This window comes from Spermophilus citellus (genome assembly GCF_964194105.1).
Source record: "Spermophilus citellus genome assembly, chromosome: 7".
In the NCBI taxonomy this organism is placed as follows: Eukaryota; Metazoa; Chordata; class Mammalia; order Rodentia; family Sciuridae; genus Spermophilus; species Spermophilus citellus.
The window spans coordinates 56,832,416-56,904,504 of NC_138188.1; the positions used below are offsets into that span (position 1 = coordinate 56,832,416).

A 72,089-nucleotide genomic window follows, 5' to 3' on the forward strand; every position below is an offset into this window, starting at 1 on the left:
TCAGTGAACACACCCATATATATACGTATCCAAGACTAAACAAGTGTTTATAATTTTCTATAACTGCTTCCCCTACTCCAATACTTCAGCCTGCATTTTTCCTAAGACTAAAGACTTCTACAAAACCACAGTAAGTAGTCACATTTAAGAAACAACAACTCAATGATATCACCTAATATCTATACCATATTCAAATTTCCCCAATTGTTGGAAAGGTCTTGTATATTGGTTTTGAAGAAAGATGATATTATCAAGATTCATACATTGCATTTGTCATGTTTGTCTCTTTTTATGGATAACAGCATCAACCTTTTTTGTTTTCCTGGCATTAACTTTTTGAAGTTTATCAATTTGTCTATTTTTTTTTTTTTTTGTCCTTTTGGTGTTAATTTTCTTTAGTGCCAGAATTTCCTGTAAGCTGAAAAGAAAGTGTGGTGGCTTGATTTGACCACAAGAATCCTTCATAGGTTACATGCTACTCTTCATATATTTTCCTATTAGGGAAAACATAACATTAAATATTAAGCACATAATATCAGTTGTCCTGATACCAATGATCACTTGAGTAAGGAGGCATTCTCCAGATTTCTTTATTATAAAGAATTATGAAAAATGCTTATTTTTGTATCTAAAAAGTAATAGATGTTAGGTGGAGACTTTGAAACTCTTTTGGGAGAGAAGTCTTAAATTCTTGCAAGAACCAAGGTTATATAAGACCACCCTTTCATGAGTATCCCAAGTTGTCACTCACAGGAAAGTATCTTGTGAATGGGCTAATGTGACCAACCTTGGGCATGAGAAACCAGTCTTGGAGAGCATATCTTTGATTCACTCAACTATACAAGGCAACAGGGACATCTCATGGGACAGGACATACAGAGACCCTTTAAAATTTGTTTTCTTAAAGGAAGATAAATGTGGGAGACCACCTTTGCACATGACTGAATTCCACCCCCCTAGGTGTGAGGTGCTCAGTCACTTTTAATGTGGCAGAGCTTTCCCCACCCTTCTTGGTTCAAGAGCTTGTCGGTGTGGAGGCATGTCTCACCACTGCCCCAAAGATCCAATCATGGCACCTGACCTTGCAACACTGCCCCCCCCTTGACCTTGCAACACTGCTCCCCCTTGACCTTCATTGGATGGGATTTTCCCCATAATTCTTTGTTCACCAATAAAAGCCCTCTCCCTAGTGTGCTCCCCCCTCTCTCACTGGCCTCTTCAGTAAAACCTTGCTGCCCACCTGGGGAGCTTGAGGCTGAGTGTTCCAGGAGCCATTTAAGGTAAAATGGTGTCTGTGTCTTTAATTTAAACTCCCTGAGGATTTTCCTGTGTGACCGAACCAACTGTTCCTGTCTGCACTGGCCATGGACTAAAGATAAACAAATAGACAAGATCATTTTTAAGGTTCATGTGTACTGTGAAGGTGCTAGGATAGAGGGATATGATGGAGATAGTGCTACAAGCCAAGCACAGTGTTGATGTCACTGGAAAACCATCAACATTGTTAAGGAAAAAAAAAATCACTTGTCAGCTTCAATCAGTTGTCCCTTCTACTTCACAGGGTGGCTGTGAGCTTTTTCTTTTTTTTTTTTAAAGAGAGAGAGAATTTTTAATATTTATTTTTTAGTTCTCGGCGGACACAACATCTTTGTTTGTATGTGGTTGCTGAGGATCGAACCCAGGCCGCACGCATGCCAGGCAAGCGCGCTACCGCTTGAGCCACATCTCCAGCCCTGGCTGTGAGCTTTTAATGCAAGGTGTTATGACATCAGGCATGAGCCTTTGAAGACAAATCCATTCACCTAGGCAGACACAGCAATGATCCTCTGGATTTTTCTGGCACCTACAACTTCAAATCACCTAGGACTAGATCCAGTATAATTGAGTTGAATACTAGCTTTAACTTAAAGAGCAGTAAGCTCTGTTCTCTATTGACTATGGATCACTTTAGAGTTCCTGAGGAGAGCTATACCAAAGCAGTGATGTTTTCTACAAGGTCTTATGATGTATATTTTAATAAGATTTGATAAAATCCGGGAGTTCTCTGTTTTTACCTGGTCTAATCTACATCCATTTTAATAACAGAAACAAATCAAGAATATGTAATTTAGCATGTAATCTTTGCCTTTGGTCATCTGGTCTCTGAAATATCATAAATATCTATAGGTAGAAGCTTATCCTAAGCTCCTAAGCTCTGTCAAGTTTTTTCTATATAACAATGATTATCCCACCTCCCACAAGAGAATTCACAAAGGACATCATCTATTCCACAGACAAACATAGTGTTGTAAACAGCCTGTATCCCCCTTCTCAAAAGAGGACAGTTTCTAGTAAGTCCAAATCAGTGGATCATATTGCTGTTTTCATTTGCATCATCAAATTAGCTTCTGCTCTGATCCCTGCCAGTTGATCTGAACTTCATCAGAGCCAGCATTCTGAGTCTAAGTCAGAAGCCCTGAGATAAAAGCTAGACTCAAAAGGCCTGTAGCATCATTTCCAACACATTCTCTTGGTCAAAAGCAAGCGCAGGACTGTTCAAGATCCAAGGGAAGGGGCCAGGCGTGGTGGTCCATGCCTGTAATCCCAGCGTCTCCAGAGGCTAAGGCAGGAGGATCATGAGTTCAAAGCCAGTCTCAGAAACTTAGCAAGGCCCAAAGAACTCAGTGAGACCCTGTCTCTAAAAAAAAACAAAAAACAAAACAAAAAAAAAAGGGTAGGGAGCTGGCTCCGTGGTTAAGTGCCCCTGGGCTCAATCCTAATACCAAATTCTACTACTACTATTACTACTACTACTGATAATAATAGTCCAAGGGAAGGGAACTGAACAAAGCAGTGATCTTTAGGAGGTGAGGCTGAGGGGTAGGGCAGTTTGTAAAGCAACTACCATACTGCTGTAGGCCAAATATAAATTTGAATATGAAGAATTGATTGTACTGGTCCTTTGCCTAAAATCAAGTAGGTCTGAGTATGTATTTAACCACTACCCAAATCTAGCCATGATCACCATCCCAGCTGTGACTCACACATTTGTGTCAAGCCTATAAATATGGCCCATTTCTTTTTGTTTAAAGACTCTTGGTTCAAATGCTTCTTCCTTATCAAAACCTTTTTGTGGCAAAAGGGAAAAGAATAGGGGAGTGAAATATACGTCTTTAAATCACAGTGATTTGAAGGTTCTCTAAAAGTAATAGGGATAAATATAGTTCAGAATGTGTGTACAATGAAACTAAGTTTAAATAGAAATGGTATAAGTTTAGAACTTAGTTGGTACTGTGTAAATGATGATCTAAACCATGATTATCATTATTTTCCTGGTTCCTGGTAGGTAGCTGTGCCCTATATAGACGGTAAAGTGATTGCTACCCCATTGGATCCCTTTATCACAGCGTAAGTGACAGCTCACCTCACTAAGTAAAGAAGTTCTATCAATAACAAAACTAAGCGTATTCCATTGCAAATGGATTAATGTACTTAAAAAAACCAGACCTCTGTATTTGGAAGGATATTTCAGGACATTATTATGTTATTTTACAAATCCTTTTTCAATACCTGATTCTAAATTGTTTTGAATATCCCTTGAAAAACTAACATGTATATGTATACAGAACTTCCAGAATTCCTAGAATGCAAAACAGAGCCAAGAACAGTAGTTTGGAGGTAAAAACTTCTCCCAAATGAAATAAATGAGAAGAAAATCTCCAAAAGCTTTAAGAGACTATTTCCTTCGAGGCAGTCTCCATTTTCTTTGAATAGGATTTATTGTTTGTGAATCAGCTATCTATTGCTAGAGACCAAGCCACCCCTAAATTTAGTTGCTTGCAAATATATGAATTTTATATCTCTCACAATTTTGAGGATTAGTTGGGTGTTTCTTCTCTAGTTTTGTCTGGATTCACTCACAAGGTTACATTCATCTGTAACAATGGTTGAAATTTTTTCTGTAAAGAACCAGGGAGTAAATATTTTAGACTTATCCTCTGCTCTAGTTTGCATCTGGAATGTCCCCAAAGGCCTGTGTATCAGAGGCTTTATCCCTAACCTATATCACTATTGGGATGTGATGGAATCTGTAAGAGGTATGGCCTAGTGAAAAAGTGAATGTTGTAAATCATTGGGGGCATGTTCTGTAAGGGGATTGTGGAAACTTAGTCTTCTCTCTCTCTCTCTCTCTCTCTCTCTCTCTCTCTCTCTCTCTATATATATATATATATATATATATATATATATATATATATATATATATCTCGTTTTCCAACCATGAAGTGAATGGCTTTGCTCCTTTACCATATACCCACCATGATTTGATGCCTCACCATAGGCCCAAAAGCAACAAGATCAACCAACCATGAATTGAAACCTCCAAACCTATGAGCCAAAATAAAGCTTTTCTTTATAAGTTTATTTATCTCAGATATTTGTTATGGTGATAGTTTGAATATGAAGTGTTCCCCAAAACTCATGTATTGATGGCTGGGTCCCAATGCAGCACTGTTTAGAAGTGGGGCTTGGGGAAGTGATTGGATCATGAGGGCTCGGACATCATCAGTGGTGGAAACAAATCTAACAGTTTCTATTGCATATCTTTGTTATTTATTTTATTTTTGGAAACCATTAAAACCCCAAAGCTATTCTTAGTTCAAGGGCCCTACAGAAACATGGCCCATGACCCACAAGTTATAGTTTGTTGATCCCTCAACTGGAGAGTCAAATGAGTTGAAGAAGGTCCCAAGTGGCCTCACTCACACATCGGCTGTCAACTTAATGTAGTCTCTTGTTCTCTAGTGGCCTTTCTTGTTGGTCTGTGGGTCACATCCACCAGAGTGGAGACAGAAGCTGTAAGACACCTTAAGGCACAGCCTTGGATGTCAGAAAAGATCGCATAATCCATGTTCTGTAAACCAAAGCAAATTACAAGATCACTCCAGATTCAAAAACAGGCAAATACACTTTGCCTTTCAAAGGGAAGAGATGCAGATATTGTGGTCACTGCAGCTGAACTAAGGAAAAGATTTCTACTATGTTCTCTACTAGAGATTTAAGTTGATGCTGACCTCAATGTTAGATTGAGGCCTTATCTCAGAGCCTTCAAGTAACTTCAAATTGAATCATAAAACTCCAAATTATGATCTATAATGGCAGCTATTGTTCTGACTCTTTTCCCCATATTGTCCTCAGCCTGTTTATAATTCTAAAAGTATTCACTCATTCCCTCAGTACTTGTTTAAAAGTATCTCTGCAATAAGATTTTGAACTCCTTTTGGGAAGACACCAGGGCCCTATCACTCTGCCATGCTGTGATTTTTCTTCCATAGATAATGTATGGAATTTAATGGAATAGCCTTACTGAAGTTTGAAGTCAGGCTATTTTCTGAGTTCACAAAAGCAAAACAAATTTATTTAAACTCTTTTTGTTTCCTTTTTAATATTTTTTTTTTAGGTGTAAATGGGCACAACCCAATGCTTGTATTTTTATGTGGTGCTGAGAATCAAACCCAGGTCCCGTCTGTGTTAGGCGAGTGCTCTACCACTGAGCCACAATCCCAGCCCCCCAAACAAATTTAAGAATCCAGCACTACCTACAAATTCTGGAAGCTTGCATCGAAGGGTTAAATTTCACTCCTAGGTACTGTCTAATCAATCAGATGGTTAAACTTCCTACAAGTTTTCCAAACATATAATCAAGAGCTATGCTTAATGATAAGTTTGAACTAGCAATCACCTTTTTATTTTATTTTATTTATTTTTTTAAAGAGAGAGAGAGACAGAGAGAGAGAGAGAGAATTTTTTTTAATATTTATTTTTTAGTTCTCGGCGGACACATCATCTTTGTTGTATGTGGTGCTGAGGATCGAACCCGGGCCTCACACACGCCAGGCGAGCACACTACTGCTTGAGCCACATCCTCAGCCCCAATCACCTTTTTAGAAAATATTATATTTTAACCAGAAATTTGTCTGCAGATGAAAATCAAATGTAATAGAAGTTTGTAATATATGCAGTATATGTTCTAAGGCAGAAGTGGTTCTGGAGAGGGTTTCTCATCTACAATGAATGCTGCTGCTAATTGCTCAGTTGAATTTTTCAATATGTGTTCTCTCCAAAATCTCATTTTAACACTGTCTTCATCTACTTTATGGAAAGCTTTGACAACTTGCTATGTTTAGAAGCATCTGGGGTGTATTTCTAATTGATGATTTGTTATCTTATATTTCTTCCTTGACTATTCACATCTTTCATTCTTTTCAGCATTTTCCTCCAGTGCCTCCTGTCTTACTGAACTTGATGGATGAGGCTGCTCTCCTGCAAATTTAGGCAGTATCTTTAGTCTCTCCTCTGCCTCCTTCCTTTGGGTTACAAATACATACAGGAGTGATAACAGATAACAGGTATACGTCACTTAAACATTGACAAAGTGTACATGACATCTGTTGATTATTAATACATCAGACTCGTGGGGTAAATACTATCATTAACATCATTTGGCATGTAGGGGAACTAGTGAGCAAATGTTCCAGCAATACCTCAAATGTAACATGTTCAAACCAATCTCAGTACCTTCTCAGAAAATCTGTTCGTTCTTCTGGATTTTTGATTTGGTTAAAGCAGCCACATTTGTCAGTCATCCAAGTTTGATTCTTAATTCTTCCTTTCTTTAATGATAAGCTTGATACATCCAGTTAGTTACCAACACCCTTAAATTCTCCCCCTGCCCCTCTCTCTCAGACCCCTGTTCCTAAGAAGTATATTTCATTTGAGTTTGTGTCACAACCTTCTATCTGCTCCCTTAACTTCCACCCATCTGGTCCTTCACATTACTGCTATAAAGTCCTTCTTCAGACCCAAACCCTTATTTTTTTAAAATTTAATTTAATTTAATTTTTTTTTAGCACTGGGGATTAAACCTAATGGTACTCAACTACTGAACTACTTCCCTACTCCTTTATATTTTTTATTTTGAGATAAGGCCTCAGTAGGTTTCTAAATCTGGTCTTGAACTTAAAATCCTCCTGCCCCAGACTCTTGAGTCAATAGAATTATAGATGTGCACTAGCCCACTTGTCTCAAACCAAAAATATTTTTATGCACTCCTGTTTTACACTGGTGGGTAGCTCCCCACAGATCACAATCCACAGAGCCATAGAATTTGCAATAATCTGCCACAACCTGCAAACTTCTGCTGTTCTGGCTTCTGCTATGTGTGCATTTTCATGTACTATATTTTGGTAGTTCCTTCAGAATACAATTTAACTCTCTGATGAACTCTGTCCTAGTGCCACACCCATCTGATACCCATCTGATTCTCTCAAGTCCCAAGACCTCTATAACAGTGCTTCTCAAATCTACACGTACATGGGAATCAGTGGGTGATGTTGTTGAAAGCTAATTCTGACACAGTAGGTCCTGAATAGGATCTGAGACTTTGCACTTTAACAAACCAGTTGGGGAAAGGATATTTCTGGCTGTTGAACTACATTTTATTATTACTATTTTATATATTTTTGCAATTCTAGGGATTAAACCCAGGGCCTTGTGCATGCTAGGCAAGTATTCCGCCAGTAGGCTACATCCCTGGCCCTTGAACTACATTTTGAGTAGTGAGAGTACACCAACCCACATGGCCCAAGCCAAAATATTTTCATGCAGTCCTGTAAGTAGCTCCCCACAGATCACAGTCCACAAGAACTACATTTTGAATAGCTGCATTGTCCAATAGAATTTTCTAGAATGATAATATGCTGTGTTTTCCAGTGCGGTGGGTACTAATTACAGCTAGTTATTGAGCAATTGAAATAAATAGAGTAGCTAATGAGACTGAGGAACTGAACTTTAAATTTACTTAATTAAATTTCAGTAGTCATATATGGCTAAGTGGCTACCACATTGTACAGTACAGATCTATTGGAATGCCTTTCATCCCTCAAAATTCAGTTCAGACTTTCAGTTGCCAGTCCAACTGTAAAAAGCTTGGAAGTTGTCATTTTTACTTCAAATATAAATATAAGCAAATTGAAAAATAAACATCTCTTTTTTTATATCTGTCAGAGAAGTGAGATTTCAGGGCAAATCCCCCCCCCTTACCCTAAATTGGAAAGACAGACAAATGGATGCAGATAATTAAAATTTACAGAAAAAAAGAGAAACTCACAAGCTAAAACTATCACAGAACCAGTACAAGAGTAGGAAAATCTACACACAGCAATTGATAAACTGCTGAGGCTCAATGTGGGCAACCCTGAGAGTTAAAAACTCCAGAGACCCAATCATGTGGGCTCCTACACTTTTGTGTTTTCCTCCTGGAGTTCTATCAGGTCCACACAGTTTCAGAGGAAAAAAAAAATCCCCTGGTGCTTTTGGCAGAGGAAAGGGAAAAGGAACCATTCTGAAATAAACCAGAGCATTCCGTTCTTTTTTTTTTTTTATGATTCAAGAATTTATTAAGTCATACATGCAAAACATACTGCTAATTGCATTAGCAAAAGATCAATGTAAAAACACTCCACAATTCTGCAACTGTCAATTTAAAAAATTTTGTTCTAGTGGTTGAAAGGTCCAACATTGTGTTCTTGCCAGCGAGTTTAAGTTGTACAGAACATTGTTAGCACTTGCACAGTTTACAGAACCTCACAGACCCAAAGGAACATCATTAGGCAAAGCCACAACAGGAAGCGTGTGTCCGTGTGTGTGAGGTAAACAGGGTCAGTATTAGTCACGTGACAGTGTTGGTAATCTGGCAAGACGGTGATGTTAAGAAGGTTCATAGTTGAAGAATATCTAAAATATTTTAAAAACTGTAAAGCTGCAACACATGATTTTTACACCTAAGGAAAGCACTTATTAGCTTTGAATAAAGTAACATGAAAACAGGAATGCACTTTTACTAACCTACAAAAAAACTAATGCATTATCAGAAAGATTTATAGTACAATTAGGAGGCATATTGCTCATTAAGAAGGGGTTCTATAAGAAAAGCACTTACTAAGTTAGCAACTATGGGAATGGCCGTTCAAAAGTGAATTAAATGCCCAATTCCGGGAGGGATGGCAAGTATAGGAAAATGGAAAAGCTTAAGAAAAGACACTTAATACCGACCTTTCTTCATCTACTGCATTTGACAGAAATTAATCTTTAAAAATCTTTACCCGTGACACTTTTTTATTCAGTTGAATTATTCTGTGTACAATGTAGTGTAAATTAATCTCCACTTATATTTAGTCAAAATACTGTCTTCATCCTTTGATCATGTTGTGTTTCACACACTCCACCCAGCACACCCACGACTAGGAACAGAATACTTCATTAGAGGAAACACGTGAATGAGAGTTCTGTTCAAAGTCTCTGCAAAAGCTAGTTGATTAAAAAAAAAAAAAAAAAAAAAAACCTCACCATGAAATCAGAAACTTATCCAAAGAGCCGAGTTATACTCATTTCATTACAACATACAGTACAGTTACGTGGTGAACATGGGCTGATAAGTTGCTGATGCATTAAACGGCAACATTTCATTAAGGAGGCTGTGCTGCTTCACACGATCTCAAACTACTCGGAAAGCGTCTGCACCTCCTGACTTCAGAAGCGCAGTCTTCTTAGACAAAGGTCTCCCAACAGTTTAGTGCTCAGTGTTCTCAGCACAACGCAACTTAGTTCAGAAGGTATTTTGGCAACTCTTAATCTGAGCAAGAATAGGGGCTTTTGAAAAATAAGGCTTTAAGAAGGCTTGTCACTTTAGGGCTAAATTTTAATAGAATGTGAGTTTGAACTCGTACACTTAAAACAAACCCTTAAAATTACTGATTGGTTCAAAATGGTTTTATGGAAAAATTAATCTTTAACAAAAACTTGGCATTGAGTGCGAAGGCTCCACTGTTTTTGAGCAAAGCATACAAAGGTTCCAAGGGGAAGGATCAAGAACGAGGGACTTGGACATTTACAACAGCAGGCATTTTCTCTTCCTCTTCTTGACAGGAGGTGGGCAGAGAACTGCTCGGATAGCTTCATCAAACACTGTCTTGAGGCCTCGCTGTGTGAGTGCTGAGCACTCCAGGTATTTTACAGCACCAATCTCCTTAGCCATGGCTAACCCTTGTGGATAGGTGATCGGAGTCAGCTTCTTCTCCTTCAGTTTCTCAATTGTGTCTTTATCATCCCTAATATCAAGTTTAGTTCCCACTAGGATGATAGGAGTGTTGGGACAATGGTGTCGCACTTCCGGATACCACTTTGCACGGACATTTTCAAATGATGCAGGACTCACAAGGGAAAAGCAAATTAAGAAAACATCTGTTTGTGGATAGGAGAGGGGGCACAATCTGTCATAATCTTCTTGTCCAGCTGTATCCCATAAGCCCAGATTCACAGGTTTCCCATCTACCATAACATTGGCAGAATAGTTGTCAAAAACAGTGGGGATATACTCTCCAGGAAATGCATTGGTTGTATAACTGATCAGTAGGCAAGTTTTACCTACAGCTATCTGGCCTCCCCTCCCCGCGCGCCGGTGCCGCCGCTGAGCATTCCGTTCTTAACAAGATTTGCTCTTAGGAGAGGTCAGTCTAACTGCTGGGGTTTTATTACAACCTAACTGATCTAGAGGAAGGAAAACAACTCCCACTGGCTCTAGGCTTCCCCATGGAAAAAAGGGAAATACCTGACAGTATTGCCTCCAGCCTTTCACATGAAAGAAGGAAGATACCCAACTCCAGCTCCCTTTAGACACCCTGTCCCACCTGTTCGTGTTTGGGGGATGGAGTGCTAAGTGAAGAACTGAGAAACATTTGTGAAGTCCGCAGTCCAGAGGCATATATATGTTCATTAAAAGTATAAGATCTAATAACAGGACTGCAAAATGCTTTCCTACCCCTAAATCACATCATGTCTAGCTATCAAGAAAAAATTACAAGGCATTAAAAACCAAAATTTCTGTTTGATGAAGCAGAGCAAGCATCAGACCTCAAATCATATATGGCAGAATGTTGGATGACCATGGATTTAAAACAGCTATAATTCATATGTTAAGTGGTTTTTTTTTTTTTTTTAATTTGTACTGGGTATCAAACTCGGGGCCTTGTAAATGCTCAGCATGCACTCTACCACTGAGCTACTTTCCCAGTCCATGCTAAGGGATTTCATGGATAAAGTAGACAGCATACAAGAGCAGAGAGTCAATGTAAGCAGAGTGTTGGATATTCTAAGAAGAACCAAAAAGAAATGCTAGAGAGGAAAAACAACCTAAGAAAAATGAATAATGCCTTTCAGGGGCTTATTAGTAGACTAGACATGACTGAAGAATCTCTGAGTTTGAGGATATAGCAATCTATATAGCAATAGAACCTGCAAAAAACTGAAAAAGCAAAGACAAAAGATACTGGGGAAAAAAGATCTAGGAACTGTAATATGTTTAATATACATGTCATGGGTGGGTGGGGGGGGATAGTGGAAGGAAAAGAAAAAGTGAAAGGAACTAAATAAATAGTTGAAACAATAATGACTGAAAATTTTGAAATTAATGTCAGACATTAATCCACAGACCTGTTCTGTGGAAGTTGCTTTTATTTCATTATCTTATCCAGTGATAATTTCCTTTCTTTATTTTCCTCTGTTCTCCAGTAAAAAATGATTTTTCTATCCTAAGGAATAACTGCAGCTATTTCTGGGGAAAGGAAGTAAAAAGACATGAGTGATAAGACTTTCTAATTAGTAACTTTTCTCTAGATTTACAGAACTCAGAACATCCAGTGACCTATATATAATGTGAGCCTGTTCATCAGAAAATCAGACCACTCTGGTTCTTGCCTATGATGTGCCTCCCCTCAAATCCCTATGAAAACCTTGCACCAGTCAATAAACATAATACATCATGGATAAAAATCACATAATCAACAGATGCAGAAAAAACTTTTAACAAAATACAACATCCTTTGTGATAAAAACCCTAAAGAAACTGGGTATAAAAGGATCTTACCTCAACATATTAGAAGATATAAATGAAAAACCCATATCCAACATCATACTAAATGGGGGAAAAACTGAAAACATTTCCTCTAAAATCAGGGATGTGACAAGGATGTCCACTCTCACCCCTCCTATTTAATATAGTACTTGAAATTTTATCCAGAGCAATTAAACAAGAGAAAGAAAGAAAAGAAATACAAATAGGAAAGGAAGAAGTTAAATTAGACCTATTTGCAGATAATGTGGTCCTATACTTATAAGACCCTAATACTCCACGGAAGATTTTTAGATCTGATAAATTCAGCAAAGTAGGAGAATACAAAATGAACATACCAAAACCAATAACTTCTTTATATACCCAAAACAAACATGTTGAGAAAGAAATCAGGGAAATAATTCCATTCATAAAAGCTTCAAAGAAGACAGAAAGAAAGAACAAAAGAGAGAAAGAATGAATGAATGAATGAACTAGGAATAAATCCAACCAAAGAGGTGAAAGACCTCTACAACAAAAATTATAGAATCCTGAAAAAAGAAATAGAAGGATCAAACTAGAAGATAGGAAGACCTCATGTTTATGGATCAGCAGAATTATTATGGTTAAAATTGCCATATCACTGCAAGCAATTTACAGATTTAATGTAATCCCCATCAAAATACCAATGATATTCTTCACAGAACTAGGAAAAACAATCCTAAAATTCTTATGGAAGCAAAAAAGACGCTGAATAGCCAAAACAATCCTGAGCAAAAAAGAACAACGCTAGAAGCATCACAAACGAGACTTTGAAATATACTATAAAACCACAGTAATAAAAACAGCATGGCACTGGCATAAAAACAGACATGTAGACCAGTGTAATAGAATAGAGGACAAACCCACACAGCTACAGCCATCTGATCTTTGACAAAGGTGCCAAAACATACATTGGATAAAAGACACACTAACAAATGGTGCTGGGAAAACTGGATAACTATACATAGAAGATAGAAACTAGATCCCTATTTCTTACCCCGTACAAAAAACCAACCCCAAATGGATCAAAGACCTACATGTGGATCCAAAATTTTGAAACACCTACTAGAAAACACAGGGGAAATGCTTTATGACACAGGCATAGGCAACAGATTCCTAAATAGGACTCCAGTAGCTCAGGAAATCACAGCAAGATTCAGAAATGGGACTATACCACATGTAAAAGTTTCTTTACAGCAAAGGAAACAATGAACCTAGTGAAGAGATAACTCACAGAATGAGAGAATATCTTTGCCAGCTATTCTTCCAAGAGAATATTTATAACCAGAATCTATAAAGAGTTCAAAAATGATTTTTTTGCAGAAATAGAAAACTTAATCCTAAAATTCACATAGAAATTCAGAGGACCCTGAATACTCAAAACTTGAAAAGCCATTCTTAAAAAAGAGGAGCCAAGTTGGTGGTCTCACATGACCTGATTTCAAAATTTATTACAAAGATACAGTAATCAAAATAGTGTTATATTGACATAAAGACAGACATACAGATTGGTGGAATAGAATAGAAAGCCCAGAAATAACTCATCACTTAATAAGTCAAATAATTTTTTACAAGAATGCCCAGACCATTTATGGGGGAATGGGACAGACACTTTGCAATAAATGATGCTAGCAAAATCTAAAAAAGTCAAATGAATATTTACCCTTTGACCTAAAAATCCCATTTCTGGGGAATCTATTAAACACATAATTGAGTAAAATAAAATTGTAGGCATAAAACTATTCATAATGGTATTATTTGCAATAGCAAAAAATAAAAAGTCTAGAACAACCTAAATATCTAGCAATAAGAAAGTGGTATATTGAACTATTTCCACAAAATGAAGAGCTATACAACTATAAAAAAGGAATGAAGTACGTATCTATATACTGATATCAATACAGTATAGGATATACTGTCAAGTGAAATACAGAGAGATGCAAAACCATGTTTATGGTATACCACCTTTTATGTAAGAAATGGTGATAAATCAAAAAAAAATATTCAAAAAGAAATAACAAAATCAACACCAAAAACTAATAAAAATGGTTTTCTATCTTGGGAGAAAGGGTGCAGGATGAAGAAGCCAGGAGAGAAGGAAAAGTTCTATGGATGTATCTTGTCATATAGTTTTGACTTAGGAATCATATAAACACTTATTAGAAAATAGGGAAAACAAATCCCTAAAATTGGAGCAAACATAACAATGAACATAACTATATATAATTTTTATGCCACAACTATATAAAAATTTTTATTTTAAAATGCAGTATACCCCTAAGTAGGGTATATTCTAAAGGAAAAAGAACCGTAAAGACATTTATACTGACTTTAATTGTCTTACTGTAACACACGTAGTGACATTGAGGGTGGAGAGCAAAATTGTGCCAATGTTATTAGGAACTGAGATTTTCATGGTGAGAAGAAAAGAGATACACAAGTATAGAATCCAAAGAGTTAAGCAGAAACTTAACAGAATAATGCTACATCACTAAGTCAGTACTCTAAGCATTGATGAGCAAAGGGGAGAAAGTCAAGTGTCCTATTTCATTCCTATAGCAATGAAATAATTAAGGAGGAAAAGTTCTTTTTTGTATGCGGATAAATTAAATTTTTTGTGGATGATCCAACAAATGAATAAAGAAGCAGTGATAGAATAGCTTATTATCATTTCTAACCTCTAAGCTGTCTGGGAACTTCACTTAAGTGGCTAAAACTATTAGATAAATTGGTGATGGGAACTTTAAAAAGTAGGAAATTGGGCTGATTCACTGGAATTTAATCATCAATTTTCGCAACACTAACACTAGAACAATCAGAAATGCATGCCTCTTGATGTGATGTAATTTGTAATACACAACACCAACAGGAACATATTGTTGCATCAAAACTTTACCCTGAATCTAATCAGACTTCTAGATCTATTTTACAGAAAATGTAGGGATAGGATAACAATGAAAGCAATGATCAGAGGAAAACCAATAACTTTAAATAATTTTATTAATAAAAATGGAAGAATGAAAATAAGCCAACTAACATTTCAATTTCAAACCTTGAAAGGGAACAATAAAACAAACCAAAAGAAAGAAAGAAGAAAATAATAAATACTGAAGAGCAGAAATTAGTGATTGGAAAAGAAAAATAGAAGAACAATAAATAAGTCTTAGGAAAAAAAATAAACTGAATTATTTTTTGGAAAATCATCTAGATAAATAAAACACCAACTAACTTGATTAGGCAATCAAGAACAACAACAAAAAGAGAAAATAGACAAAATAACAAACAACAAGGGTACCTTTCCCAAATTAATATCTTTTTTCTTTCAAGCTGTTAGCTAATAAAAAGAAATTTATAGTTTGGAAGCTAAGGGAGACATAAGTATTGAAACAGAAGGAAAAATTTTAAATTTAAGAGGTCACTCTGTACAACTTCATGCAAATAATTTGAAAACTTAGTTGAAATAAATAATACTCTAGGAAAATAAAACTTTCCAAAAATGTCTGATAAAATAAAGAACAACCTAAATGCCTCTCTATGTAAAAATAGTTGAATAAACAATGTTCACGCAAACAATAGAGTACTATGTAACAAAGATCTTTATGAACTGATAAGGAATGTTTCCAAGGAATATTTTGTTAAGAGAAAAAAAGTAAGTTTTAAGAGAGTATATATAATGAATACTTTTTGGAAGAAAATAAGATATGCACAGTGTTATTTTTTAAAAAGAAATATAGGATTGATGAGAAGCGGCTGCAGCGCCGAGAGGAGGCAGAAGGCAGATATCGTGAAGCCGCTGGGTGGGCACCATGGCTGGGATCACCCCCGTTGAGGCGGAGAACCACAAGATCCACGTTCCGCAGCAGCAAGCGGATGATGCCCAGGAGAGGGCTGAGCGCCTCCTTCGGGGAAGTTGAGGGAGAAAGGCGGCCTGGGAACAGGCTGAGGCAGAGGTAGCCTCCTTGAAGCGGCAGGATCCAACTGGTTGAAGAGGAGCTGGAGCTTGCTCAGGAGCGCCTAGCTACTGCCCTGCAAAAGCTGGAGGAAGCAGAAAAAGCTGCTGTTGAGAGTGAGAGAGGTATGAAAGTTATTGAAAACCGGGCCCTACAAGATGAAGAAAAGATGGAACTCCAGGAAATCCAACTCAAAGAAGCTAAGCACATTGCAGAAGAAGCAGATAGGAAGTATGAAGAGGTGGCCCGTAAGTTAGTGATTATTGAAGGAGACTTGGAATGCACAGAGGAACGAGCTGAACTGGCAGAGTCCCGTTGCCGAGAGATGGATGAGCAGATCAGACTGATGGACCAGAACCTCAAGTGTCTGAATGCTGCTGAAGAAAAGTACTCTCAAAAAGAAGACAAATGTGAGGAAGAAATAAAGAAAATCACTGATAAACTCAAGGAGGCAGAGACCTGCGCTGAGTTTGCCAAGAGATCAGTAGCCAAACCGGAAAAGACAATTGATGATTTTGAAGATAAGCTGAAATGCACCGAAGAGGAGCACCTCTGTACACAAAGGATGCTGGACCAGACTTTGCTTGACCTGAATGAGATGTAGAACTTCCCAGTCCCGCCCTGCTGCTGCTCCTCCCTCTGACCCTGACTCCGCCTGAGGCCAGCCAGCCCCAAGCTGACCTTGAAACTGAGGGCTGATCTTTAAGTGGAAGGCTGCTTTCTCCTTTCAACACCCCCTCTACCCCCACTCCCTTGTCTTTTTCACCAAACTGTCTCTGCTTCTTCCCAGAGATTCCTCCTGGGCTGGAGGCTGAGCACCTTTGGGAATAGCATTTAAGGGAATGTGAGCACAAGGCAAAGTGTCTTTAAAAGCATGTTGTGATGTACACATTTTGTAATTACTTTTTTGTTGTTACAGTAACCATTTGTAAAACATTCCAAATAATTTCATAGCTCTGAAGCAGCAATCGAATTCCCTTCTCACTTTTGGAAGGTAACCTTCCAGCCTAATCCCTACTGCCCTCTCCATAGAGGAGGAAAAGAGGAATGGGCCTGCCTTACTGAGAGCCCAGGGAAAGACTCTACTATGGCAAACCTCATTGCTCTGTGCAAAGTACCAGCCAAACCAGAAAGGTGATTCCAAGAGGAGTTAGCCAAAAAACAAAAACCTTGTTATTCAGGTTTTGTTTTGGTTTTAGCTTTAAGGTATCTTTAGACAACTGTATTCTTATTTTTTACTTTTTTTCATCAGAAATGACCAAATTAACATGGTGACACCTCTGAGACATTTTGTTTTTCTGGTGCTGGGGATTGAACCCAGGGCCTCGTGCGTGTTCGGCAAATGCTCTACCACTGAGCCATATTCTTAGCCCTGAGACCAAATTTTTCTCCCATCTCTACCCACTTCCCAAGTGTTCACAGAATGGATCATGGGCCCCTTAATCTTGTGGTGACCACTTAATTGCTGTCCTGCCTGCTTGAAAAAAAAAGAAAAAGAAAATTATGTTTTGGCCACTGAGTTAGCCATATGAACTCATCTCATTACCTTTTTCTGGGTCTGAAGCTGCTGTATCTAAAAGTGCCATCTCATTGTGCTTTGTATCAGTCAGTGCTGGAGAATCTTGAATAGCTTATGTACACAACTTTTTAAATTTTATATTATTTTGAAACTGCATCTTTGGGGTTGGGGTACCTGGCCACCCCGTCTGGCTATGAGAGTCCTGCAGTCTGGGCTGGCAGTGTGCTGATCTTTCAAAGTTTCTTTCCCAACCCAATCCCCACTTTTTTAGGTGAGGTTTCTGTGAGGTCTGTTAGATGTACATCCTGCAGCTTATTGGCTTAAAGTGTATTCTCCTTTATTGTGGTCTCTTTGGGGCCAGTTGAGAGAAAGAGAAACAATAGTGCAACTGTTTTGATACTGAATATTGACAAGTGTCTCTTTGAAATAAAGAACCAGTCCCTCCAAAAGGAAAGAAAAGAAAAGAAATATAGGAAGGATAAACCAGAAACAAATAAAATGTTGAATGAGTTTACTCTTTACTATAGGTTTCACTTCTGAACCATGTAAGCATTTTGCATATTATATCAGCAAAAATTAAAAAGCAAACCCTAATATAGAATACAAACACCCCCAAATAAATGTATCTAATGAAGCTATCAAATTGGTACCAAACCTCTCAGAAATAAAAATTGCTTCAACTAACTTTTGAACCAATTCTCCCTTAACAAAATGTATTTCATGTTCAAAAAGAACTGTAAATAAATATTGAACTTCTCTTAGATTTGCTATTTAATATTGATGTCAGTGAAGAAATTCTGAAATTACATTGTATGCATTATAGATTAAAGAAACAATTGGAAACCGGAGAGGTTTTCTCATTAGGGGAAAAGGGAGATGAAAATTGAATAGAACAATTTCAGGTAGAATCAGCTTTAATTTATATATATATATATATATATATATATATATATATATATATATATTTTTTTTTTTCAGTTGTAGATGAACACAATACCTTTATTTTTATTTATGTATTTTTATGTGGTGCTGAGGATGGAACCTAGTGCCTTACAGGTGCTAGCCAAGCACTTTACCACTGAGCCATAACACCAGCCTAAAATTTGATTTGATATAATTGGAGGTAACATACTAACTCATGATCCTTTAAATTTTTATTTTATCCAGATCTGTCTTCTGAAAAAAGCCTAGAAACAACAGTATTCCAATAACACTGGCCATGGTTGCTACCCAGATACTGATTTCTAAATATCATTGTCCCCCAGGAAGGAACCCATGTTCCTTTGGTTGAGTCCAAGTCTAGACAAGGGAAGTACAAGATGTATTGGAAGCATAAATCAGTGGGGCATGTTGATAGCACACAGAAGCCACCGTATGCAGTTCTGTTTGCAGTCCTTTTTGCTCACTCAGGCCAAAGCTGCTTTCCTCAAAGTCCTTGGAAACCCCACTTAGGTTACTATCCTTGCTGTAGTTCTGACCCAGTGATTCCCTTGGCTGACCTTGGCAGAGCACAAGACATTGTTTATAAGGAGCCTGCTCCTCCTCTCCTGACTCATTCTTCTTCATCTATCCTTTTCTCTGGAGTTGGGCAATTTCCCATGAATTGGCTGTCTTCATTTTAAGCTCTTTGTAGTAAGTGTATTGCTTTCTACCTGCCCTGTGGCCTTTCAGTTTGTGAGAGCTGGTACTGACAGGTAGGGTGTGCTGCAGAATAAACTACTGGCTCCTGTGTTGCTGACTTGGACGTGTGCCCTGGTCCTCTGCACCACTGAATGGTTTCCGTTCTTTGTGTTTCCAACCTCAGTTTGGTCACTGTAGTTTATTTACTCAGGAGCTAGCACTTACATTGAACCCATCACCTATCTCAGCCCAAAGGATCCAAAGCCTTTATCCTGACCTACAGTTGGAAAAGGGCACTGGGTGAGGAGCAGGTATCTGACCTCTACTCTGGCTACCCCCTCATTAATGGAAAGTCAATGAACAAATTACTTTCTTTTCTGGACCTTGGATGCAGAATGAGGTGATTGTTACTAGATCAATACAATTGAGGTAGTATCTTTTTCATTTTGCCTAATGGTCCTCCCATGGGTAAAATGCTTCACTTATTTGTTGGCCTTGGTTAGGGAAAGTTGATAAAAAGAAACATTCAACCACTTATTTGGTGCCTTAGGAATATCTTCACTATAACATAAAAAATTAGTAGGCCAGCATCCTGGCCTCAGTTCTGGATGCTGGCTTCTCTGGGGGACTAGAGCCCAATTCTGAGATCAAGCCCTGGGCAACCAAGTGTTTCAAACAGCAAAAGATGGAAAAAATCCTCAATTTGTTTTGCCACAACTTCCTACCCTGCTAGTCAGACAGTCTGTTTCTGTTCTTGAGGCCAAAGATTGGCCTTTGGCAGGAAAGTTCTCATTTCTCATGGGCAAGTTGTCACAAGAACCAGGAACTTGGAACAGAACTCTGGTTGAGTCTCAGCTTAACCACTTTCTGTGATGTGACCTTGAGGTACTTACCACAACTCTCTTCGTTTCGGTATCCTTGAAATATGAGGTAATTATCATGCCCTGTCAAGATTAAATATGAAGCTCAGAGCCTGGCACATATTAAATACCTAAAAGTGTTATATAGGTTTATCATTTTTGTTTTATATCACAAATAGCCCGTTTTCTTTCCAAATGTTCACTAAGCCTATCAATAAAAAATTATATTCCATCCCAGAACTATGTAAAAAAAAAATCTTTCTCAAAAATTGATCTCCAAAAATTGCATTCTCAGGAAGGCTTTCCACATAACTCCTGCCCTTTGACTTCCTGGTTTCCACTGACAACAAATAGATTCTTCCAACTGTATCTAAGCAAAAAACAATTAAAAGCTACTACTAGATATAAATTAACCCAAAATAATCGGTTCCAAACTAAAAGAATTCTACTGCTGTATTTTACCATCACTTGTAGCCTATAATTTAAGCTATGGATAGTCTTAAGGATCTTCTTACAAGTCTTCAGAGCCCACCATTCCTGCCATCCAGCTATAGCCTTCTCCCCCACACTTGGGAGTCCCAGGTTGCTCTGTTGTGCAGTTGCTGAAGATCCCTAGGGAGCAGGCCTGGCTCCTAGTGCCAGGAAATGCTTTTCAAGCTGAGAATGGCAATCTGACCAGAGCCACAAAAAGAAGGAATTGATTGCCCCCAACTATTACTCTTCTGCACAATACATACCTCAAGAAAAAATGGAAAAAAAGAGAATTGGGAATTGACAGCCAACATATATTATGGATAATTTTTTGACCCTTGCAATGGAAACAATTCCTTAATCTTCCATCAAGAAGCTTTTTCCCTTTTTTTTTTTTAATTTTTGTGTGCTGAATGGTCCATGGACATGTGTGTGTGTGTGTGTGTGTGTGTGTGTGTGTGTGTATTTGTCTCACTATTATCATTTCTAGCATTTCTTTAAAATAGTTATTTTCTTGGCTCTGTTTGAGGACTATGGAATAAAAATTATTTCTCAATAATAGCTTTGAATGTAAATGATCTAAACTCATCAATCAAAAGATGTAGACTGGAAGATTGTATTAAAAATGAGACCCAACAATATGGTATCTCCAAGAGACTCATAGGCAAAGATACCACAGACTGAGGGTAAAAGGATGGGAAAGAAAGTATAATTCACCTGGATATCATAAACAAGCAGGGGTTTCTATCCTCATATCAGATAAAGTGGACTTCAAGCCAAAGTTAATCAGAAAGGTCAAAGAAGGACATTTCATACTACTTAGGGGAATTATACAACAACCAGAAATAATGATCATAAATATTTATGCGCCCTAACAATAGATTAATGTACATCAAACAAATCCCTTGATCTATTGATCTATTTGATCAATTTCAAAAATTAAATAGATCACAACACAATATTACTGGGTGACTTTAACACATCTCTTTCATAACTGGATATATTGTCCAAACAAAAACTAAACAAAGAATCTTTAGAACTAAAAAATACAATTAATAATTTAGACATACAGAGAATACATCATCCATTAATGACTGAATATACTTTCTTCTCAGCAGCAGATGGATCATTTTCTAAAGTAGACCACATCTTAGGCTACAAAGCAATGCTTAGCAAATACAAAAATAGAGGTAATTCCTTACATTCTATCAGATCATAATGGAATAAAGTTAGAAATCAATGGTATAGTAAAAGGTAAAAGCTACTCTAACACCTATAGACTAAATAATATGCTACTGAATGATCAATGATCAATGAAGAAATTAGAGATGAAATAAAAAATACTTAGAGGTACATGATAGCAATACAATATATCAAAATTTCTGGGACACTATGAAGGCAGTTCTACAAGGAAAGTTCATAGCACTGAGCTCATTCATTAGAAGAATAGAAAGTCATCAAGTAAATAATATAACATTGCATCTCAAGGATCTTCTTTCAATAACAGAAGGTTTTAGTGATGAAGATATTTTTATCCCTTTAAAAATAGTTTCAGCATAACAAATGAGAATATTTTATTGAATCTAGTGAAGTCTTTTTTTGAATTTTTATTTATGCATTTTCAATCACACCTGCAATATTTTAATACTTTTTAATAGAACAATTCAAACAATGAAAATATGAAGGTCCTTCATAACACCAGTCCTTCCCCTGTGTTCCCCACCCTACCTGACCTTCCCCCAAATTCCACTGCTTTTCTGGAGGAATCACTACTATGAATTTATTGTGTAGCTTTTAAGGTCCTTTCCATACAAACCACAGAGAGCTGTATTTCTACATAAATGATTGAGAGTTGTACTTAGTGACTCTTCCAACCAATAGAATAGGACAAAAGTGATGGAATGTTACTTCCAAGATTAGGTTACAGAAGGACTCTGGATTTTGTCTTGTTCTCTCTCTCTTACTAGCTTTCTCTCCTAGCCTTTTACTCCAGGGCATGCTGCAGTCTGACTGGGCACAATTCATGAGCCACTTGTCAAGCAGGAACTAACTTTATTTTTAGCACGCAGGCTGTACCACAGAGCTCTCCAGGAATTCCCCAAGAGCTCAATGGCAACCACTGGGACTTCCAGGTCATTTTCAATTTTCCCGCTCTTGAGGCAGACTTCCGGGTCGCGTGGGTGGAGCCAAAAGAGTCCCCCAATGAGCAGCTCCATGGTCTGAAAGGGTGGGGAAACAGCCCAATGAGCTTCACTGCAGAGGAGCCAATCAGCTGGAAGTTTGCTGGGGCCGCTTTAGCTGCAGCTCTCAACAAGGGCACACAAGCTGTCATCTTGTGAGTAGTGCCATGGAAAAGATACATGGCAAGGAAGAGTTCTCTCTGGCCAACAGCCATTTAGATCCTGAAAACAGCTGTAAGAGTGATGAGTTGGAAGCTGATCCACTCCCACTGGAGCCTTGGTGACTGTAGCTATAGCCATCACTTTGATAGCAGTCTCCTAACGGACTCTAAGGTGCACCTGCTTTCTGGGCCCCAGCTGGATACAATATTTATTGCCTTAAGTTGCTAGGTTTGGGCATAATTTGTGAAAAATCACTAAATAGCTAATACACTCTTTTCACAAAATACTTTGTTAGGGAGAGCTTTACCTGTCACATTTATGTCAACCTCATTCTTTGTAACTGCTATACAATATCCCTAGCTCCCTGGTATATTTAATAATTTCATTTTTTGATGAACATGTAAGTCGTTTCTATGTTATATTCTTTTAAAAATTGTTCTAATTAATTATACATGACAGTAGAATGTACTATGATACATCATACACTGTTGAGAGCCACAGTTTAGTCGGAATGATGCCTGGCATTTTGCTAGAGGGAATGGTTGAAAGGTGACCCTGCTCCGGGATTAGGGCAGATCCTGCTGGGATTAGGGTGGATCCTGCTGCCTTGGGCGCCCGCTACTTTGGAGTTCCCGATGAGTTCTCCCGGGGTTCCTGGAGAATTGGCGCGCGGAGCCCGGTGGAGGGAGTGTGTTCCCGGGAAGTGTGTGTAGAGTGCCGGTGAGAGTTCGGGAATAAAGAGTTGCTGTTTGAACCTACAAGGCTTTTTGGCGGCTCGGTTATTTGTGCCCAGCAGACTGCGACATTTGGTGGCCAGTATGAGGAATGCCTGAAGCTTGGAGGTAAGTGAAATTGCTCGCCCCTGAAGGAGAGCAAAAGAATGGGTGACCATTTAAAAAAATGTGTTCTTGTTGTGATTTATTTTCTTTTTATTTCAAGTTGCCTGTCCCTAGAACTTTCTCAGGCAAACTGGGGAAAATGGTTGGCTCAAGGTTTGAAGTTGTTTGCCCCTGAGGAACAGATAGAGATAGTTACAACAGGAGGCTGCTACTAACACCTTTCTATCACCAGAGGGCGTAAGTGTCCAACCAACAGCTCCACTTATAGAGACAACATATGCTGTGGGGCCCCCAACCCCCGTAGTTGATAGATGGGATCCTGAGACAGGACCTCAAAGATTAGCATGCCCTGTATTTGAGCAGACAGGAGGGCAGCGAATTCACTGCACTTTAGATTTCAAAACAGTGAAGCAGCTAAAAGAGGCTGTAACAACCTATGGTCCCCAAGCACCATTCACTGTAAGCATGGTCGAATCCATTACCAACCTGGACATGACGCCAACAGATTGGGCTAGCATGTGTAAAGCTGTGCTAAATGGAGGGAAATATTTGTTATGGAAGGTTGCCAATCAGGAATTTTGCACAGAGACAGCTAGGCGAAATGCAGCAGCCGCTTATCCTCAGAGAACTCTAGATATGTTGTTAGGACAGGGTCCTTATGAGGGTCAGCGGCAACAAATTGAATATGATCCTGCTATATATTTACAAATTGCTGCAGATGTGGTTAGGGCATGGAAGACTTTACAAGGACATGGAGATTTACAAGGACAATTATCTAAGGTTATACAAGGAGCTAATGAACCTTACTCTGAATTTGTAGATAGGCTTATTCAAACAGCTACCAGAGTTTTTGGGGATACAGAACAAGCAATGCCATTAATTAAACAGCTAGCCTTTGAGCAAGCAAATCATTGGTGCAAGGAAGCCATTAGACCATGGAAACATGAAGATTTAAACACATATATTAAATTATGTAGAGACATTAATGAACAAGGGCAAGTCTTGGCAGCTGCAGTACAACAGGCTTTAGATGCCAGGCCAAAAACATGCTACAATTGTGAACAAACAGGACACTTTAAAAGGAATTTCCCTATAGGAGGAGGGTTTAACAAAACTAGGTTTCAAAGGGGTAGAATACTGGGTGTTTGCCCACGATGCCATAGAGGGAGACATTGTGATAATGAATGCTGTTCTCAAACCACCATAGAGGGTACTCCATTATCAAAAAATGGACAAGGACCAAGTGTTTACCCACAATATCGTGGAGAAAAACATCAGGCTCCATTGCCAAAAAAACGGACAGGGTGGCCCAATGCTCTGGGGCCCATGACCACAAACATACAGGGCAATGGAGGAAAACAGCAACACCATCAGGGTAGTGCCCAGGACACATTAACCATTAGATCCCTCATCAGACAAACCAGAGGGAGCGCAGGGTTGGACATCTGCGCCTCTGCCAGAGTAGTACTAACTCCAGAGATGGGAGTTCAAATCATTCCCAGAGGGGTAAAAGGACCTCTTCCCAAAGGAACAGTAGGCTTATTATTGGGACAGAATTCTTCTACTCTAAAAGGACTTATGATAAGTCCTGGGGTAATTGATCCCGATTATGAAGGTGAAATAAAAATTATAGCCAGTTCTCCAAGGGGTATATCAGTAATTTCATCAGGAGATAGAATAGCACAGTTATTAATAATACCCAGCCTGCATGATAAACTTTCCAGCCGTACTATAGAAAGAGATTCCAGGGGATTAGGCTCCACAGGTGTAGATTGGGCAATGCTTTCTTTAAATTTAGATTCTCGCCCCATGCTAAAACTAAATATTCAAGGACATGAATTTAATGGGCTACTGGATACAGGTGCAGACCTTAGCATCATCTCTCGTCAAGAATGGCCAAAACATTGGCCATTACAACAAGCCACTCAAACGCTTCAAGGCCTAGGAGTGGCGACTAATCCCGATAGAAGCGCAATGGTATTAGATTGGAAGGATCCTGAAGGATGTGAAGGAACTATACAGCCATATGTATTGGATAATCTTCCTGTAAATTTATGGGGACGAGATGTCCTAGGTCAATTAGGTTTGACATTAACAAATAACATCAATTCAAATGCACCCACTATTATGGCTAGACAAGGTTTTAGGAAAGGAAAAAGATTAGGAGAAAAAGGACAAAGTATAGTGGCACCAATACAAATAGATCAAGGAACAGACAGACATAGATTGGGTTTTCAGAAGGGGTCACTGAGACAATAAAAATTACTTGGAAATCAGAAAGACCACTATGGGTTCCTCAGTGGCCCCCGACTAAAGAAAAGATACAAATAGCCAATGACCTGGTCAAACAACAATTAGTGGAGGGACATATACAACCTTCTGTATCTCCCCAAAATACTCCCATTTTTGTCATTAAAAAGAAATCTGGTAAATGGAGATTATTGCAAGATTTGAGGGCCATTAATAATAAGATGGTTATTATGGGACCTGCTCAATCAGGGATTCCCCAATTGTCTGCTTTGCCAAAAACCTGGTATGTTTTAGCTACAGATATTAAAGATTGTTTCTTCTCAATTCAAAAAAAATAAGAAAATACAAGTCATTCTCTGGAGAAATTCTCCTATGATAGAAATCCCATCTCAGTGTGAAGGTGTATAATTGTACAGCTGTATTGTTTTTGGCCGTGTAAATTCTTGTTTGTATTGAATTTATTTTAAATCTCATACTCTTTTAGACTTTTTTCATGTACAACAGATATTTGCACGTATGAATAATATGGATATTATTCAGGAAAATTTTATTAGGAATGCTACAGAAAACTTGAGGTTTTTATTTTCACATAATTCATATTTCAAAGCCTAAAGCTGACTGATTGTTGTTCATCTTAAAAATGAAAAAGTAGTAAAACAATAAATAAAAATTCTCAGTGACAACTAACAGTAAGTTGATTGCAGGTTCTGAAACTTGTATTCCTCTGAAAATAGATCTTTTGGGTATTCAAACTTTCTCACTATTGCTGCCGGTTATGTTGTCAGTTATGTTGTCAGTGACTAAAGTTATTTCAAATAGCTAATCTTTCTGAAGTGGAGCCAATAACTTAAGTTTGCAAAGTATTTGATTCCAAAGTGTGCATTTTTCCTGGTCTATTTTGCTTTTATGAAATTCAGTAGCTAACCTCTCTGTGTTCATTTACACAAAATATTTCAAAAGCTCATATGATGAATGACTATCACATCTCCAGTTTACTGGAGAGCCTAAATTTTCTTCTGAAAAGGTAACAAAACAGCTCTCAGCAGCATATCCTTCTTAAAACTCAACATCAGCTCTGATTTGTTTTATTTGATCTGGTGTTACTCAACCCACAGGCAGAAATTTTATGTCATAGTCCTGATTTCATTTCAGAAAATAAGTCTGTAGAAGGAGACTCTTAGTTCTTACTTATTCTTATTCAGTCATTGAACCAGCTTTTCTCACTCCTGAGTGTAGGGACAGATATCATGTATTTGAGACGCTGACAAAAATAGGAATCTGGATTTCACACTTGCTTTGCTATTTGACTCCCTCTTTCCCAGCCAATTACTCTTCTCTCCACTTGCCCTATCCCTCCCCTGCTTCATCCTGCAATGGACTGAATGTTTCTTTTCTCCTGAAATTCATGTTTAAATCCTAGCTCCTGATGTGGTGGTATTAAGAGATGGGTCTTTTGAGAAGTTATAAATTGGTGGAGATGAAGCTCTCATGAATAGGATTCATGTCCCTATAAAAGGAACCCAGGAGAGCTCTTTTGCCTTCTTTTTACCATGTGAGGATATAGCCAGAAGTAGTCAGTCTACAACCCAGAAGAGGCCTATACCAGAACCAGGCCATGTTGGGCTCTAACTTTCAGGATGGTGAGAAATACATTTTTATCATATATATTCCACTTAGTCTGTAGTACTTTACTATAATAACCAAAACCTACACCCCACGCTCAATGCCATGTCATTACTTGGTTATAGTAAGTAGCCCTGCTCATGGCCACAGTGACACACGCAGACCACCCGAATCAAATTTGGAGCCAATCAGAAACCCTCTGTAGGCATTTGGAATGTAGACTAAGAAATTCTGAGCTCATTCTGCCTAGTTTTTTGGAACAGAGGTGATGGAAACTCAAAATATGTCAATGAATATTTCCCACCTGATGAACCAGGAAGTAGGCAAGCCAGTGTTCTGTAAGAAAGGATGAAAAATGCCAACTCAGAGAGAGGAGCAGAGTTGAAAGCTGGGCTTGAAAGATTGCCTGGCCTGGCTACTCCTTGCTCTTGGGCCATTTGAATCACCTTTGCTTTCTTTTGATAAATCCCTCCCTCTCCTGTTTCAGCTAGTTAGAGATAGTTTCTTGTACCTATAAGAAAAATGTTAACTGATATGGTACTTTCTGCATGAACCTTCTGAATGGTTTCTCTTATTTTCTGAATTGCTTTTGTCAAACAGTTTTTATAATGACCAGAAGATGACTCTTCTCAGAGAACTTTTCTTCCACTTCTTTCCACCCCAGATTTACATATTTAATACATCTTCCTTTCCTTTTTTCTTGCTAGAGTCAGAATTACATATCTTTCTATAAGGGGAGAATAATTTGCCGCAATTTCTGAAAAAAGTTGGAATGCTTTGGACCATATATATCCTCTAAATAAAATTTCTCAAAGAGAAGAAATTTCTGGGGATAGAATCCATATTAAGCAAGGTATAGACAGCAAAGATTTGAGAAAAGGAACATCCAGATGAGATGAAATGTGGGGAAAAAGTAGGAAGGAACAAAGAATAAGGATGTCTCAAAATGGAAGTTGCTATATTCTTGAATACTTTGAAAAAAAAAAAAACATCCAAAAAGAGAGCTGTAGAATGGTAAGCTTTGAATTGAAAATTATCAAAGTTTGGATAGAAAGTTAAACTTTAAGAAAGTATCCAAAACAAGCTAGGCACAGTGGTGCATGTAACCCAGATACTTGGGAGGCTAAGAGAGAAAGATCACAAGTTCGAGGCCAGCCTCAGCAATTTAGCAAGATCCTGTCTCAAAAATTTTAAAAAGAATTAGAAAAGGGCTAAGAATTCAGCTCAGTGGTAGAGTGTCCCTGAGTTCAATCCCCAGCACCGTTAAAAATTATCCAAAACCACATCTATCTATCTCCTAAAAACTCAGGAAAATTACTGTGACATAAGCAATGAGTAACAGAAAAGATGGAGATCAAATTCCATCAAAGTTTTAAGGAGAGAGAGAATAACAAACACTCAAACAGATAATGAAACATGTCAAAAAGATGTTCTTATAAAGGAGATGAAAACTACACTCTAATATTTCAAAACAAGCTAGTAGAAAATGATATAAGAAATAAAAGAATAAATAAATCAGAATTTATTTGAAGTGATAAAGCCCAGGAAAAAAAAAAAAGAAAAAAATTAACATATAGTAGTGAACTTAGGGGAAAAAAATAACTGCCTCAAGAGAAATGAAAGCTGAAAAGAAGAAAAAAAAATTAAAAATTCAAAAGAAGAAAGATGAAAAGTATTCAAGAGTGAAAAAGAAAGAAATAAAGAAATGGCAAAGAAGATGCAACATTTATACAGTAAGAACACCTGAAGAAAATATTGGCAAAGAAATAAAATATAAAAATCCATAATTTTTATGTGAGAAGCTGACATAAAATGAGACACAAAATTAAGTATTGGAGAGAATACTTGATTTATTTGATAAAATTGATCCAGAATGGCTATTACTGAGATGTAGTGTAGCAAAATTATTCACCTTAAATGATATTAAAAAAATCCCTTAGGTACCAAAGGGAAAATACTAAATACAGGGAAAAAAGTCATATCATCTTCAAACTTTTCAACATCAACACTTTATGCTTTAAGAAAATTGAGTGATATGTTTAAGAGACCCAAAGAAAGAAAGTATGAGATGAGGACTTTATATCAATACAAGTTGTCATTAACATGAAGAAAGTGGAATATTATTTTTTTTAAAAGAGAGAGAGAGAGAATTTTAATATTTATTTTTTAGTTATAGGCGGACACAACATCTTTGTTTGTATGTGGTGCTGAGGATCGAACCCTGGCTGCACACATGCCAGGTGAGCGCGCTACGGCTTGAGCCACATCCCCAGCCCGGAATATTATTTTTAAGGATTCAGACATATCATATATATTTAAATCCATGATTCCATCCTGATAGAAAAATTGAATTTGTCATTGTGATGGTTCATTTATGTATCAATTTGACTGGAATATCGAGATGATTGGCAAGATGTCATTTCTAGGTGCGTCTGTGAAGTTGTTTCTGGTAGATATTAGTATTTAAATCAGTTGATGGAGTAAAAAAGATCTGGCCTCACTAATGTGAGGATCTGCTGGGAGCTCCAGAGAACAAAAAGGCAAAGAAAGAGTGAATTTATTCTTTATTCTTAAAGTGAGACATTCATCTTCTCCTGCCTGTGAACATTGGAGCTCTGATTCTGTGTCTTTGGACTCTGGGTCTTACATCAGTGCTCCTCCTTTCAGGTTCTTGGAATCTTGGACTCAGGCTGAATTATTCCACCAGCTTCCTTGGCTCTCCAACCTGAAAATATCATATCATAGGACCTCTTGGCCTCCATGATCATATAATCCAATTTCCTAACAAAGCTCTTCTAAAATATCTCTATATCTATCTCTCCTTTTGTATTTTGAAGGAAAGAAAATTTAAAATCCCTTAAGTACCCAGGTAAAAATATCAGATCTCTAGAGTAACCACATCATCCATGAAGGATATTAGGAACCAACCATTTTATTTTTGAAAACTGGTAAATAAAATAATCATGTTTATCATTTAACCTGCCTTTCCTATGTAAACTGTACCACTAGGTAAACAAACAGTAGGTGAGGTGAACATTTTCTTCATGGAAATATTGTATCAAATAACTGAAGGAGAAATAATAGGATTTGAATATTGACTTTTTTAATAGTTCTAAGTAAATTATTAAATCCAAGCATTGAATGTCAGTGGATGCCACCATCACAAAAATATAGAAAACCAGACACTTTTTACCTGGAAAAATACACCATCACCTATGAAGTAGTCTCTCCAAAAATTATCATCTTCATCATGGTCATCATCAAACCTCAGGAAAGTACTCTCTGTTGCAGCATAAGATTCAAGTTATTGAGCATTCTTTTGGAGCCTGAAAAAGCCAACTGTTTCTATTTTTTCAGACTGAAGTAGTTTTAAGTATTTGATGGCTGTAAAACAGTAGCCTTACTAAAGAATGTGTCCCAACTGGATACATTCCCCTAAGAATGTTCCACTAGAAAATGGGAGCAAACTCACCAGCAAGAGTAGGATTGAGAGTGTTATCTTTCAGATGTCTAAAGTCGCAACAGGTGGTTTTTTTTGGTGATGCACAATGGGGAAGCTATTGAATAAATAATAGGTTTATATGTGAAAAATTATGTCTGGGTTGAGTAAGCTTTTTGTTCAGAGGTGCTGGAGGATGCAGCTTCTCCCCAGGTACTTCCTGATGTCCCACCTGGAAGTGCTTTTGCCCCAGAGATTCCTTCTGGAATCTGCATCCCCCCCAAACCATTGAAGTTATACTCTTCACACACCATATCCTCATATATATTCTAATAATGTAAAGAAACATTTAAAAATATGTATGTCTATATAGTCTTTGGCTATGGTTCTCAAAGTAGACAGAAGTTCACTACACTTTTGACTAGCCACAATGCCAAATATTTCTAAATTATGAAATATGATAGTTTATAAACTTAAACCCTTAAAATATTCCCAGACCCCAAATCTGCACCAGCAGGAAGTGAGCCACAAAAATTGTGCACCCACAGAAAAAACATCTTCCTAAATTACTACTTGATGCCATTCTGGAAGAAACAGGCCAAGAAAATCAATCCTCCTGCCATAATTTATGAATTTATTTTCATTGAGATATTTGATCTATTTTAAATTTATTTTGGCAAAGGGAATGATATTATTTCAACTCATTCTTTTTTCCACTATTTTTTTTCTTTTTCATCTCTCTCTTTCTAAAGGGAATGATATTATTTCAACTCATTCTTTTTTCCACTATTTTTTCTTTTTTATCTCTCGCTTTCCTTTTCCAGTACTGATGATCGAACAGAGGTGCTCTACTACTGAACTACATCCCTTGACCTATTTATTCAGACATTTATTTATTTAGAGACAGGGTCTCACTAAATTGCCGATGCTGGCTTCAAACTTGTGATCCTCCTGCCTCAGCCTCCCAATTCATGGGGATTATAGGCATGCACCACCACTCCAGGCTCCCTCCACTAATTTTTGAAATGCTACTTTTACAATATTAAATTCTTCCATGTATTTTAATCTATTTCTGAACTCAATTCTACCTGACTGATCTATTTGTTAATGTAACACTACTAAATCTTTAAAAATGGTACCATGAGGTTGTATTATTGAATGAAATAGAACTACTAAAAACACATCTGTAATGTCAGAGACTAGGAGGCTTTAAGGAATAGAAGATCTTTCTGGAGTTCTGCCATGAAGACAGTTCTAACAACTCATGTTCTGGGTGACTTTTGGTCCATTTCAAATTCCTTGGAAGGTATTTGACTCATCTGAGATTGGCTATAAATCCCACAGACAATAATCTGTTTTTGGAGTGGTGGGCATGGGGCAAGTCTACATAGTATGAATGTGACTACTGGGTGTCCCATATTTTTAGAAAAACATAAAGTATTGTGAGCTGAACAGTACTCCAATAGCTGCCTACCTCACTGTGCCACCCTTCCTACCTCAGCCTCCTGAATCACTGGCATGACAGGCTTGAGCCACCTTGCCTGGCTTGTGCCACCCTTTGTGTACATCTGAAGCTTCTCTGTCCTACATGGTTCTGATATCCTACACGTAATTGAGTCACCTCTTTCTAGAAGGATATGGTCCAAACTTATGTCCTGATATTGTCCTAGAGGCCATATCATAAGAACCATACAGCTCTAAACCAAGATTTCCTATAGCATGTGTTCTTCAGTTATGTCAAAACTTCTTTATATAAAAAATGACAAAATCATAGAATTTGCAGGGAAATGGATGGCACTAGAGCAGATTATGCTTAGTGAAGCTAGCCAATCCCTAAAAAACAAATACCAAATGTCTTCTTTGATATAATGAGAGCAACTATGAACAGAGCAGGGAGGAAGAGCAAGAAGAAAAGATTAACATTAAACGGAGACATGAGATGGGAGGGAAAGGGAGAGAAAAGGGAAATTGCATGGAAATGAAGGGAGACCCTCATTGCTATACAAAATTACATATAAGAGGTTGTGAGGGGAATGGGAAAATAAACAAGGAGAGAAATGAATTACAGTAGATGGGGTAGAGAGAGAAGATGTGAGGGAAAGGGAGGGGAGATAGTAGGGGATAGGAAAGGTAGCAGAATACAACAATTACTAATAGGGCATTATGTAAAATTGTGGATGTGTAACCGACATGATTCTGCAATCTGCATTTGGGGTAAAATTGGGGGTTCATAACCCACTTCAATCTAATGTATGAAATATGATATGTCAAGAGCTTTGTAATGTTGTGAACAACCAATAAAAAAAAAGAAAAAAAAACTTCTTTATATATTCTGCAGCCCATGAACCAGTCAGAAAACTTTAGACATTTTAAATAACAATGGTTTTCATACCAAAGTACAAGTACATTTAAGGGATGCATAAAAATGTTCTAAGGGGGTGCTTCAACATTGAAAGTTTCAAGAGAATCAGTGTCTATAACTTTGGCTTCAATATGGAGCCCTTTCTTTCCTTCTTTCTTTTCTTTTCCCTCCCTTCCTTCCTTCTATTTCTTCCTTTCTTCTTTTTCTCTCTTTAGTTGATCTGCCTGAGATGTATTTGAGTTAGGGGACTCTGGCCTCTCTGCCTTCATATTTCCTCTTTCAAAGCTGACTTCCTCACTTTGAAGACATATCTTTCCCCCATCCTGGATCTTAACTATGGTGCTTTACCAAGGTAAAAAACTCAGGAAGGACAAACAGTTTATTTTAGTAGAGTTTGGGAAACTTCATTTAATTGATATGCTAATAAGCCCATCAGAAAACTCAGCATCTTTCACTATTTGAATTGAAGGTGAAACATGACATTAAAAATGGTATAGTCTGAATATAGCTATATTGGGAAGTAGAGAAACAGGAGAAATGACGGTTTTTCCTCAGACTCTCGTCAAAGAAGTCTTCCTTCTGTGGGAGGGTCCCTTGAAAGCAAAGGAAAGATCATGGTAAAATATAGATACTCTGGTACCTCTCTCAGGTGACAAACTAATGACAAAGTTCTTTACCTTGTCTAACTTGAATATTCAATATTTGAACCCAAAAAGTTGGAAATTACCCAATGGCTAAGAAGAAAACTCTCCTTATGTGCACCACTCTTGGTTAGCTGAGTGGTTCTCAGGCAATTGTGTTTTGATGTGTATGTCTTTGGTGCATGCTTTTCAAAATTTCAGGAAATGGGAGCAAAGAATTTTCATGTTTACTTTGAAGAGGTCAATGTTATGTCTTTAAAAAAAATAGTGGAAGTTAGTCAAAGGTGAGTGACTCACCTGAGATGGAAATTTAATCAAAAGATTTTATTGGAGTCTGCCCAAAGGGGAAGAAAGAGAGGAAGAGAGCAGCAGCCTGAGCCTGTAAGCTTGGGCTTAAGAAGGGTTACTTAGCAACATGGTGGGTGATGATTGACAGAGTGACTCAGGAATGGGCCAGCAGACACTGTCATGTGGGGATTGGTAGAGAAAACTTTTGACTTTGGCGCCCTTCGTCTTGGCCCCTTCAGAGAGGAAGGGGAGGGGTAAGGAATTAAGTGATGTTCTTCTCAAGAGACAGAAACGTAACTTCAGTGGGGAGAAACCCCATGGGAGAAATAAAACCAAAAGGCAAGGGGTCCCACACACCCAACAGTTACTGTTTTCTTTTAACTATTTACTCAAGCTGGTTGAAGAAGCATTCTCCCTAAGTTTTAACAAAAAAATATTGCTTACTCCAAATCCCCACTTACTTTTACTTAAAGCTAAGTCTACTGCTGGCTGTTCCTCATTAAACAATTCCCTGTTCATTTATGTATTTCTAATGTTGTGGGGGTAGGTCGCTCAGAAAACACACCAAGTCCCAGTTTTGTACAAATTGAAGAGTCTTTATTTAGCCTGTCAGCCAGCCACTGCTCTCCACAGGACCCATAACTGTCTCTGCAAGGAACAGTCCTGAGCCTGAGCATTTTAGGATATTTAAAGGCAAAAATTGCACATCCGAGTTGATGTAACTGCAAGCAAGCAGGTACAGAAACTGAATTGGTCAGTTAGCGAGACATTGCAATGGGTACGTTGGTATTTCCCACAGGACTTTCTAGGTTGACATAGCAGCAAACAAGCAGAAGGGAAGTGGGTCAAAATGACCCTAGTTCAGTACAAGTTAGAGAATGGTAACTAATGTCTAGACCATCAATCTCTGACAAGGTCCATTGCCCAAGAAAAATGGAAACCAAAGAGAACAATTTTACATTGTATAAGAATTGCTATTTTGTGTTGCCAAGTATGTTATGCTAGGTAACTATTAATGAGTACAGAGGTGGGGCTTTCCCACAGGAGAAGCATTTCTTACATGATATGGAGTCTCAGGGTAAAATGGAGTCTGTTTGGTCATTGCCCATACAGCCTGTCCCATTGAAGTGGCACCCCCTTTCTCCACAGAAAAGCCCTTTTCACCATGGCTGATTTTAAGACTATCAGCAAAAGAGTCTCTGCAAAAGAGTCCAAGGTAGATAAACTTCCTATTTTCGTGTCGCCCTGTTTACTTGGCCACTGGCCGAGAAGATACCAGCACTCCAGGTGCTGGGTACCCCCTTACTAGTTTTTCATATCCAGTATAGTTCTTCGTAGAACTGTGCAAACAAGGCCTCTGGCCTTGAGCTGGGCTTCACAGAGATGTCTACATTTTTAAGATAAGTTACAATGGGGCTCCATGATAATAGCTGGCAGGGGGAGGAAAGAAAGGGGAGATGAAGCTCTCCCCTTCTCAGGTGTTGTCCTTAAAGAGTTAACTTGCCCAGAACAGTGAAAGAAAAAAATACTTTTATGTGAACTTCTGCAGACTGTGAACTTCTGAGCCCCTCCCCTTACATGCTGGGTATAAAACTCTGAAACTCCCTGAACTCAGGGTTCAGGGGATTAATTGATTACAGCAAAAGCTGTGCCTTCTGAGCCTGGCTTCAGCCAAATAAAACTGTTTCCTGCTATCTTCGGTGCCTTGCCTCATTTGTCCCTACAACACCATAATAATAATATGGACTAATTTGATCTTTATTTACCGATTGGAATATATTTAGAATTTTATAGAAGTAATGTGCTTAATAAAAACCACTGAAATAAAAATCCAAAAACCTTCTTGTATTTTGTTGTTAATTTGAAGAAAATAGAACTTGTCGTTAATTTGCACAAAATTAAAGAGTCTTTTGAAACCAGAGCTTAAGCAAATGTTCCTCAAATACAATCAGGATATAATTCCCCAAATAAATGTTTTATTCTACTAATTATTTATTTAGAAATGATGAGTTGCTGTTCTAATTTTGTTAAGTGTATAATTATAAACTTAATTGTTTGAAGTCATTAGATTAAATTGCATATAGAAGGACAGTTAAAGACCTATATATAATATTTCTCAAGATCCATTTCCTTTTTAAGGTACTTATGAGTATTTCGGTAGTCAGTAGTTAAAAAAAAATCCAATTTAATGAGATCATTTTCAAACCATATTTATACAATTTTAGCTTTAAAAGTGCTATGGTTTGGATCTGAAATACCCCTAAGGCCCATGTGTTAAAAGCATAGTAACTATGATGGTGCTATTGGGAGTTTTAGAAACCTTAAAAGGTGAAGTCAAGTGGGAGGTTTCCTGGTCAGGTGGGATGTTCTCTCAAAGAGAGCACACCTTGACTGCTTTCTGTTATAGTTTTGATCTTAAATGTCTTCCAAAGGTCCATATGTTGAAGAGTTGGTCCTCAACTTATGACAGATATTATTAGGGGTGGTAGAACCTTTAAGAGGTGGGGCCCAGTGGAAGTGGAAGGAAGTGTTTTAAAAGCTCCATTTAGTTCAATAAGAGATGAATAGTCAATAAATTTTTTCTTTGTTACTTTTTTATCAAAATAAAATATATATTTCTGTTATTTTAATTGTTGATTTTCACACAAATATAGAGTTAATTCAATCCAGAAGATATTTTCTATCCTTAAAGTCTTATATCTGCTGAGAGTTTCATTTTTCACTTTTTTTGTGGTGTTGGGGATTGGACCCAGAGCATCATACATGCTGGGCAATTGCTCTACCACTGAGTTACACTCTCAGCCTGCAGAGAGTTTTAGAAGTTAATCTTTATCATCTATCAATCTATCACAGTATGTGAAAGAATGATCAATAAAAGACACTCAAGTATAAAAATATAGCACATTAGGACAAAGTTTTGTGGAGAAGGTGGAATGGACACATGAGTTCAAGGAGAAGGAAGTTATATAAAACTCATGACTGTTAAGAAGATCTTGTTCATATATTTTTAAAAGGATGTTGATAACTTTCAAATTACTATAGTGCCAAGTGTCTTTTTACTGTTTCTTGATGGTACTTGGAATTGAACCCTTGTGTGCTCTACCACTGAGCTATGCTATATCCTCCACCATTTTTATTTTTTATTTTGAGACAGGGTCTCACTAAGCTGCCAAGACTGGCCTTGAATTTGCAATGCCCTTGCTACAGTCTTCCAAGTAGATGTTAAATGATAATTGAATTCATTTAAAATAATGATGCATTTTATTTAAAAAATCTCAATATTTATAACATATTGAAAATTATAACAATTTAAACTTATAAAAAAGTGTTAACTTCCAATTGTATAACAGGGTTTTTCAAGACTTATTTGTGGAAATTTGAAAGCAAAGCAATTTGAAGATTTCAGCTATAAACAATAGGAAAAAGAAAGAGAATAAATATTTTTGTTTAAATCATGTGAACTGTTAAAAAGAATGGAAAAAGAAGGCAATTAACTAACTAATCTCTGGTGCCATACTTATGCCAAGTAGAAGTGTGAGGTTATAAGGAAGGGAAGTGCACATTAGGGGCACTACCTAGAGGTTGAGTCCTTCACTTCTACTTCCTGTCCACTCGACCTAGTACTGAGCCTTAAATACCTTTAAAGGAAAATGGAAAATACAATTCTCATTCTGACAGGTGCCCAACAAGAAAATAAAGTAGAGGCCTTGTTCTCATTTCTACAACAGTCATACAACTTTAGTCTGGACTTAATGATTTCTCTTTTCCTCCACCCATTCTTTTGTTCTGTTCCAAAGCTAAGATACATGACAAGGCTAGAAGGAGCATTATACCACTATTTCACACATTTTCCTATTAAATAAATTTCTCTTTGGAGGCAAGATGAACTAGGAATTTTGGCAGACAGGATATTCAGTAAGTATGATGTTGGTACTGGCAGAAGCATGCTGGGTCCAGGCAGCCTATCCAAATGTAGAATTAAGCATGCATTCCTGTTATGGTCGCCTTCACAACAAAAGGAATCTAATAAAATCAGCCCAGCATCAGATAGTTAGCTATTAGAATCCTAGATTTGTGGTATCATCCTGGTGCAAAGGTCTGCTACTCTTTGTGGAAAAATCTTTTGTCAAGTTCATAAATATGTTATCTCCACAAGCAATTATCGATATGTTGTTTATTAGATAATTGAAGACATACCCATCAGGTTGAGAAAGAAACAACACTGATTTCCACAGAAACAGTTCTCTTGTATATGTGGTTATTAAGAGCCTTTTTCCAGGTGGATGTGGTGGTACACACCTATCATCTTGGGTACTTGGGAGCCTGAGGCAGGATTGCAAAATTCAAGGCCAAACTGGGCAACCTTGAGAGATTCTGTCTAAAAATAAAATAAAATGGACTGGGGATGTTGCTCATAGGTAGAGTGATTGTCTAGCATATGTAAAGCTCTGGGTTTGATAGAATTATAAAAAATAAAAAAAAAAGTCTTTTCCCAAAATAAGTCCATGTGATGAGTTACATGGGGTTTGTATCCTATTTAGTAAATATGTTTTCTCTGCAGTAAGATCCAATTAACAGTGCTAAAGTAAGATAGAAATTTAGTTTTTTTCATCATTAGTCTAGGGTTGATATGGTTAATGGATCCCTAAAATATTGCTTGTATGCTTGTGGTAGAAAAGTCTCAGTACTACGTTCATTTGCCAGGCAGAAGTCTAAAATCTTGAAGAAAGAAAAGTAGGAGTTAATTGCCTTTTCTTGAGAGACATGACTTGGAATTTGAATCCATCACTTCATCCTACTTTCTATTGCACAAACCTTAGTTTATAGCTGTAATAGCTGCAAGGGATGCTGGAAAATGAAAATATCATTCCAATGACTAGACATTCAACTAAGATTTGAAAGTTCCATTGTTAAAGGAAAATGGATATTTAAGGACAAAAAGCAGTCACTTATCAAGATACAAATATATACAGCTTTGATTCCATTCTGAGTCCATTTAAACTTCAGACATATTTTTACTCTAATTCTCAATTTATTTTTTCAGTTAAAAAATTTAATTATTTTACAATGACAAAATGATGGGTTAAATAGTCTTAACCCCAAAGTGAATTAATCCCCTGATGGGATTAAGTGAATGGCAACTGAAGTGGTAGAGTGTGACTGGAGGAGGTGGGAATTGGGCTATAGCCAGGAGTATATATTTTGTATTTGGAGAGTAGAGTCTCTTTCTCTCTGCTTCTGATCACCATGTGAACTGTCTCCCTCATCCATACTCTTCCACCATGATGATCTGCCTCACCTTGAGCCCCAAGGCATGGAGCTGGCCTTTTATGGACTAAAACCTCTGAAACTGTGAGCCCTCAAATAAACTTTTCCTCCTTTAAAATTGTTCTGGTCAGATCCTTTAGTCACAACAGTGACAAAGCTGACTAAAACACCAAACTTCCAGATATGGAAACCATAGCATGGAGAAATTTAGTGATAGATTTATTGTAGTCACAATAAATCTATGGGAGACAAAGCTAAATTATTATGTATGGATCTCAGAATTCTTCCTAGGGCTTGCAAATTGAAATGTCTGCAGGGCTCAAGTTGGCACCATAAATACATGACATATGACCTATATAATGCCACAGTAAATGATGGGGATCTTGATCAACTTGAATAATTGTACTCTAAGCTAAGCATGTGGCACATGCCTATAATCCCAAGTACTTGGGGGGCTGAGGCAGGAGGATCACAATTGTGTTGGAGGTCAGCCTTAGCCACTCAATCACACCCTGTCTCAAAATAAATAAAAAGGGCTGAGGGTATAGATCGGTAGTAGAATGCTTACCTAGCACATGTGGGCCTTGAGTTTAATGCCCCATACAAAAAACAAAACAAAACAAAAACCTCTAAAAAAGCTTTTTCAGATTGTATCCTCCAAATACCATCTCCTACTCCCATAAGGAAGTAAGGATCTTTGAGGAAATAGTAGATTCCAAGTCTGGGGTAGAAAATGCTTAGAATATCTTATGTAGCCAGAAAGTCAGAAAGCACTCAAGGAGTGATGGAGTGTTTTTCAGTTAGCTTTTTTGTCACCATGACCAAAATACCTGACAAGAACAACTTAGAGGAGGGAACATTTATTGGTAGTTCCTGATTTTAGAGGTCTCAGTCCACAGACTGCCTACTGCATTTCTCTGGACCTAAGGTAGGTGAAGCAGCAGTAGGGCCCAGTGGAAGAAAGCTACTCAGCTGTTGGAGGGTCAGGAAGTCGAGTGATAAACCCAGCCTAATTCCCTCTGAAGATTGGGAGCCATCTCATCACAAAGGCATGAAAACTTAATTTCTGCTTTACTATAAATTACTATGATTTCGAATCTTGCTAGGAATGCCTGCCCGTGCCTTGAACTCACCCTTGCCTGGTTTTCCCTGACCAGATAACAACCCTCTCTGAAGGGGCCTTTAGTGGCGCCTCATAAATTCTGATGTTGGAATCTAAATTTACTCCCTAAGTGCTGAACCATTTAGACCATTAACCTACTACCTGCCTTTGTATTATTCTTGTCAAAATTCTGTTACCTCTAAGTTCCCAAGACATCCCCCTTTGCAACTTTTTGTGCTATAAAACTGCACTCCTGAGAGTCGGAGGACTGTCTTCTATTCCCATGGATTTTGGGAGAGGGACAGTCCTGGCTTGTCAGAATAACAAGCTTGCTTTAATTTGATTTAAATTGGAGTCAGTGGTTTTTTCTTGGGTTGTGGTTTAACATCAAGGAGGGAAAGGACCACAGGGAAGAACAGCCCTTCCAGGGTATACCTCCAGTGACCCACCTCCTTCAGTCACATTCATTCAAACTAGAAAGAACTGATTAGGTTATAGCTCTCATAATCTAATCATTAGCCTCTGAATATTCCTGCATTTAACAGAAGCTTTGGGGAATCAACTCATATCCAAACCACAACAGAGTCATTTTTTAGTGACATTTTTTAATATTTAAAAAAAAATTTAAAAAAAAACTGTACAGAACAACAAATTAGAGACAGAGTGCCAAAGATAGGTTGATTATGGTGGTTGTCAAATACATCAAATATATAAAAATCCACTTGTTTTAACTAAAACAAAAACAAAGAACATCTCCATAGTAACCATTAGAGATTGATAGGACATCAACTCACTATTGTGAAAATTAAGGGAAGGAATCAAGCACATATTATTCGTAAAAGAATTCCAGATAATGAATACAGGATTAAAATATTTACAAAATTACCATTTTGAAAACTTTAAAGAAATAAGGTTAATCATAAGGTAAAAGATTGATGGGAATTTTCAAAAGTGTTATCATGCTGGTACCACCTGGCCCATTGAGGAGTCTTTATATCACCAAAGTGGGGACAATCACACATTATGTGCCACATGACAGGTTTCAATAGGAAACATAAAATTCACCAGGAAGGAGTCTTAAAAAACAAATTAAACCTAAATACAATCAAATATACACATCCAATATTGTAGCCATTAGCCACATATGGCTATTTAAATTTAAATATTTAAAACTTTGTTGGACAACACAGATATAGAAAATTCATTCCTTTGCAGGAAGTGACATTGAAATGAAGAGAGAAATATTACTTTGTAGCTTTGGTCTTCGTGAGAGTGTTACTTAATTACTGGTCTCCGTAAAAGTGCTGTTTAAACACTGGTTTAAATTGTTTAAACCCTGGTTTACAATTTCTATGCTAGGTTTTTTTTCAATAGCTCTTAGGGATCTAGCATCTAGATCTAGCCCCTAACCCCTGGTACCTCAGAATATTAATATTTGGAGATAAGGCTCTTAAAGATGTCATTAAATTAAAATGAACTCTTGAGGTAGTGCTAATCCGAGTGATAGGTTTCTTTACAAGATAAAATTAGGACATAATGAGAGACACCTGATGCATGCATGCAGTGAGGTGACCATGACCATGTGAAGACATAATGAAAAGGTGGCCATTTGTACATTGAGAAGGGAGGTCCCCGAAGAAACTGAACCTGCTGACACATTGGTCCCAGACTTCCAGCCTCCAGTCTTTTTTTTTTTTTGGCAGTGCTGGGGATTGAACCCAGGGTCTTGTGCATGTGAGGCAACCACTCTACCAACTGAGCTATATCTCCAGCTCCCAGCCTCCAGAATTTTGAGAAAATAAATTGTTATAAAATCTTGTCTTGGCAGTCCTAGTAAATAAATCACATAGGAAGCCTTAATTTTGCTCAAGGAAGCCTATGAATGTGCTACATATGTATATACAATTCAAGTGCTGATATCCTTGTGTCACTTTGAGAAAATTCTTAGGTTCAAGGCACATGCAGATCTTTCCAGGCACTTCATCTCTCTCATAGCTTTAATTGCTTTCTATGTGTTTATGACTTTTAAAATTTGTCTTTCCATCTTCATATTTTCTTCTAAACTTTACACCCAGCCATCCTACTGGCCTCTAGCCAAGCTCACCCAGATGTCTCTAAATGAAAATACTGTATCTTCCTCTTCCACTCACTGCCCAAACATTTTCCTTTTATTTTTGGTCTTCTAACTATTCATTATTTGTTAAATGGAGAAATCTGGAAGTCAGCCTGGATACCCTCTTTTATCTCTGCATCTTGCCAGTTCCTTGTTCCAGCCCCCCCTGCTCCCTCCCCCCCCCCCGCTCCCCCCCCCCACTTCCCTCCCGCTTCCCTCTCCAACCCTTACTGTCTCATTCCCACCTCTGTCTCCTGCCCTGGTCATTTCCTCCCTAGACCTTGGTCTCTTTGATTGCTCTTCTTTCTGTATCTCCATTTGCCTTGGGGTTTATCTTCTGAAAGTGCAAATCAGGTAGTAATTTCTCTGATCATATCTTTTCACTTATAAAATTAAAAGCCTTATACCCAGCAGGGATCTTTACATTAAGACCCCTGACCACTTTCTTGGTCTTGTCTTCCTACATCTCCATGTACATATATCACCATGTCTAAATTCTCAAAGTTCCTCTAACATACCATTATTTCACATTTCTTTTGTTTATCAGTGCCCTCTTTTCCCTTCTCTGTTAATGCAGGGAGCTCCTGTATATTGTTGAATGCTGCACAATCACCCCCTTCACAGAGCTTTCCTCTCCTTCACGTTCCCAGGCACACATTATTCTTAAAGACAGTTAATGAAGACCAGCTGGCACAGGAAGCAAACAGATGCCTGCAAATAGCCTGCTTAACTGGGCTGGAAAGTTACTACAGGTGCCCTTGTCGGGGTGTTGGTTTCTAGCAGGATGGCTGGCTATGTGTCTCTACTAAAAGAACTGGCAAGCCAGTGTTCTGACCAGTAGACAGGTCATCCTGCTGATCCAAACTCTTTACATGGTCTGTGGATGCTTTTGGTGGCTCTTCATTTGATATGACACCCTGAGGCACTTCACCATCTACATGCATGTGCTTGCGCCCAGTTCATTGGGACCCATCTCGAGACTGTCCTGGCCATGATGCTATCTTACTGATGGTAAGTGAGCATCATCAGTAGAATGGGCCTGCCTGTTCCACACTTCTCATCCGCACTCTCCTGGGCCAGCTGCTGTGACTAATCACCAAGGATTATTGATGATTATTGATGATTATTGATCATGGCCTCTACCTTGTTGCCCTACTTCTGGGAGGTGTGGCTTCACAGCCTCCAGGTCACTGCCGTTTGTTGATATTTATTGTGCACAGACACACTGGGAAAGGATTCTAGAGCTGAGTGTCTCCAGAACAAGACCTATGGAATAATATGCTACTGGAGAAGTTTAACTAGGTCAATGCTTATATTCGGTTCTCTATGATGGATGTGAAGGGAACTTGATGTATCTTTTGGGCCCTGCAGGAAAGGAGAAAAAATCTTTGGAAGCAAGATCTCATTATTTGATGATACTTTGGTTTCCTTCATATTATGGTTTGAATGTGTCCCCTGAAGAATTCATGTCTTGGGTTGGGGTTGTGGCTCAGTGGTGGAGCGCTTGCCTAGCATGTGTGAGGCACTGGGTTTGATTCTCAGCACCACATATAAATAAATAAAGGACCATTGACAATTAAAAATATATTAAAAAAAAATAATTCATGTCTTAGCAACTTAATCCCCAAATTTGCATATATTTGGAGGCAGATCCTGTTGGAAGTACTAAGGATTAGATGAGCTTTTAAGTGTGGGACCCCCATGATGATATTAGTGACTTTAGAAAAAATGGAGGAGACCTAGCTAACACACTTTCTTTGTCTTGCCATGTGATGCCCTCCATCCTGTTAAGATCTAACAATACTTATCAGATGCCAAGCAGATGCTAGTGTCATGAGTTTGGACTTCCAAGCCCTCAGGAACCATGTGCCAAATAAACTTATATTCTTTATATACCAGTCTAAGGTATTTTCTTATAAAAATATAAAAACCAGTCTAAGGAATTTTTACCAGTCAAGGTATTATAGAAATATAAAACAGAATAAGACATTGCATAATAATTTTCTTTTGGTTCTTTTATGAGGTTGCAGAACATTTTTAGTGAGGCTGACTTATTATAACAAAGCTTAGTGGACAAAATATAGAAACTGAAATCAATTCTAAGTCTATGCTTCAAGAAACATAAACTGGGTTAAACAATAAAGAAACATTAATAGTTTCTTAACTGAAAAATCTGGAGGCCAGAGTTAGCTTTTAGGGGAGGCTTGAACTAACTGCTCAGCTGTCTGCAAGGGAGATCACTGTCCTTTCTGAGCCAAGAACAGATCACAATGCCACCAACTACAGACTTTAGTGGGCAACAGCAGCAGGATGGTCCATGGTGCCCCATGGGGGTTGGTCTAGTGAGTAGCAGAGACCAACCACTCCATCTTAGACAATTACAATAGGGAAGACACAGTTTTCCTGGCCATGAGGTCACAAAAGCCTCAAATCTCATTGGCCAATCCACAGCCCATTTTGGAGAGAATCTGTAAAGCCCTGAACAAAAGTAGTTCCCTGCTTCATTGAAAACAGTTTAATAGTTGGGTTGGACTGTGTTCATGAGATTGGAATAAAATTTAACTTTTTCTTCTTAGCCATTGGGTTAGTGGCTTATTTAAAAATCAGACCAATCATGGAGAAAAATTTAAAAGCCTCATTTTAGTTGTGTGTCCTACAAAACAAATTAATGTGTCGTTACATTAAGTTTATTTTCCATTAGTAAATAATGTGTGCTCACTAAGAAATTGCAAAGTTTAAAAATAAAGGGAAAATATCACTTCTTAGTGACAACAAAACACAACCCCTATATTTTTATATCTATTTTCTTCCAGTCTTTCTTCTATGAGTAGATTTTCATTACATAATCAACATCATATTATGGATATAGTATTTTATTTCTTTTTTTATTTAATATTATATCAAACACTTTTCTTTGTCTCCATACATGAAAGTTAAATAAATAAATATAATTCCATTAACATTTCCTTGCATAACCCAGAGTTCACTTAGCTGAACTTTTAATGCTGTTTCATAGTCCTTTAGAGGAAATAGTAAACAATATGTCTGTGGTGAAATATATACATAAAATTGACAGAATAATTTCAGTTCCTTCTTATTCCATATAGATTCTTTCCCTGAATGATACTGAATTTATAATGAATCAAATTGAAATATTGGTCCAAAACACCTAATGAGCTCTAAAAATGATAAGTGTCATATCCTTCAGTAACCCTGAAAATAACCCATCTGACAGTTTTGACAAAGCCAATACAAATGGGCAAGGAGAGAATTAGCTGGTAACTGTGGGCAGAGTCAGGACCCAACTTATACTGCTTCCGATTATTCCACTAATTCTTGGACCTGAGACTTTGTGAACTACTGGACTAAATGTTTGATCACTAAACTGGCCAAGGTTGTACTATAAACTTTCAGATTGACAAACTAGAGAAAGTATTTGAAAAGATTTGTAAGTGTTAGAACATTGTTTATTTATTTATTTTTTCATTTTAAAGCTCATACAATCTACCCAGATTGCTTTCCATGAATAAATTCTGTATACACACACACACACACACACACACAAAATGATTAAATATCATTCCCACTCAACAACAAATCTTTTTTTTACATTTTTTTTGCTTGTTCTAATTAGTTACACATGACAGCAGAATGCATTTTGACACATTATACATAAATGGAGCATAACTTCTCATTTTTCTGGTTGTTCATGATGTAGAATCACACTAGTCATGTAGTCATATATGTACATTGGATAATAATGTCCAATTCATTTTATTGTCCTTGCTACCTCCATACCCTCACCCCTCCCTTCACTTCCCTCTGCCTAGTCCAAAGCACCTCTATTCTTCCCTCGTCCCAACCCCATTTATTGTGAATTAGCATCCGCATATCAGAGAAAACATTCGGCATGTGGTTTTTTGGAATTGGCTTATTTTGCTTAGCATGATATTCTCCAGCTCTGTCCATTTACCAGCAAATGCCATAATTTCATTCTTCTTTAAGGTTGAGTAATATTCCATTGTGTATGTATACCACAATCTTTTTACCCACTTATCTGTTGAAGAGCACTAGGTTGGTTCCATAGTTTACCTATTGTGAGTTGAGCTGCTATAAACATTAATGTGGCTGTGTCATTGTAGGAGGCTGATTTTAAGTTCTTTGGGTATAAACTGAGGAGTGGGATAGCTGGGTTGAATGGTGGTTCCATTCCAATTAATCCAATCAATAAATGTGCTAAGGAACTAAAAAAACACTTCACAGAAGAAGAAATACAAATTGTTCAACAAATATATGAAAAAAAGTTCAACATCTCTAGTAATTAGAGAAATGAAATCAAAAAACTACTCTAAGATTTCATCTTGCTCCAGTCAGAATAGCAACTATCATGAATACAAACAACAATAAATGTTGGCAAGAATGTGGAGGAAAATGTACACTCATACATTGCTGGTGGGACTGCAAATTGGTGCAGCCATTATGGAAAGAAGTATGGAGATTCCTCAGAAAACTTGGAATGTTTAACTCAACTGTTTGTCTCAACAACAACTCTTTGCACTAGCATCAAATTTCTTAGCCAACTTATTTTCCCCACCAAAAGTGAAATGAAGTGGAGAAAGGAGCTAATATTTTTCATTTCTTATTCCTAAATGACCTGGACTCTATATTACTTTGCTCTGCCTGACTAGCCATATGAATGTGAATATTTAAAAAACTGAAAGAGGAAAGAGTGGAAATATAGAAAACACTATCTTTATTTAATGACTCAATCACATTATTATCCAAATATTTCTCTTTGTGGTAGAGAGCTTACATTGTTGTACAGATATTGTGTTACATTTCAGTCATGTGTACCTTTAATTGGATACACAATAAAGGTACCACATATATTATTTTTTTAAAGATGACCTTTATAAAACTTTATTTTATTTATTTTTATGTGGTGCTGAGGATCAAACCCAGTACCTCCCACATGCTAGGGGAGCGCTCTACCTCTGAGTCACAACTCCAGCCCCCACATGTGTTCTTAAAATCGCTTTGAGTAATATAGCCTGTATGTTGAATACAAACTAAATTTTATGTTTAAATTATTTCTTGTTTTATAGCACTGACTAGTCTATATTTATTCTAATTTGGGAGAGGGTTTCAAATGGAAATGTCTAAATTATGCTTAAACTTTTGCATAGGTCAATTCTGATCTAGTATGCAGGGTCCAATTATAATGGGCCCTATTAATGAGTTCAGTAAAGATAGACTTCTGTACATCTTAATTGAATCTCCTCTGACTAATTGAGTCCATAGGTTTGTGCTTGTAAATATTTTATATGCAGGCTTCTAGTAATAGTGCTCATTCTATCAATCAATATCAAGTAAACCCTAAGATTACTGAGAATTGAGAATCATATATAAAATATTGAATCATTCATTTTTAATAGTACAGGTAATAAATGTATATTGCTCTTGGGACATGATTCTTGATTTTTTTAATGTAAAATTTATGAGACATTTCGGAACAGTGGGCAAAGTTGTGCCCTCCCTCCTCCATATTGAAGGATCAGCTCAGTGGGAACAACTAGCAGCCATCACACAGGAGACGTTAGTATCTTGTATTCCAGAGGCTCAGTCTCAATTCAACTCAAGGAAATTCTATTCAATATGATATTGGTTAGCAGTCCAACTTAACATTTACTGAGCAAAGCACAATGCTAGGCTGTATTAATAAGAGATCCCTTAGGTGCAGGGAACTCAGAATTGCTTATGAGAAGGGCAATAGCATAGAGAAGTCTTATGGAACCCATAGTAGGAAGACAGGCCTTGTTGGAGCTGGATAACTGTCAGTCAGATATCTTCTTTCCCTCTCCCTTATCCACATATCCTCTTTTGTTTCTGTTTTCTCTTTGCATGGAGTCCCGTCTGTCATGTTTCTTCTTCATTCTGCTTTCTGTAAGCCTCCCTATCTGTTCTCTTAGCTGTTTATACATGACCCATCAGGGCTCTGTTCCCAAATGGTAGTGCTCAACACTAAGTCTATATGTCCTTCCCACTAGATTTGTGTGCATGTGTGCACGCACACATGCATGTTTGTGTGTTCCATTTCCACATTCAGAAGGAGAGAATCTAATTTGCTTAGTTGAGGTCAAGTATGCACTCCTACTCCAATGAGCTGTAACCACAGGTAGGAGGACCAAAAGGTCATGTATAATTAGAGATGCTCTTTTTACTCCATGGAGTGGGCATATAAATTTTCCAGGAAATGAGGGTGGTAGGAGAATGGGGAGGATGAGTGAAACATCAATTCTGGACTGTAGGTTTCAATCTTATGGGAGAAAATCATGCACACAAACATCACAATCTTATCTCTCTTTCTTTCTATATATCACACACAAAAGTAAAGGAAGGAAGGAGGATATGAGGACAGAGAAGTGTTAAGTAGGTTGTTTTTATTTATTTATTTAACTTCTTGTCAGTCCTGGTTTGGATTGATTCCCCTGCCAAGTCCCAGCTTGTGAGACAGGGCACTGTGTTTATTATCTCAGAATCAGGCAAGGAATAAATAGCACAGTAACAGTGGCGATGTGAGGAAAAGAAGTGCTGTGCCAACACCAATGCAGGACTGTGCTTAACTCCTACATGAGTCCTAACAGAGTTTGGACTCAGAGGATAATAGAACGGGGTTATGATCCAGAGAAAGCCAGGCCCATAAATCTGAAAGTTGTCTTATATAACAGTCCTTTCTGAAGATGATCAGGCTGTGTGCCATTAGTCCCAACACAGCCATGGAATGTGTACTCAATGAGCACTTTCTGATTGTTATGCACTGCTCCAGACACCAAGAGCCTACTGATGTTTTTTGAGGATCTTCTATATTCAATAGACATTGATGGAGACTGTGCAAATGTGATTTATTTAATGAATTTTTTATTTAAAAAAAAACTTGAAAAATATTTTAAAACTTTGTCATAATTAGTAGGATTTTTTTCCTCTGTTCTGTCACTGTACTGGTTCCTTTGGTATTTTGTAGCATACTTGTGAATCGATTGCTTTTCTTTAGATACATAAAAGGGAAACTACTTTCTTCCAGAAGTCAATAGTTGAGATCAGGAACTTACTCTGTCCCCCAACTCCTCAAATCTCACCCTTCAGAGGCTTCTGACTCACTCTTCACGCCCTTGTGTCTCCTCATCTGGTCAGCTCTTGGCTCTGGCCCTTTCCCAGGCCGAGGAGCATTACCCTAAGCTGCTGCTGCTTCTCCTCAGGAAGATTTCTTCTAACCAGAGCCCACAACCAGTTTGGTGAGCTTTGACTTCCAAAACCTTCCCTTTCAATGCATGGGAAACACTCTTCACTCAAAAGACAACAGTGAAAAAGACAAAAACAGAAACCAAACCAGGCAAAATTGCTATTGCTTACTCCTTTTTAAATTTTTGTTGTTGTTGTTGTATTTTTTATACCTTTATTTTATTTATTTATATGTGGTGCTGAGAATTGAACCCAGTGCCTCACATATGCTAGGCAAGCGCTCTGCCACTGAGCTACAGCCACAACCCCATTGCTTACTCTTAAACACAGAATTTTGGAGAAAAAAAAAACTGGAAAAACACATTGCACTATGTATTTTCCCAGATCTCACTGCTTTATTTGCTTATGTAGATAAGAAAAATGTTTGCATTAGTTGCCCTTGCAATAATTGATTTCCAGTTTACAAAGTAGAAAGCCCCTTGAGATTGCTAATAGGTAAAACATATGTAGAAGACTAGTGGCTGAAAGGAAGGAAGTCTTTTCAAATTAAAAATAGTTGTGGAGCATGAGGAAAAGATTAACATTAAACAGAGACAAGTGGGGGGAGAGAAAGGGAGAGAGAAGGGAAACTGTATGGAAATGGAAGGAGACCCTCATTGTTACACAAAATTACATATAAGAGTTTGTGAGGGGAAAGGGGAAAAAAAAACAAGGGAGAGAATTGAATAACAGCAGATGGGGTAGAGAGGGAAAATGAGAGGGAAGGGGAGGGGGGATAGTAGGGGATAGGAAAGGTAGCAGAATACAACAGTCACTAATATGGCATTATGTAAAAATGTGGATGTGTAACTGATGTGATTCTGCAATCTGTATTTGGGGTAAAAATGGGAGTTCATAACCCACTTGAATCAAATGTATGAAAGATGATATGTCAAGAGCTTTGTAATGTTTTGAACAACCAATAAAAAAAAATAGTTGTGGAGTGACTAAGTGTTTTTGCTGTTTTCAATCTTTACTTTAATGTTACTTGTTTAAATTGCAAGTAAAAGGGATTTTTTAAAAAGTAATTTGTATATAAAGTATAAATATGGGTTGTTTTTCACTCACATCAGTGCAGCACTCTCTACAACTTGTTGTCTATCTACTTGTAAGTGAATGAATGTCATGATTCCAATCAACCCATTTTTTCCTTCATGAAGAATCGTCCAAGTTTTAGTCCTTACGTTATTCTGAACATTACATCTTGGACATGATGAATTATGTTTCATAAAAACAGATATTATAACAGTTTGGATCATTTCAGCAATTAATCTTTCAAGTTAAAAGTATATACAATTATACCCAATTATACTTAAAATAGTTTCACATAGTTAGATGTTTTAAATCAATCAAATTATTTTCTTTACCTGAAATGCCTTTCCTTCATCCACTGTACACATGATTTCTTTTTAAACTTAATTACACACACACACACACACACACACACACAAATATTATGCATATATATTATATACCTAAAGAGGTACATTCTAATAAAAATGGAAATGATGCAGAAATATATATATGTATGTGTGTGTGTGTGTGTGTATATATATATATATATATATATATATATATATATATCTCACATGTTTTCTTCTATAACATAAAATGCTGCTTTTTTGGAGGGCATTAATATACCAACAGAAAAGATAGGTTTCACGGGTTTCCTTGCAGCCTTCTATAGTCCCATCACATAGTACTGGCCAATGAGATATAAGTTTAAGGCTGTTGGGAGCAACTTCTGGGAAAGCTACGTTTTATATGAGAAAAAGAGATAAATTCATCTGGCTCACATTCTTTTTCTCTTTATGTTTCCATCTTCTTTCTGGCTGGAATTTGAAGAAAATGCCTGGATATAGACAAACAATCTTGTGACAGTGAGTTGAGTATAGAAAACAGTGGGCATAAAGCTAGAAAGAGCCTCATGTCTTGAGGTGTCCCTACTGGCACAGCTCCCCTCTGGACTTGGCATGTGAGCAAAAATAATATCCTTTATTTTTTGTCTACTTAATTGTTTATGTTTTAGGCAGCTATAAATTATGTACTTCTAACACTCTAATCCCACCCCAGACATAAATATTTTTAATATTTAGTGTTTTTGAGACTCATCTATATTCATACCACTGTAAAATTTTATCCTTTTTTTCCAAAAAATGAGATAATATTACATGTTTTTGAACCTCCTTTTTCATGGCCCATACATCCTTCCATGTCAATATGAGAAGTTTTATCTTTTCAAAAATATTGTTATAGACCCAAATCTTCACCATGTCATCTTAGGACCTGACTTCCTTAACAAGCCTCTTTAAAGTGCAAGAAGTAAAATTAAGAATCAATAAATGGGATGGATTCAAACTAAAAAGTTTCTTCTGGGTGAAGGAAACAATCAATAACAAGAAGAGGGAGCCTACAGAATGAGAGAAAAATCATTACTACATACACCTCAGAGCACTAATCTCCAGGATACATAAGGAACTCAAAAACCTTAACACCAAAGCAAAAACAAAAACAAAACAAAATGCAAACAAATAACCCAATCAATAAATGGTCTAAAGGGCTAAACAGACACTTCTCAGAAGAAAATATACAGTCGATCAACAAATATGAAACAATGTTCATCATATCTAGCAATTAGAGAAATGCAAATCAAAGCTACTCTAAGTTTTCTCACTCAGAATGGCAATTATCAAGAATACAAACAATAATAAGTGTTGGCGAGAATGTGGGGGAAAAGGTACACTCATACATTGCTGGTGGGGCTGCAAATTGGTGCAACCATTACGGAAAGCAGTATGGAGATTCCTCAAAAAACTTGGAATGGAACCACTATTTGACCCAGCAATCCCACTCCTCAGTTTATACCCAATGGACTTAAAAACAGCATACTGCAGTGACACAGCCATATCAATGTTTATAGCAGCACAATTCACAATAGCTAAATTATGGGACCAACCTAGATGCCCTTCAACAGATGAATGGATAGAGAAAATGTGGTATATATACACAACAGAGTATTCCCAGCCTTAATGAAGAACAAAATTGTGGCATTTGCAGGTAAATGGATGGAACTAGAAAATATTATGCTAAGTGAAATAAGCCAATCCCCCCCACCAAAAAAAATGCTGAATGTTTTCTCTGATAAGCAGATGCTGATCCATAGTGGGATTGGGGAGTAGGGCAGAATGAAGGAAATTTGGATGATTTTGTAGCAGGGAGTGAGGAGAGGGGTGGGGCAATGGGGATGGGAAGGACAGTGGAATGAGACAGACATTATTACCCTGTATATATGTATGCTTACACTGCTGGTATATCTCTGCACCATATACAGCCAGAGGAATGAGAAGTTGTGCTCCATTTGTGTACAGTTTGTCAAAACGTATTCTACTGTCATGTAAAACTAATTAGAACAAATTAAAAATATATATATTGTTACAGAGAAAAATGGTACTTGCTTTTATCAAGTAATAGAGAAAATTTTCAAGTAAAAAGCAGTAAATGTGTCTAAATTCTACTATCTTGAAATAAACAGTAATATTATTTGGTGAATATTATTCCTATTAGTTTATGTAAAAATAGTTTCTTTGAAAGTAATAGGAACAGTCTCTCCTCTATTATCTATATGTACATATATGGATACACAATTACACAAGCACACACACAAACATAAAGTACATACAAATACATATCCCCAATACATATGATACACACACACACACACACCCCAATACACATACCTACTCAACATGGAACAGGTACCAAGAGAAGTAGACTTAGAAAATAAAAATTCATTAAAAGCTACTTAATTTTGCTTGAATTAATCAGAGGAAGTGCCTTTGAAATTATAACTGATAGTTATTAAAAGCAATGATAGACATCTGAACTATATTCAAACCAGTTTATCATTTTAATACCCATAAGAATTATATGATTAATACCAAATATTTAAAACAAATATGTTATATTAATATTCTAATTTGATGAAAAATCTATGCATATTTAGTATTTTATATTTGTAACATTAACAACAATGTGGTTTATTAGATTAATTTCAATTTAAGATGTAGAAATTGATTTATTTATACTTATGAACTTAGGGATTTTACTAAACTTATATACATTATTAGAATCTTTAATAGACCTTAAGTTTCACCATATTTTAAGGTTAATTATTTTAATTCAAAATAATGACTTTATTCCTTTGGAAGGTTTGTCATTCAGAAAAATGGAAGGACTTAAAAACAATGTATTTCATTTATAAATCCAGTTTAAAACACTTAAAAAAGGTTTTATTAACTAAATCTGAAAATGGAACCAACTATTAATTGAAGTCCATTAAAAGTGACAGTTTAAACTAGCAAAGCTTGTAAATGGAATATTTAGATTCATAAGCTGAACTTAGATGCTTATGGAATAATTAAATGAGAATTTTGAGTTAATAAATTTTAAAAACAAAAGGAATCTCTAAGCTTTCTGTGTTTAGAAAGAAATTCATATTTATGCAAGAAGAAAAATATAAAACCAAAGTGAAACTTAAAAAGAATTGTTGACTTTGGGGCTAGGGTTGTGGCTCAGCGGTAGAGCACTTACCTAGCATGTGTGAGGTGCTGGATTCAATCCCCAGCACCACATGAAAATAAATAAATAAAATAAAGGTATTGTGTCCAATAAAACTAATATACATGTGCATTTACACATATATACATGATATATATATATATGAATTGTTGACTTTGGATAAATTTTTCTTTACCATGAGGTCTATTGGGTCTTAGATGCCCTGAGGTTAAAATAAAAGATTATGAAAATCATTGAGGGTTTGGAATTATTATGTTCTTATTTTTGTTTTAAAATATGGTTTAATTTTAGCATTGAGTGTTTTGCTGCTATGAAAGATAAAAGGATTGGGCTGGGGATGTGGCTCTAGTAGTAGTGCGCTCACCTGGCATGCGTGTGGCCCAGGTTCGATCCTCAGCACCACATACAAAGAAAGATGTTGTGTCCGCTGAAAACTAAGAAAAAATAAATATATAAAAAAAAGATAAAAGGATTAAGCCTGGATAGGGCTGATCAATGATCCCAGTTTGCCTCGGACTGATGGGTTGCCTAGGACTCAGGACTTTAAGCGCTAAAACCAGTACTTAAAGTTATGCCTTGGTGGAAAGCATCTTGGCTACATATTTTAACATCGATGCTCCAGGCTTTGCCCTAAAACTTACTATCTTTTCATCTTAGACAAATTACTTATCTTTATGCCTTTATTTTATCTCATGCAAAATGAGGATAAAATAGTGACTAGCTATCCCAAAGGGTTAGTGTGAAAATTAAATGAAGACCATGTAGAATAGCACTTAGAATGTAGTAATCAGGAAACATATGCCAACTGCCATTTCTGGGTCCCATTCCCTTTCCCTGATTGAATTGCTTATATTCTTTTCACTACTTCAATTATTGATCCTTCATTTTATATTTAAATAGACTCAATCTTTATGTCTCACCATTTCACCATGGCTTTTTTCAATCCTGAGTTTCAAAATCTTGATTTGTTTCTTGTTTGGTCAACTGGGTTTCAAGTGGATTTTTCACAACAGGCTCATAGATGTTTCTATTAGTCTGGTAGCTGCTATAAATACATACATACACACACACAAAAAATGGCAACTTTATTTTTTCACAGTTGTGGAGGCCAAAACCTAAGATCAAGTCATCAGGGTTAGGTTTCTGGTGAGGGCTTGATTCCTGGCTCTCAGATGGCCACCTCCTTTTTATGTCCCCATGTGGCCTTTCCTCTATGCCTATATGGAGAGGAAGCTCCAGTGTCTCTTTGTCTTTTTATAAGGATACCAATCCTATTGGATTAGGCCTTCTCCCTGACCTTATTTAACCTTAATTACCCCTGAAAAGGCTCTATAGACACTTTGGGGGTTAAGACATTAACAAAGTAATTTTGTGTGTGTGTAAGGGGGACATACTTCAGTCCATTACTGCCTATATTTTCTGAGTCCTCTGATCTTTGAAAACGTCTGTTGCTTATTTGTGACTGGATGATAGCTTGGCTGAATATAATATTCTTGGATTCCTGTTTCTTTCGGTATTTGACAGTGCTCAATTCCTTTCCATCATTAAAGTTCACCAGGACAAAGTGGGAGGCAAATTTGACTTTTTTTTTTTATCTTATAAATAAGTTGTTTTAACAATCTGTGAGGTGAAAAGAGAGCCTACTTCCTGGGAGCAAATCTTTACCCCTCACACATCAGACAGAGCACTAATCTCTAGGGTATATAAGGAATACAAAAAGTTAAATACCAAAAAAACAAATAACCCAATCAATAAATGGGCCAAGGACCTGAACAGACACTTCTCAGAAGAGGGTATACAATCAATCAACAAATGTATAAAAAAATGTTCATCATCACTAGAAATTAGAGAAATGCAAATCAAAACCACTCTAAGATTTTATCTAACTCCAGTCAAAATGGCAGCTATTACAAATACAAACAACAATAAGTGTTGGCGAGGATGTGGGGAAAAAGGTACACTCATACACTGCTGGTGGGACTGCAAATTGGTGCAGCCAATATGGAAAACAGTATGGAGATTTCTTGGAAAATTGGGAGTGAAACCACCATTTGACCAGCTATCCCTCTCCTTGATCTATACCCAAAGGACTTAAAAACAGCATACTACAGGGACACAGCCACATCAATGTTTATAGCAGCATAATTCACAATAGCTAAACTGAGGAACCAACCTAGATACTCTTCAATAGATGAACAGATAAAAAAATGTGGCATATATACACAATGAGATATTACTCATCAATAAAAGAGAATAAAATCATGGCATTTGCAGGTAAATGGATGGATTTATAAAAGATAATGCTAAGTGAAGTTAGCCAATCCCCAAAAAACAAATGCCAAATGTTTTCTTTGTTATAAGGAGGCTGATTCATAGTGGGGTAGGGATAGGGAGCATGGGAGGAATAGATGAACTCTAGATAGGGCAGAGAGGTAGCAGGGGAAGTGAGGGGGCATGAGGTTAGAAATGATGGTGGAATGTGATGGACATTATTATCCAAAGTACATGTATGATGACACGAATTGGTGTGAATATACTGTGTATATAACCATAGATATGAAAATTTGTGATCTATATTTGTAATAAGAATTGTAATGCATTCTGCTGTCATATATAAATAAAAAATAATAATTGTTTTGCTTGAGGTCTTTTTTTTTAAAGAGAGAGTGAGAGAGGAGAGAGAGAGAGAGAGAGAATTTTTTTTTAATATTTATTTTTTAGTTCTCGGCGGACACAACATCTTTGTTGGTATGTGGTGCTGAGGATTGAACCCGGGCCGCATGCATGCCAGGCAAGCGCGCTATCGCTTGAGCCACATCCCCAGCCCCTTGCTTGAGGTCTTGAATATTTAAAAAATATTTTTGAACTTCCACAACTTAAGATTGTATTTTGATCAATATCATTTTTCTTATATACAGTATGCTCAACTGAACTATATATCCAGTCTTATATTTAATTGAAATTTTACTTTTTTTTTTTTGGTACGTTTCCTGTTCTGTTTCTTGAGATTAAACTCAAGGACATCAAGTATTTTATTGTAGGGTCATCTTTGTTCTCCATTTTATCTCTAAAATTACTTTAATATCTTTGCCTTTTTCCCTCTGTATTTATTATAATATTCTTGTCTTTCTTTCATCTCGGCTAGCAGACAGTGGTAGTTGCCTACCTGTTATGAATTCTCTCTTCTCTGTTATTAACGGGACTTCCTTTTGCTTTTAATGGCAATGGATATAGCTTAGAACCTTAAATTCCTGGTTTCTCTTTCAGCCGTGGGTGAGTATATGACAGCTCTAGTCAAGGAGAGATAAGTCTATCATGGGGGATGTTTAGGAAAGCTCTCTGAAAGAGATACAGCTAAGTTGGCACATGCCTTTTACCTTTATTTCTTTTCACTCTGCTTTCCTGGAATATAGAAGCAAATAGAAGGAGGAGAAGCTATCTGATATCATGGGATATTCGTAAGAATGAAAACTACACATTAATGATGTTAGCACAGAAAGATACTTGAATATTTGATAGCTTATTTGAAGAACCAAGAAAAAACAGCTACAAAAATTTTGTTTAAAGCATTGTTTAGTTAGATTTCTATTACATGCAATAAAAAATTATTTCTACTGATGTATACCATTTCTTTTATTTTTATCAATGTAAAGTGTGGAATAATTTAGTAATTTTCATGTCATATTGAGTTGGGGTGATGTTGATCCAACTTTTGAAATTTTCTCCATCTTTGATTTATGTACTAATGAGGGGAGCAGGATAAGGTTTTTTTCTTTAATAGTGAAAAACAGAGGGGACCCAACATGGCGGCCGGCGAGGAAGCAGCACTTTCAGTATCTCTAAATTAACGGGATCAGAAAGACCCATTAATACACCCAGATTCTACCAACTGAGGAACTTCTGCAAAATTCTGCTGAAAGGAGACCTGCCGGGAATTAGTAAGTTTATCCCAGTTTGTCCCAGACGAGTGAATCTTGGCCACGCGGTGCAGAGGTACAGTCCCGCAGCCAGCTGCCGCCAAACGGCTGCCGGCGCCGCCTGCCCGGTTCTGCAAACGGCCCCCGGCGTGGTGAGAAGGGTCCCCGCGTCAAACAGCCCCCCGCCCGCCCAGCTCAGGAGGCCACGTGAAGGGAATCTAACCAAGCCTTTATGAAATAGCGAACTGGGCTGCGTACGGGGGTTGCTGAAGTGCTGAGCCTGGTGCTCAGAGCAGAGGCTTTAATCGAGACTTTGCGCAGCTTGTTAGAGCTCCTTACACCATTAGTCTGTAGTGGCCCACCCGGCCAAGCAGCAGAAAAAACAAAGAGATTGAAAAAGAGACGCTTGGCTCCTGGACGCTTTCCGGCTCAGAGCCAGAGGCGCAGGCGCTCTGCACCCATCTGCTTCCCCTTTCACTTCGCTCCCCGCAGAGAAGCTGAATGGGTAATCAGCAGTGGATCCTAAGTACCTGAGGCAAAGAAAGCTCAGTACACCCAGCCTTTTTTTTTTTTTTTTGAATATTGTCTATATAGGGAGAGTTAGTGGACTGAAATTGTTGGCTGGGCTGGGGTTTCAGGGCCGAAAATCCACTCCGCGGGAGCCGCCATTTGCTTTCGGCATGCTGTCTTGATGGCCCTGTCTACATTGTCCAGCAGCCGCATCTAGAGGTTGAAACTGGGCTGCGTGCCGAGCCCTGTCCTCCGAAGGCTGGACCACGGCCTCAAGCGCCTCGGTCGCCTGGTCCCTGCTGCACCTTGGGGCAGAGCCTGCTCTGGGGTCGTTCGGCATCCCCCTGCGAGGGGACCCGTGCTCCAGAGGAGGGGGTTGGAGAGCCGCGGCGGCAGCCGCTTGGGCCCCGGGAGCTAGGCACCGGGCCGAGGAGCAGCGGAGGCCGCGGCGGTGCTGCTAAGGTCACGGACAAACGCGGCGCCCAAGAGCGCAGCCCAGAGGTGGAGGCGAAGGCAGCAGGGTTTCATTTCTAGAAAACTGGAGTGGAAACAGAAGCAGCAGTTTGTATAACCCCAAGATCTTGCTTATGCCAGGAAACTGTAAGGGTAACATGAATATCATTGAGGAGGTCTAATACGGCAGCAGGCATGGAGAGATCAAGTCTCTGACCTCTTCAACAGCGCGGGCATAGGGAGCTGTAAATTATCTAAAGCCTATTTGCTCAGGAGCACTAGGCAATGCTGAGCTGACGTGGAGCTAGGGCGTACACTTTGGGCCCCTCAGAAAACACACACTGAGCACGTATCTGCTGCATTTAAGCCCCGGATCGCCTGCCTCTCGTGACTCAGCACTAACGACCCCGCTGAAATAACTAGTCGGCCCACCTGATCTCACAGAGGTAAAAAAAAAAAAAAAAAAAAAAACAGAGCACCATAGCCAGACCCAGGGAATCAGGAGTGACGTGAGACTAGCGACACAGAACTCCCGGCTATCGCTCCCACCAGGGCTGACAACAGAGGTCCCTCGCACCAGCTACCAGGGGAGTTGCTACCTGAGGGCAAACAAATTCGCTGGGGGTCCTCAGCCCCAAGCCCTACAAACTTAGGGTCCGAGGGAGGCAAACAGAAAGGGTGTGCCCAGACATCCATGAAAACAGGGCTCCCAGGAACAGCAGACCCGGTGTGTAGCCAGTAATGTGGTAAGCGTCACAGGCAAGTGGGGCCTGGATTGAGGAACCACAAGAGAAGGACCTAGGCATTCAGGACTGGAGACCTGCACAGTCTGGGAAGAAGAGCTGAGGCACAGTGATTGGCTCCCACCTATCAAGAGGAGAAGCCTGGCCCAGTGGGCATAGCTCCACCTACTGGAAGAGAAGTTAATCGAGCTCTATGACTGCATTTATTATTATTATTATTACTTTTAATGATTATTATTAGTATTTTTTTTATTCTCACTTTTTGTAGTTGACGTTGTTGTTGTTCTTTAACTTTCTTATTAATGGTTTCATTTTTTTTAATTCTTTTTATTCTATTATCATTACTATTATTTTTTAAACTTCAATTTCCATTTTTTATTACCAGTATAATTTTTTTCGTTTGTTTTAAATTTTTATTTTTTCGTTTTTTCTCTCTTTCTTCTCACTTTTTTTCTTTTGTCTTTTCATTTCTTTTCAACTTTCTTATTCCCCCTCTCTTGAACTCCACCTGCCTACACTCACTCTCTTTAGTGACTTCTTCCCATCCCTTCTAATACCTCTCCTCCCAAGCATCAAATAAACTTATAAGAGTAAACAGTAACTCAACAGTCAAACAGAACAAGAAGTATCATGAGCATAAAAAAGCAAGGAAGAAAAGGAGTACAAACAATGAAAGACAGCCTAAATATTCAGGAGGACCTGGAGTCAACAGAAAAATGGCCATATAAAGAACTCAAGGAACACCTTAGACAGATGGAAAGGAACCTTAAAGATCACATTGAAAACGAATTACAAAAACAGATAAAAGAAGAAGTTAAGCATCTTTATCAGGAGATAGAGATTATAAAAAAAAATCAAACAATAATTCTAGAAATGAAGGAAACGATAAACCAAATTAAAAACTCAATCGAGAGTATCACTAACAGAGTGGAGCAAGTAGAAGCCAGAACGTCAGATAATGAAGACAAAATATATCATCTTGAAAAGAGTTTAGCCAACTCAGATAGGCTGGTAAAAAATCACGAGAAAAACATCCAAGAGATTTGGGATAACTTAAAAAAACCAAACTTACGAGTCATCGGGATAGAGGAAGGCATAGAGATTCATACCAAGGGAATGAGTAACTTGCTGAAGGAAATAATTACAGAAAACTTTCCAGAAATAAAAAAGGAAACAGATATACAAATTGTAGATGCATACAGGACACCGAGCACACAAAATCACAGTAGACCAACGCCAAGACACATTGTTATGAAGCTATCCAATATACAGAACAAAGAGAAAATATTAAAAGCTACAAGAGAAAAGAGGTAAGCCAATAAGGTTGACAACGGATTTTTCATCACAGACGCTGAAAGCAAGAAGATCCTGGAACAACGTATTTCAAACACTGAAAGACAATGGATGCCAAACAAGAATTCTGTATCCAGCAAAATTAAGATTCAGATATGACAACGAAATAAAAATCTTTCATGATAAACAAAAGCTAAAAGAATTTGTAGCCAGAAAACCAGCATTGCAAAGCGTCTTGAGCAAAACTCTACACGAGGAAGAAATGGAAAACAATAACCAAAACCATCAACGGGAAGTGCCTCGGTAAAGACAGAGGATGGGGGGAAAGCTAATCATGGAGAAACAAAATAAATTAGGGGGAAAAAAAGAGATAAATAATCAAACATGGCAGGAAGTACAAACCATATATCAATAGTAACTCTAAACGTTAATGTCTTAAACTCTCCAATAAAGCGACATAGGATGGTAACATGGATTACAAAAACAAATCCAACAATATGCTGCCTCCAGGAGACACATCTGATTGGAAAAGACATACACAGGCTGAAGGTGAAAGGATGGGAAAAAATATACCACGCACACGGTCCTCGTAAGCAAGCAGGGGTGGCCATCCTCATATCGAATAAAATCGACTTCAAGACTAAGTTAATCAAAAGGGATAAGGAAGGACATTATATACTGTTAAAAGGAACCATTCACCAACAAGACATAACAATTATCAATATTTACGCACCAAATAATGGCACTGTGACGTTCATAAAACAAACTCTCCTCAAGTTCAAGAATCAAATAGACCACAACACAATAATCATGGGTGACTTCAACACACCTCTCTCACCATTGGACAGATCCTCCAGACAAAAGTTGAATAAAGAAACTATTGACCTCAATATCACAATCAATAACCTACACTTAACTGACATATATAGAATATATCAACCATCATCAAGTGGATACAGTTTTTTCTCAGCAGCACATGGAACCTTCTCAAAAATAGATCATATATTATGCCATAGGGCAACCCTCAGTAAATATAAAGGGGTAGAGATAATACCATGCACTTTATCAGATCATAATGGAATGAAACTGTAAATCAATGATAAAAGAAGGAAGGAAAAATCCTACATCACATGGACAATGAACAATATGTTACTGAATGATCAATGGGTTACAGAAGACATAAAGGAGGAAATCAAAAAATTCTTAGAGATAAATGAAAATACAGACACAACATATCGGAATCTATGGGATACAATGAAAGCAGTTTTAAGAGGGAAATTCATCGCCTGGAGGTCATTCCTCAAAAAAAGGAAAAACCAACAAATAAATGAGCTCACACTTCATCTCAAAGCCCTAGAAAAGGAAGAGCAAAACAATAGCAAATGTAGCAGAAGGCAAGAACTAATTAAAATCAGAGCAGAAATCAATGAAATTGAAACAAAAGAAACTATTGAAAAAATCAACAAAACAAAAAGTTGGTTCTTTGAAAAAATAAATAAGATTGACAGACCCCTAGCCATACTAACGAAGAGAAGAAGAGAGAGAACTCAAATCACTAACATACGGGATGAAAAAGGCAATATTACAACAGACGCTTCAGAAATACAGAAAACAATTAGAAATTATTTTGAAAACCTATATTCCAATAAAATAGAAGATAGTGAAGACATCGATAAATTCCTTAAGTCATGATTTGCCCAGACTGAGTCAGGAGGATACACACAACTTAAACAGACCAATATCAATAGATGAAATAGAAGAAGCAATTAAAAAACTTCCAACCAAGAAAAGCCCAGGACCGGATGGGTATACAGCGGAGTTCTACAAAACCTTTAAAGAAGAATTAATACCAATACTTTTCAAGTTATTTCAGGAAATAGAAAAAGAGGGAGCTCTTCCAAATTCATTCTATGAGGCCAACATCACCCTGATTCCGAAACCAGACAAAGACACCTCAAAGAAAGAAAACTACAGACCAATATCTCTAATGAACCTAGATGCAAAAATCCTCAATAAAATTCTGGCGAATCGGATACAAAGGCATATCAAAAAAATTGTGCACCATGATCAAGTAGGATTCATCCCTGGGATGCAAGGATGGTTCAATATACGGAAATCAATAAATGCTATTCACCACATCAATAGGCTTAAGAATAAGAACCATATGATCATCTCGATAGATGCGGAAAAAGCATGCGACAAAGTACAGCATCCCTTTATGTTCAAAACTCTCGAAAAACTAGGGATAACAGGAACATACCTCCACATTGTAAAAGCAATCTATGCCAAGCCTCAGGCTAGCATCATTCTGAATGGAGAAAAATTGAAGGCATTCCCTCTAAAATCCAGAACAAGACAGGGATGCCCCCTATCACCACTTCTATTCAATATAGTTCTCGAAACACTGGCCAGAGCAATTAGACAGACGAAAGAAATTAAAGGCATAAAAATAGGAAAAGAAGAACTTAAATTATCACTATTTGCGGATGACATGATTCTATACCTAGAAGACCCAAAAGGGTCTACAAAAAAACTACTAGAACTAATAAATGAATTCAGCAAAGTGGCAGGATATAAAATCAACACACATAAATCAAAGGCATTTCTGTATATCAGCGACAAAACTTCTGAAACGGAAATGAGGAAAAACACTCCATTCACAATATCCTCAAAAAAAATAAAATACTTGGGAATCAACCTAACAAAAGAGGTGAAAGACCTATACAATGAAAACTACAGAACCCTAAAGAAAGAAATAGAAGAGGATCTTAGAAGATGGAAAAATATACCCTGTTTATGGATAGGCAGAACTAACATCATCAAAATGGCGATATTACCAAAAGTTCTCTATAGGTTCAATGCAATGCCAATCAAAATCCCAATGGCATTTCTTGTAGAAATAGATAAAGCAATAATGAAATTCATATGGAAAAATAAAAGACCCAGAATAGCAAAAACAATTCTAAGCAGGAAGTGTGAATCAGGTGGTATAGCGATACCAGATTTCAAACTATATTACAGAGCAATAGTAATAAAAACAGCATGGTACTGGTACCAGAACAGGCGGGTGGACCAATGGTACAGAATAGAGGACACAGAGACTAATCCACAAAGCTACAACTATCTTATATTTGATAAAGGAGCTAAAAACATGCAATGGAGAAAGGATAGCATCTTCAACAAATGGTGTTGGGAAAACTGGAAATCCATATGCAACAAAATGAAACTGAATCCCCTCCTCTCGCCACGCACAAAAGTCAACTCAAAGTGGATAAAGGAGCTAGATATCAAATCAGAGACTCTCCGTCTGATAGAAGAAAAAGTTGGCTCCGATCTACAGATTGTGGGGACGGGCTCCAAATTCCTTAATAGGACACCCATAGCACAAGAGTTAATAACACGAATCAACAAATGGGACTTTCTTAAACTGAAAAGTTTTTTCTCAGCAAGAGAAACAATAAGAGAGGTAAATAGGGAGCCTACATCCTGGGAACAAATTTTTACTCCTCACATTTCAGATAGAGCCCTAATATCCAGAGTATACAAAGAAATAAAAAAATTAGACAATAAGAAAACAAACAACCCAATCAACAAATGGGCCAAGGACCTGAACAGACACTTCACAGAGGAAGACATACAATCAATCAACAAGTACATGAAAAAATGCTCACCATCTCTAGCAGTCAAGGAAATGCAAATGAAAACCACTCTAAGATACCACCTCACCCCAGTAAGATTGGCAGCTATGATGAAGTCAAACAACAACAAGTGCTGGCGAGGATGTGGGGAAAACGGTACTCTTGTACACTGCTGGTGGGACTGCAAATGGGTGTGGCCAATTTGGAAAGCAGTATGGAGATTCCTGGGAAAGCTGGGAATGGAACCACCATTTGACCCAGCTATTGCCCTACTCGGACTATTTCCTGAAGACCTTAAAAGAGCACACTACAGGGATACTGCCACATCGATGTTCATAGCAGCACAATTCACAATTGCTAGACTGTGGAATCAACCCAGAGGCCCTTCAATAGATGAATGGATAAAAAAAATGTGGCATTTATACACCATGGAGTATTACGCAGCACTAAAAAATGACAAAATCACGGAATGTGCAGGGAAATGGATGGCACTAGAGCAAATTATGCTTAGTGAAGCTAGCCAATCCCTAAAAAACAAATACCAAATGTCTTCTTTGATATAATGAGAGCAACTAAGAACAAAACAGGGAGGATGAGCAGGAAGAAAAGATTAGCATTAAACAGAGACATGAGGCGGGAGGGAAAGGGAGAAAAATAAAAGGGAAATCACATGGAAATGGAGGGAGACCCTCATAGTTATACAACATAACATATAAGAGTTTACGAGGGGAAGGGGATAACAAACATGGAGGGAAATAAATTACAGTAGATGGGGTAGAGAGAAGATGGCAGGGGAGGGGAGGGGGGATAGTAGAGGATAGGAAAGGTAGCAGAATACAACAATCACTAATATGGCAGTATGTAAAAATGTGATGTGTAACCGATGTGATTCTGCAATCTGTATTTGGGGTAAAAATGGGAGTTCAAAACCCAATTGATTCTAATCTATGAAATATGATTTGTCATGAGCTTTGTAATGTTGTGAACATCCAATAAAAAAAAAAAAAGAAAAAAAATAGTGAAAAACAATTCAAAAAGAAGAAAGGTCACCAAAGATAAAACATATTGTCATCCTAATGATAATTACAGAAGTCAATGGGGAGAACCATAGGAAGGGAGGGAGTGGCTGGCACCAAGTATTCTAGGTTTTCATATTTTTTATATTTTTAAAAAATTATTTTCTGTTTTCTTCTCTTTAATAGAGCCTATAATTCCAAAATTCAAAAATGAGTTTGAAATTAACTTGATCATGTATATGCATATTGAAGTAGTAAGTTTGAAATGAGGTAATTAAAGCAAGAAAACATGAAACAGTTTAACTCAGAAAAAGGATTGTAGAAGATTGGCTTAAATTTAGAACAAATCTGTACCTTTTGTTGTTATTACTGAATTAGTGTTGCCTGATGACTTTATCCAGCTGTTAATTAAGCACCAAGGAAGCCAGTCATTAACTCCTTTAGGTCCCCGGGATGCTATTTAGTTCTTGCTTCAATTTACTGTACTAAGCTCACTAATAGGCGATGCCTTAAAAACACTAAGAATATCTATCTCATAATATATTTAGTATTCTAAATATATTAGATGGAAAACAATTCTAATTTAGTTTCTCATTCATTTTAATTTGGTTAGCAGATGTTTTATGTGTACTGCAGTCAACTTTTAATTTGCATTATGAAAGAGCCTATAATAGCAATTTATCTTTTTTTTATTATACTGTGGTTTTAATTTCCTCTGAAATGTTACTATAAAAATAGGATACATTTTATTTCCTAATCATGTAGAATACCCCAAGAACACAATTAGGCTTATAAAATTCAAGTTTTATTTTTAAATTAGTTTGTTTTATATAGGGAATGGGAAAAACAGAGAAAGAAAGGTAAACTGAACAATGAAGTTCTCAGCTTGCTAAAGATCCACATCCACTATGAGAACAGGTGGTGATGGATGGAAGAAGTCATTCATAGGAAAAACATCCTTATTTCTAGAATAATGTTTCTATTCATATCTTATATAGGCTACATTTTTATTTTTATATAAGGATGTGTATGAATACATATGGATATGTATATGAATATATATGTATGGATTTTACACAAGGCATCATTTGGGTAAATGACAGAGAATGCACACATCAGCATTTAAATTATATATACACATAGGTTTTCCTGAGTCTTATTTGTTAATCAGACACTGTGTTCATTGCTTTAAGCTGCTAAATTTGGAGATAAATGTTTATGCCGCAAAAGAAAACAAAAATACAATCTACATCAAAGAATTATTTTGATGATTAAACGAGAGCAAAGTAATAAGTAAATATATTTATTATGGGTCTACTAGAATGTTGGTCAGAAAAAAATATATATTATGCTTATTCTCTTGTTGGGGTCAATTTTTGATGTTTTGATAATATTTAGTTCTTTTTTTCAGTTTCTCCAAATTCTGACATTACTCTTGATTTGGGGATTACAGACATTTCTACTTTTCACTTCATGCTAGAAATGTATGATTGGCTAAAATAGTCAATTCCTAGATCTTGTAATAAAAAGAAATAAGTAAGTTAAGTTGAAAAGTGAACAACTACTCTCTAAAGACAGGCTGAATATCAAAAATATAGTTTTCAGTTGGTATACTGAAATGTTTAGTAAAAATTCACATGTTCTTTACAAGGGTTTAATTACAGAGTGGTTGCTTCTATAATATCCTGTATTTGAGCCTGATTCTCAGACACTATTAGGCCATATTTATAACAAATTCACCTTTATATATATTTGATGAATAAAGCTCACAAGATGGTATGTTCATCATATAAGACCTAAATTTCAAATTCAATGCCCTTAGGATTAGTCAGGTGGGGAAAATGGATGGATTGAGTTGGGTGGGAGCACAGATCTAATAGGAGCAGCAGACATTCAGCCAAACCCAATGTTCTCATGCAGGAATTTGAGTCCTGAATTGACAATTCCCCCAATTTTCAAGAGAAGATGGAAATCTGAGTTTTTATTTATGCATTTTAAAACTTTAGAAAAAATGTCAATATTTTAAGACATGGTTTCAATGTTTTTGAACAACTGCAGATCAAATGCAAGATATGAGTGGGCTCCAGCGGTTTCCCAGGTTCCAAGAGGTGAGAGAGAAGTTGAATGTATGATTGACTAGAAGTTGTTTGGTTGACAAAGCCTGTATCTACTAAAAGAAAGTTTCAAAGATTTCTGGTTTGCCCATTTCCAGGTGTTGGATAATCAATGCATGGTTTCTATAAAAAGGCAAGTGCTGACACTTGCCTTGTTTGTTCAATAAAAATTACAAGAGTCTTTTTGGACTAAGCTTCTGCACTAGGCTGCAATACAATTCTAAAGTTGCACATCACCCAGCTGAAAATAAGCTGTTTACCTGACTATCTAGTCTGAGAAATCAGGACTAGGGAGACAGCAGTCACATTTCCCAGACAAGCCAATTCAATTGGCATGATTTCTTCTGCCTTATTCCTTCCATTAAAACCAGACAGCACTAGCTAGGTGTGGTGGTGCATGCCTGTAATCCCAGGCCTGAGACAGGACAATCAATAATTCAAAGCCATCCTCAGCAACTCACCAAGACGACCCAACTCTGAATAAAAAATATATATACACGAGAAAGAGCTGAGGATGTGGCTCAGTGGTTACACATCCCTAGGTTCAATCCCCAATATCAAAAGCAAACAAAAAAATTAAAAACGACACTGTAGTACCAGATGATATCCAGTCAATTATTTTCTATTGTTCTATTTCCTTATGATACAGCCAGTGATAAGTCCTGATTCCCCACATGCTGAAGTTTGAACATTAGAGAAGCACGCTGAGGCAAGCATATAAAGCAGGGTTTATTTAAAAAGGGGGTAACATAGACTTCTCCCTCGAGGGAGAAGGGGGCCATAGCTGGTATCCTGGTATCACAAGAAGTGAGGTGCTCTGCCCTCTTTATAAGTCCTAGGCTTCCTTTGTTCTCCTGCCTTTCAGCCCTTATCTTTTGGGATGGCCCAAAGGTGGGAAACAGATGTGATGAAGGGAGAAGGGCAGGATGGAGTGGCCAAGGACACATTAACAACCTTATAGCTCCCTGTAGGGAGGAGCAATTCCTGAGACAGGTTACCTTAGCAACAGGTAGGAGCAGGGGCAGGTTCTTTATAAAAGTGGAGGAAGTTCTCTGAAGGAATTAACATTTCAATCCCCCAGGGGACAGTCTCCAACTTCCCAGACTCACTCAAAATTGGCCTCCTTGATCCAACCTGACTCCATTTACCTATCTATACTGACTGCCTGTCTAATTCTGGCTTCACTTACAAGGAAAGTATCTTTGAAATGACCAATCTGCTTTGTTTTGTTTTTCTCATCTTTAAGAACAAGTTCCTCTGCTCAGTTTATTGGAACACTTATTTTATTTTATGGAATGAAATATTGTCTGATTCCAGAATTGAAAATAAAGTCAATTAAGATCTTTAAACTAAATTATAGTTGGGGCTTTTGAGTAGTTTAAAATCTAATCAAGGGTTCTCATGTACACAGATAAAACTACATAGTTGAAATTTCCAAAAAAAGACATTTTCCTCTGTCTATAATCACTTTTCTGTGGAAACAGAGTGGCTCCACATTATGGTAGATTGAAACTCATCTAACATTGTATAGGCCAGAAAAGCTGGAGATCAGCTAGGTCAGCAATTGGACGATTCAAAAATCAATATGCTCTATATTTAAACTTTGCTTCTTTTACTTTCACAGGATTTCTTACTTTATTCAACATGGCTGTTCATGTGAGTTTTGAGTTTATTATCCTTGAACCATAATCTCTGAAATGTCATAAATGCAGAATTAACATAGTAGGAATTGCTTTTTGTATTAGTAGAAAATGAGAGAAGACAACATACTTAGCTTCATCCAGCTGGATGGCTTTCTGCTATTTCCACGATATGCATTGTTCTTACACCTACTATTTTGGACTCTATTAATTTATGGCTATTGAAAAAAAGCACAATAGAATACTTTGTGGGCTGGGGATGTGGCTCAAGCGGTAGCTCGCTTGCCTGGCATGCGTGCGGCCTGGGTTCGATCCTCAGCACCACATACAAACAAAGATGTTGTGTCCGCCAAAAACTAAATAAATATTAAAAAAAAAAAAAAAGAAAAAGAATACTTTGTTTTTCTGATAGGTCTGCTGGGTAAGATTTTTTGCATCCTAAATTTTGACCTAGAAAATAAAATTTTCCAATTAAAACAGCAAAAAGAATAGTTTCTTTAATTATATACATTACTCATTGTATAAGATTTAAAAACTTACCAAGTGGTCATAGTTTTTCCAAATTGCTATTCATTAAAAAATGTTAAACAAGACCATAAATTAGTCAAGTCAATCCAATGGAAAGATAACTTATCAAAAGCAATATATAAGAAAAATTAACATTTTATCTATTTTAGATTAAAAAATGGATACTTTTTATTAGTGTGTTAAAAATGAACAATTTTGCTGGGAGGATGAAGCAAGAGGATCACAAGTTTGTAGCTGGCCTATGCAATTTAATAAGAACTTGTGTCAAAATAAAAAATAAAAGGCTCAGTGGTACAGTGCCTCTGGGTTCAATCCTTAGTATTACACACGTTAAAATAAAATGTAACAATACATTTTATATTAGCAATGATTCAAAGAAAAGAACTGGGCTATTTTATAAAAGAAATATTAAGAAAATTTTATAAAGATTTTGATGGCCTTGTTCATATGTCTGGCAGTTGGCTGGGGCTTCAGTTCTCCTCCATATAGCCTCTTATTCTCTATAGGTCTTATTGGTCCTCTTATTTATCGGTCTCAGGGTAGGGTTCCAAGAGGATGAGAGTGAAGCTGCAGAATCTCAAGAGGTTGGCTAAGAAGTCACACTGCAACACCTGTACCATATTCTGTTGTTCAAAGCAAGCTAAAGACTAGTTGAGGTTTAAAAAATGAAACTGTTTCTCCAAAGAAGCCTTGAAGACCTCAGGTGTCAGAGATACCAGGGGTGAGGTGTGGTACTGGAAAAAAAAAAGTGGGATTTACTGGTCAGTGTACAGAGAGAGTAGACCCTTAATTCCCCTCCTGTGTCCTCATGACTATCCCCAGGCAGGCAATCATAAGCTTATTTCTGGAGAAATAGAGGGTAGAGGTGAAATAAAAGGTTGAGACAGGGAAAATACAGATGTTGGATTTGAGGAACGTCAAATTTGTTTCTCCAATCTTTTCAGGACACTAGCAGTCTGGTGTATGTGCCCTGGGCAAAAAAATGAAAAATAAGCAAAACAAAACAAAAAATAATACTGAAAGGGCATGGAGGTATAACTCAGTGGTAAAGTACTTGCTTTGCCTGTGCAAAGCCCTGGGTTCTATCCCCAGTACTACAAAAAGTAGATGAACAAACAAACAAAAACTATGATTTCTTTTATTTGGAGTTGTAACTCAGTTGGGAGTAGGATGAGTTGGAGAAGACTAGTAATTTAGTTATCCTTTTTCCTACAGAACAGACCTAAAATTTATTTTATTTATTTAAAAAATAGCTTTTATTATTATATAATCAATATATTACAGAAAATTTATCACAGAATTTATCAATTCTTTTTTTAAGCTTTTTTTTATTATTAGTTGTTCAAAACATTACAAAGCTCTTGACATATATTTCATACATTTGATTCAAGCAGATTATGAACTCTGATTTTTACCCCGTATACATATTGCAGATTCTCATCGGTTCCACATCCACTTTTTTACATACTGCCATACTAGTGTCTGTTGTATTCTGCTGCCCTTCCTATCCTCTACTATCCCCCCTCCTCTCCCCTCCCCTCTCCTCCCATCTTCTCTCTCTACCCCATCTACTGTAATTCATTTCTCTCTCTTGTTTTTTTTCCCCTTTCCCCTCACTTCCTCTTATATGTAATTTTGTATAACAATGAGGGTCTCCTTCCTTTACCATGCAATTTCCCTTCTCTCTCTGGACTCTGTTTAATGGTGATCTTCTTCTCATGCTCTTCCT

General features: G+C 37.3%; 1 protein-coding gene and 1 pseudogene across 2 annotated transcripts; one reads left to right on the forward strand and one right to left on the reverse strand.

Annotated features, from left to right (window-relative positions):
- Window positions 1-9,107: 9,107 nt before the first annotated feature.
- On the reverse strand, window positions 9,108-11,112 carry LOC308653290 (ras-related C3 botulinum toxin substrate 1-like; the record flags this gene model as incomplete). The annotated part of the gene is made up of 2 exons (XM_081301906.1): window positions 9,108-10,518; window positions 11,100-11,112. 2 exons carry the CDS (start codon window positions 11,110-11,112, stop codon window positions 9,926-9,928), a joined length of 606 nt encoding a protein of 201 aa, XP_081158032.1. The 3' UTR covers window positions 9,108-9,925.
- Window positions 11,113-15,771: 4,659 nt separating this feature from the next.
- Window positions 15,772-16,519, forward strand: LOC308653953 (tropomyosin alpha-3 chain-like; annotated as a pseudogene). The gene has a single exon. The product of its transcript is annotated as a tropomyosin alpha-3 chain-like (transcript).
- Window positions 16,520-72,089: the final 55,570 nt, after the last annotated feature.